General features: G+C 39.7%; 1 protein-coding gene across 1 annotated transcript; it reads right to left on the bottom strand.

Moving 5' to 3' along the window:
* Positions 1-12,446: 12,446 nt before the first annotated feature.
* Positions 12,447-26,390, bottom strand: LOC121511420 (protein-glutamine gamma-glutamyltransferase 2-like). The gene is made up of 15 exons (XM_041790100.1): positions 26,315-26,390; positions 25,794-25,979; positions 25,427-25,660; positions 25,161-25,279; positions 24,823-24,951; positions 20,999-21,167; positions 20,209-20,341; positions 19,970-20,073; positions 16,820-16,908; positions 16,383-16,536; positions 16,105-16,193; positions 15,239-15,422; positions 14,955-15,115; positions 13,397-13,533; positions 12,447-12,996 (listed from the first exon to the last, which is right to left on the bottom strand). Exons 1-15 carry the CDS (start codon positions 26,322-26,324, stop codon positions 12,849-12,851), a joined length of 2,046 nt encoding a protein of 681 aa, XP_041646034.1. The 5' UTR covers positions 26,325-26,390; the 3' UTR covers positions 12,447-12,848.
* Between the last annotated feature and the right edge of the window lie 34,558 nt (positions 26,391-60,948).

Genomic DNA, 60,948 nt, shown 5'->3' with positions numbered 1-60,948 from the left:
GCTGATTGGTCCTGTCACTTTCTAATGGGGCTCAAACTGTTTAGAGACAGGAGCTTTGCAAGATGGATTTGCCAGTAAGAACCACGGAAATCCATCTGCTTTGCATGGTAGAGAGAGAGCTACAGGAGGAGAAACTCAAATCTCAACAGGTAAAAGTCAGACGACTTCTCAAAGGTTAACCGTCCGGGTCCCCTAGTGCATTTTTTGATGTTTTGAGACTGATTTTTGTGGATAACTTTGGCTGTTGTTGATGCAGTTGGCTTAAAAATTGCCCCATATGTGTGTTTTTTCCAGTTGAAATAAAGAATTCCATGATTTATTTATTTATTTTTAACCCTTTCATTCACTGCACAAAACTAAATTGTTAGACCTGGTCCCCTCAGTCATTTTTTTGTACCATCTACTCCCATATTAAACACATTTTTTATTGCACTGTATTTGCAGCATGAATTTATTTTTTTGTCAATTTTTTCATGGATCCAGAAAGACTACACACTGGCTTTGTTTACACGTGTTAGCTGGAAAAACGTATATATGTCACTTAGATCGGTGCCCATTTCATTCTAAACTTTCAAGATGAGAAGATCAACACGCTACTGTTTGGCCGAAGCCGTGGACCTGCTTCTCAACGAGGAGAATGCGCTAGCTTCATCCCTGGATGGATCATCATCAGATGATGACGTTGAGGTGGAGGATGTAATGTATAAGCCGGGGGCAGAGGGCACTTCGGAGGAGTAGGGCGAGGACGAGGAGGGGATGGAGGTGGATGAGGGAGAGAGTGAGCCTTGCCCCGCCTGGGTTTCAAGAAGCGATATTACCTGGTCCCTGACGGAGGAGGAGACCCTACATTACTGGGCCGTAGCAATTCCCCAGCCCTGGATCACTCGCTACGCTGTCTCTTGCATCAGTGAGTTGGAGGACAGTTTTTCTTTTTCATCAATGAGGAGATTCTAGAGATAATTGTCCACCAGATGAACATCGAGGGAGGAAGAAAGGGGAATGGCTGGAAAGAGGCAGACAAGGTGGAGCTGAGGGCTTATCTGGGGCTACTATTGCTGGCTGGAGTGCACCGCTCCAAGGGAAAGGCCACCAGGAGCCTCTGGAATGAAGAAACGGGCCAGCTGATCTTCAGGGCCACAATGTCCCTGAAGCAATTCATAGCCCTGAGTAACATGATCCGCTACGATGACCGGCTGACAAGACAGGCACGCCGCTAGAGGGAGCCAGACAAGCTGGCCCCCCTCCAGGAGGTTTGGGGCCTGTGGGTGGCCCAACTCCCTCTCAGCTTCAACCTTGGGGTGGACAGGTGCATCAATGAGCAGCTGGTGGGATTTCGGGGGCGCTGCGGCTTCAGACAATACATCCCCTCCAAGCCAGCTAAGCATGGGCTAAAGCTTCGGGCTCTCTGTGACGTGTCCACATCCTATGCTTGGCTTATGCAGCCCTACCTGGGGAAGCCTACACCCGGGGCTCCACTGGAGAAGCAGCAAGGACAGAGGGTTGTTTTGGAGCTTACAGAGGGGCTGAGTGGCCATACTGTGACAACGGACAATTTTTTCACCTCCTTTGACCTTGGTAGGGAGCTGCTGGAACAAAAGATTACCTTGATGGGGACGGTGCGGCGAAATGAGCTGGCGCTGCCCCCACAGCTGCTTGAGTTGAAAAGGCAGCAATCAATCTGAAGGGGAATCCTGGTGGTTTTCCTTGGATGGTAAATTATTAGCTTATCATATCTCAGATAAGCTATGGCCCCTTTTTATCTGGCCTCTTTCATCTTTGGGATCAGCTCATTTTGTTTCTAACAAACATTTCAGAGAAGTCTTTGTTAATAAAGATGTTTGTGCCTTTAAGGTACTTCACTTTGTCCATGACAGCCAGTTTGTCCTTGTATCTGAGAAATTGAACTACAATTGGCCTTGGTTTTTGTGCTTTGCCATGTGTTTTCCCAGAGCGGTGAGCTCATTCAAGTTCCACATGTTTTTGGTCTAGTTTCAGCTTTTCTGAGAGGATTTTTCTGACCTTCTCCTCAGAATCACACCACCTCTCATTAGATGACTCTGGAACTCCTTCAAAGATCGAATTGTTGCAGCAAGACTTATTCTCCAAATATTCAATATTCCCACTTATGTTGTCGAGGTTGGAACTCACAGATTTGATCTCAGTAGGCATGTTTACATGGACCACTTGTAATCGGAATAAATGCCTGATCAGAATGAAAATGCTTCATATACACACTCCATTCAGAATGAAATCTTAGGATCCGGCGCATTCGGAAAGAAATTTCATCCCGAACAAGAGGGGTGGTTTATGTTGATCCTCATTCGGATCAGTGTCTATGAAAACACTTGATCTGATCACCTCTCTGCATTTGGGGTGTTTTTGTCTTACTGCGCATGTCTGCCCCACGTGATATGCTTCATTATTCTCCTCCTTTGAATGGACTACAGCAGAGGCCTATGTACCGCTGAGCTTGCTGCTTTGACAAGGGAAGCACTAGAAACATCAGAACTACGGTGGCCGAGAAAGGTCACAACAATTGCAAATGCCACAACAAATGCAAACGCCACAACACAACAACATAAAGCCACAACACAACAACATAAAGCGACAACGGAAGTGACCAGCAATGCGTTTAGTCCAGAGGATTCAACAATGGTTGATGAGCTAATCCAGACATATTTCATATAAGGACATAGCTATGAAATAATAATGGACTTGCTGAAAACCAAGCACAACATTTCATTAAGCCTTAGCACATTACAGAGAAGACTACATGATGCAAACTTGACCAGGAGGACCAACTACACTCCAGAGGCTATTGTTCAGGCAGCTATTTCTGAAGAGCTGAGGGGAACAGGCCAGCTCTTAGGATACAGAGCAACGTGGCAGACTCTCAAACAGAAGTACTCTATCGTGGTCAGAAGAGATGATGTCATGCATTTAATGAAAAGCCTGGATCGAGCAGGAACAGAAAATCGCTCCAGTCGCAGATTTGTCCGAAGAGCATATTGTTCTGGGGGACCAAATGATACCTGGCACGTAGATGGGTATGATAAACTGAAGCCATTTGGAATTGCTATAAGCGGCTGTATTGAAGGATATTCTAGAAAAATCATGTGGCTCAAATGTGCAAAGTCCAACAATGATCCATCAGTCATTGCTCTAAATTACATCAACTGTGTCGCTGAGTTTAGAGTTTGTCCAAAGCACCTCCGCACAGACTGTGGCACAGAAAATGGACTAATGGCAGCACTTCACTGCTCCTTGAGGTTCGGAGCACACAAATGAATTTGCAGGAGCCAGCATCAAACCAACGCATTGAAAGCTGGTGGTCCTTCTTTCATAAACAAAGGTTTTTGTCCTCTTTGATTTATGATCTACTTGATCTCACAGCTTGATTTCACTGTTTGAGATACAGTGCTTAACAAATTTATTAGACCCCCGTCCTATTTTCCTCAAAGACCATCCAGCATCATGAAGTGCTTTAATGCGGACTCTTTCATTTTCAGTCAGCTCTCCACGTTTTACCATTTTGAAAAGAAATGAGGGATTTTAAACTGAACACACCCAAATTTGAGCCGGCTCACTGGGCTTCTCTGAGAAGTTAGAAATTAATCAAGCATAACATTCAACCACTAAAACTCATTTTTCTGTTCAGGAATGCAAGTTAATAACTATAATTTGACATATCAATCAAGTAATAATAATGTGCTTTACTATTTTTTCAGTTTTGTGTTAATCAGTAAATTTGAAAATTCATGGATAACAATAATTATATTTTAGCAATAAAAATATCATTTGGGTTCAAGAGCTTCAGATATCACAGTGCATTTTGAAGCACCACAAGTCAACCATTACTTAGTCCCTTAAGGTACAGCATTACAGTAAAATTTGTGTGATCCCTCTAGGAGTCAGTTTTGGATGGACCTCTTTGGTGATTTGAGGGAGAGGCATCTCTTCAATGGGAGCCAGGAACACATGGCTTTGGTGTGATACTGCTTTTTGGGTGTCCTGCATGACTACAAGCAGTACTGGAACACTCACACTATCCGTCCTGTTCGCCAATCCAGATGCCCATCTGGTAAACCAGAGGCAATGTACCGTGTGCCTCACAGGTGAGTATTGTATGATCATATTTGAACAGAGAAAAATAGGTAGCTCTTGAAATACATCTACATAAAACACCGTGGATTCATGATTGCAGAAAATTACAGTACCAATGTCATTGTGAAATTTTCATATAATGTATGACAGCAATTCTACTACATCCACTATGTTTTTTGTTTAAATGTAAGCATGTTATTCATTAATAAACAGGATTTGGTAATTTAATCTGAAATTACAAAGGCTGTCAGATTATATAATTAGTTCCTCTGTTTCTTTGTTTTCAAATTTTCTCTATTGATTTACATTTTCATGGATGGAATTATATGGATGTTATATTAGCGGTCAATGGTTAGTTATTGATTCTCATCTTAAATACATCCTATTCACATGCATTTTGTTTTAAAAGTTTAAAGGGTAGCTTTAAAACATCAGCACTCATATGCCAAAGGTATTTTAAGTCATCCTAAACATTAAATAAATCCACCATGAAGGGCAGCCTTGCCATAATCCATAAAGGATTTTGTTCTTATTTTAGAGATCCTGTTAACTCAAACTTTTGTCTTTGCAAGTCCACTTATGACATGAAAGCAAGGCTTTGTTGATGGGATGCTTGGTTAATATGGACATTATTCTGTACCTGCACCTAGATTTCATGGGAGGAACTGTGGATTCCCAACATCTTCACAAACCCTTCACCACTTAAACAGTCTACCTCCAGCTCCAGCATCTCCTGGTGGAGATGATCTGCAACTTGTTTTTGACGAACTGCAACGACAGAGAGGTCTGACAGCTCCTCTGCAGTGGGAATGTGCTGTAGAGAACTACATCATACTGAAGGACATGGCTGTTTTTTTAAAACCACCTCTGCTATCCAGTGAACATTTAAGCAGTTAAAGGATGGAGGATGTAAACATGGAAACTTTAATAAAAATTAAAAATGTACAGTGTCATCCCCTAACAATTTTTGTAGACACTGCCATAATATTGCCATTTTGAGAAAAGCAGAGAGAGTTGTGATGTGCTGATAGGGTCATTCAGGTTTCTGTCAGCTCTATGGCACTGGTTTTGATGTAAATTTGTTACAAAATTACACACTACAGCTTTATATTTGTCTGTAATGCAACATCTTCAAGCACACACAAAAATCAACAAGTCTAGTTAAGTAAACACAGAATACTCTGGTCTTTTTCATTTTTTAATATGAAAGAGAGATGAGCAGAATCTGCCCACCCCATTTCTGAAGTGCTGATAACTTTAACAATACATAGCAGCACTTTGTTGCTGGATAGAAGCTCCAGCACCTACCCACAAAGAAAAGGTAGAAGTTCCAGTGACAATGAAATGTTTGGAAACACTAGCCCTAACATGTGGCCACTGCTGTAAATGCAGTAACAATGTAAAACAAAAGCATTTAATTTTAATATTACCTTAAACAACATAAGCAATCAATCAAATCACATAGCCACCCTGAAACCAGATAGAACAGGACTATGGTACTTCATAAACATATGGGTAAATGATAGCAGATGCATTTAACCACAATAAAACCCACATTTTGTTGTGAGGGTGAGTTGTTTCTTACTCTTTATCCTTTGGAATATCATGGCTGTAGTTACAACTGCCCATGTCTTCTTCATCCTCGATCACAATGGGTGAATACAACTCAGTGTATTTTCTGAGAAATGAACATGTAAATTTACACTCTCGGTGTTTTCAAATCAATAATAGTTTCCATCACATTCTCTGTTGTTCCTTGGTCCATTTGTAAGTTGGAAAGTAAGTTCTAGTTCACAAACCATGACAGAAATTAGAGGCTATTAGATACTCAATTTAAAAATTAAGGCACACATCTTACATATACAAACATCACGCGGATCTCTAAATCAGTGTGACACATTTAAGTGTGCTGTAGGACGTCAGTTTTTGGTAATATTTTTTGACAATATTACAAGGTAACAACACACACAATGCTAAGGAACCACATATTACCAGAGTTGGTAAATCAATGCGCAATTGTCCATCATCACATGTACTGTTCAAGGCAGGTTCCCATATCTGAAGATAAAGAAAAAGTATCAGTGTGGTACTTAAGAATAGACTGCCTGAGCTGGGGCTTACATTTTTGAAAAAATATATTTAATTTTACTGTCCTAGCATACAGTATGGCATGACTTACATTAGAGGGAATAGTCATTTCAAATAGTTTTAGTGTAAAATATCAAAATTTCTGTGGTGATACTTTTTCCAAATTAAGTTACTATTTTTAGTCTGTAGAATATGATGTGTAGGCTCAGGCATTTCTATTTCATAACAATGCTTTTTGATGCCGTGTCTCCTCCAATTTCAAGTGGGCTGCACTGCACTTTCATTAAAAATTAGAAGCATTTCAAGTCCACAATAGATTAAAAAACGTGAGCAATGTGTAGCATGGACAAAAAACATTACATGTACCACTGTATCAGCTGTACTGAATTCTGCAGCACTTCTGCTCGTGATGATCGCCTCTGAATCGGACTCCTCTGAACCAATATCAGAGCGCTCCTCTAGGTTGGTAATTAATCTCAGGGTAACTTACAACAGGTAATGACATCTTCAACTGTACAAATGTACATAGTGATGCGTTGGTACGCCTTCCCCACTGCCTCCTTGTAGTCTTTCAGAGAGAATGGTGTGTTTGTTCCTGGTATATTTACTATCTTTGTACCATCAGGGTACAGCAGAAAGTGGGGACCAGTGGGGAAATTTTTGCTGAAGGCCTGCAATTTTTGCAGTGCTGCATTGTGCAGTTCCTTGGCATCTGACACTGGTTTGACTGAAAGGGGGAGTACCATTCCTCTCACAGGCTTCAGGACTCCATCTTTCAGCCGCATAAGGCCTACTGAAATCTACATAAGACAGAAGAAGGCTACTGTAAAGCAGTCCATTGATTGAACTACAATTTATATTACACACCACGAATACATGGCAAAATGGACTACCTGCAAGCTCATTGACCTACATCAGCAAAGAGAAGTTACCTTCACAAGGTTGTCTTTCAGTGGTTTCTTTTTCTTTTTGAAACATAATCGCCTCTCCTTCTGTTTTTAAAAATTATGAAATTCAGGAATGAGTCCAATGCACTCTCTTTTGTGCCTCCTGCATCAAACAGAGCCAGATCACATCTCATTAGAGCTAACTTAAGAATCATCCAGGAATCTGATAGAGTTACAACATAGAACACAGTTGTCTAAAGCTACATAGCTCAACTTCTAACATTACCTTCACTTTTGCTTGGTTTTTCAACATCACTCAGGAATTTAATGTTTTTGCCACAAGAACTGCAGAATACCGTTTCAGAGTGTAACTCAAAACCCCAAAAAGGACAATACATCGTAACCTGTAAGGTGGGAAAATGATTCTCACTAAGTTCCAATGTACTTTTTAATTGTTTGACCGTGTTCAACTTCGTAATGTTAGCTTAATAATAACAATACCCAATGCATAGATGGCAAGTTACAGCTGTACAATTTGAACCTCACGTACACACGAACTAGCCAACAGAATAATACTTACAAATACTTTGAAAAGTACAATATTGATGATTTCATGACAGTCAGAAAGTGACATCGATTATGGCTACAAAACAATAGCTTACTTTCACTTACTTTTCAAACTTTGTTCACTCAAAACTTCTGCAACTTTCCGCCTCAGTCACTTGGTCCGTCTGCAACAGGAGTCCCCAGTCACCCGGACCAATTATATAGTCGGAGTCCTGGTCACTTTCGTTGTCCCTTTATGTTATGTTGTGGCTTTATGTTGTTGGGTTGTGGCGTTTGCATTTGTTGTGGTGTTTGCAATTGTTGTGACCTTTCTTGGCCACCGTACAGAAGTGGCTGCAGCACACGATAAAGGTCTATTTCTGAGTATAATAAAGTAGAAAAAAAGATAATTTAAAGTACGAACACAAGTTAGTATACAAACCTATGGGCTGAGATTTGTGCCACCAGAAACTAAAGTTGAATAATAATATTGAATTTGAATAGCATGATTTGAATTTGAATTTATTGTTTTGAAATTGAATTTATTTGCTTTGAAATTGTATTTTATTCACTTCAGCATTTAACTCTTCAATTCAATTTCAGTTCAGCGTGGCACGCCGTTTAAGTCATCCACTTCCGTGAGGAAGAGTAATCGAGCAAAGATAGTTCTCAACTGAGGGGGACTGCCAAAAATGCAAGTAGAAGAAAAACTGAGCGGAGCTGGCATCTTTTCTGTGATGTCTCGAGACCAGGGGCGCAATAATCAGGTTCGTATTAAGCTTAAAATTATTTATATTTATCATCGGTTACAGGACGAAAAATGCAATGTAAGTCCTAACATTACTGTAGCTATTGGAGCTAGCTACTAATACGGTTCAGCATAGCCTCAGTCAGTATGACAGGGATAGCTGGCTTACAGTATTTTCCTCCAGTGTATGTAATGCCCAACAGCCAAGTTACCTTAACACCATTTAAAATTGTTATTATTTTGTTATTCTGTGCTCTGTGTATGAATGAGGCTTTTAAATAATGACAGTGTAACGAGCGAGGAGCGCCCCGCCAGAGGAGACTGTTTGGTAGTTTATTGATCATGGAGATGTAACTTTTATGAAATGAAGTAAAGTGACCAGATGGTCGGCAAAAATCCCTCTCAGGTATAATCGGTCACTGATGTGAAACCCTGCGCTGTCAGACAGCCATTCCCTCTTTTCATGCTTACCTGTTCAGTAACAGGTGCACTGCGGCTGTCAGACAGCCTGTCTGTCCCGTTTCCTTGCATGCAAAAATTTTTACTATTTCAATGGCGTTAAGGTAAATTTCCACCGCCCTCCCCCAGCCGGCTTCTACTTCAGTCTAGCTGGGCATTACATGCACTGGAGGAAAATACTGCAGCTATCCCTGTCATATTGACTGAGGCTATGCTGAACCATATTAGTAGCTAGCTCCAATAGCTACAGTAATGTTAGAACATAAATTGCATTTTCTTCCTGTAAACGATGATAAATATGAATAATTTTAGGCTTAATAAAAACCTGATTATTGTGCCCCTGGTCTTGAGACATCACGAAAAGGACGCCAGCTCTGCTCAGTTCTTCTTCTACTTGTATTTTCGGCAGTTCTGCTCAGTTGAGAATCTGTGCTCGATTACTCATCCTCACGGAAGTGGATGACGTAAACTGTGTGCCACGCTGAACTGAAATTGAATTGTAGAACTGAATTTGAATTGAGTGGACTGCATTTAAATTTTTTATTTTTGAATTTAAGGAATATATAGAGTTGAATGCTGAAGTGAATAGAATACAATTTCAAAGCAAACAAATTCAATTTCAAAACAAATAAATTCAGTTTCAAAACAATAAATTCAAATTCAAATCATGCTATTCAAATTCAATATCATTATTCAAATTCAGTTTCTGGTGGCACGAATCTCAGCCCATACAAACCAATATTTTCGCATGGGGATGAGTTGAAAAAACTAGCAAGCGACCTGACAGTGTAAAGCAGGATTCCTTACTTTTATCCCAAAATATTTCAAGGTCAGAAAGCCGAGGACCAGACATTGGATTTTTTCCCACCCATTACACCATTAAAACGTCTTAGATGTTCAAAGATATAAATCTAAACAGGACAGGCATAAATATGCTATGTATCACATAACATTTTTTTTTAAAAATATTTTCCAATGTTTTTAGACTCACAGAGCTACAAACCCTCACCTACTGAGTGAAAACTTGACTTTAGGGCACATATGAGCCCTACAGTCGTTCTCCTGCATATCCACTCTATCAGACTCCCCCTTACACCCCTGTATAAGTCACGAACTTACTCATCTCCGTGCGTAATTTTGGATGCCTTTTAGCACTGCACCAAGTCACAGGACAGCCTGTGTACAGATTAGGATTTGGTTTTACAGTTACGAGAGAAATTTTTACCATTTAATGAGACCTGGAGTTGAAAACACCACAGGATGCCATTTAACGTAAATGATCAAGACCATAATTGCACTTCTTGTTGACATAAAATTATATTGTATGTAAAATAAATTGAGTTGATATTAGTTTGGCATAAAGATTTTTAGAACAAGGGATTAAATTAGGCTAACACTGAACTGAATCATTCACCAAAGCGAGATACGATGTCTGCGTTTGTGGTTGATAGACTATTACACAGGGAAAGTATTTGCTATCTTGAGAGCAGCTCTTTTAATCCCCCACAGAGATAGAAGTTTGGTTTTAAAAGGCAAAAACCTCTGGATCTGATATTTGTTAAGGCCTAGAGATGCAGAAAACTAGTCAGAGGTGCAGACAGGACTGGATTCTAATGAGAGAGTGAATTGCAGCTGTGCATGGTGGTTAAATTCTTCATCTTAAAAAATAAAAAAAATGTAAAAACATTAAAAGTAGACAAAATAAATGAATCTCCTTCAGTCTTAAAAATCATGCAGTCTGTATCAGCCTATTTCTGGACAGCATGTTTGCAGAGCTGAGAATATGTGCTGCTGTGCGCTCTGCCGTGCGTCTTTTTATGATGTTCCTCCCTGCTCTAAAGAGAGTTCAATGTACCATAGGCTATTTAAATCATTTATTGCATCATATTACAACCTTTCCTTGCTATAGTTATAGATAGATAATGATGAGTAGAAATTTGTATTTGAAATACGTAAATAGATTATGATGAGTGGAAATTTGCATTTGAAATACGTAAATATTGAAAATTAACATAAAAAATATCCATCTTTTTCTCAAACATCTGGCGGGTCAGATGACACCTTCTGGCACCGGACCTGACCTGCCAGCCGTCATTTGGAGATGGCTAGTGTAAGTCAGATGGTTTGTTTACAGGTGCAGAAGAAGAATTTTTTCTTCTACGGCAAATTGTTGGTTGATTTAACCGGTGGGATGATAGGGTGCATGTCAGAGCATTTTTATTCAGATCAGATTGAGATGCCTGAGCACACGTGTCTGAATCGGACTGAATCTTCTAGCATCCATGTGTACAGAGACGTTTTCATCGCTGATCTAAATGAATTTAATTGGACTGTGAAAAAAAGGCTCATGTAACCGCAGCTACTGTTCATTTCTCTACACTGAGTTGACAAGTTGTGAGAACATGATTTTAGTTCATCCACATCCTACTGGGTTAGCTTGATTTGACATCACATAGTTCATTCATTATCCCATCAAGCCTTTTGTTGAAGGAGTCCATAAGCATGTGGACAAAGCCTTTGAATGTACTCTCCTGTTGTAATAAGTCCTTGTAGAAAGACTTTTGCTGATCAAGGAGTTCACATACCTGGTTGATGTTGAGAAAATCCTCATAATTTTTCAGAGGTTTGAGTGGCATGGCTGTACTCTTTCAGTGAGAGGAGCAGGCCTCTGTGTTGCAGGTGCTGGGCCTTATGGTGAGATATCAGCAAAGTTGTAAGAACATGTCTATGTAAACCTTTGCCAGAAGACTAGGGATAATATCTCCAAGGGTTGTGATTTTGTAAGGCAGTGTGCTCAGCATGGTATGGTGGCAGCCATCTTGGATTTCCATTGGCTGCTTATGAAAAGTTTTCATGTCACCAGCCTGGTTAGGGCACTTTGTAAAATGTAAATAAAAACAGAATGCAATGAATCTTGTTTTTTAGTCAGACTTGGTTGGATCAAAATAACAGCACAGCTGCTCTTTTTTTGCCAACCCCTCCAAACTATAGCTTTAAAAGTGAGGCCAGAGTGAACCAGTTTTATTCAGACTCTTTACAATTAAAAAAATTATCTTTGAGTAATTTTTCTACCTTTGAATATGTGATCCTCAGCTGACATCCTTCCATTGAGCTGTATTCCTAAATTATTACAGGCCACTCAGATACTGTGCAAACTTCTTTAAAAGCCACTGACCAGGCCAGAAGTCTGGGCGTTGTCATGGATCAGATTTTAAAAACCACATAAAACAATTAAAAGTCAGCTTACTATCACCTCAAGAATATTTCTATGATTAAAAGAAAAACTTGTCTGTGCATTTATCTAAAGACCAGTTGACTACTGTAACAGTATCTTTAATAGTCTGCCTAAAAAGTCAGTCAGTTAGCTACAGCTGATTCAAAATGCTGCTGCTGGAGTCCTCACTTAGACTAAGACAGTGGACCATATCACTCCTGTCCTATATATATATATATATATATGAAAAAATCTTTTTGAATTTTACCCTTTAATAAAAATTGTTTTTATGCTTTGGGAATTACATTTTTTTGAATAGTCCAGCTTCTAATGGAAGCCATGGAAGTGTATGTTTCCTCTGAAGAATGTACAGAAGCAAATCACAAGGCAAGAAACAATATCAAGCATCAATATTTTTATTCAAATACATTATTTTTTGTCGGAAAAAAAGAAGACTTTTCAAATGAAAAACTAAAAAACAAATATCCTTCAAAGAAGGATCATGCTTTCAGACAATCTATAATCCTTAATCATACAAGTTAATGGCATATGATTATATAACTATTTTGTATTATGATTTTAGGCCTACTATGACCTTGCACAGGGGCACTGTTTATAATGCTTAGTCAGAAAGGAAAATGAATTAGGAAAACACTTTACTTTTAATAGTGCCATACCTTACCTTATGACAAAAGTGCATTTATAAATAAAACTCCAAGATCCTGTTTGCAACTGTGGCTAAGTTATAAAATATGACAGCTCTGACTGATGTGGAGTGTTGAATCTGTAATTTTTTTATGGCTTACTCCTCTACCACAACATTGATAGAATTCTTGATGTTCTGCAGTTTGTTGCTATCAAAGTTTACCATCAGAACGCTGGAGCCAGCTCTGGCTGGGCTGAACTCGATGCTGGCTTTGGCTTCCTGTTTGGGCTCCACTGCTCCAATTCTGCCAAAATCATATAGACATGTACAATTAGAATTATCAGCACAAAATACACAGAAAGCTTGTTTTCTTTTTTATGTTTACAGCTCTTTGAAATAAAAAATTGTAGAGGGTACTGATTCTGTTTCAGTATATCAGTGTTGTTTTTATCGTAAGATTTTCTAAATTTTCCTGTAATTAGAAATTCTCATCAACCAAAAGTATGTCTGGCAAGTGACATTTTTAATGTGCAACAGTTGTATAGCAAGATTCTTTGGATTCTGGGTGTGTTTGAGTTGTTGCAGGCTTTAGAGGTACGTACATTATAATCAATATTTGGTCAATGAATGGGTCTTTCTAATAGAAAAGTAGTAACTGAACTGCAATCATTTCTATAATCAATTTACAAATGGGTGTTACATACTTCTTTGTAATTGGTTTGCCGCCAGTGAGGCCAACCCCCTCCACAGTAAAGCTGCAGTCCTTAAGAGTTTCTGGTAAAGGGTTCAACAAGCTCAGCTCTGCCATCACAGACTGGTTCAGTTTGACATCTCCCACCAGCTGTGGAAAAACGGGTTTAATCATGAAATGGGTGATGTATTGAATATTGAAAACTGCTTAAAGAAGTAGTGCACACTTCAACATTTTTTTTTAGCTCTACACTGAGGTGTCTGACTGAACTATGATAAAACACATCAATGCTGGTGTTATTTCTGACAATTGCACCAAACTGATAAAAATCTGCATTTTAAGACTTATAATTAGCTCAAACAGACATCTGCTTTGAAAAATCTTTTCTGGAAAGGCGGGGCCGATGGTCGGTTTCTACATCACAAACTCTGTAAAGGTAAAACGTTACCGCCTCTAACTGACTGGCTTTACCATTCAGAGACCACTCCCATCCTCTCCTGCACCTGCACTGCTTCGGCTCTGAGAGCACCTGCTTTAGTATCGCCGATGCTGGAGCCAACAGGTAGTGCTCAGGACCACCACAGTCCACCAGCTTCAGGGGACTCTTGAGGGGAAAAATCCTCCACCTCAAAAGATTGCTCTGAGGCAGCAGTGCTGTGGGAGTTGGGACTCCGTGTCACTCCGTGTCGGCGGGGCTGAGATGCCAGCTGGCTTTCCGTCATCAAACTCATCAAATACACAATCCAACAACTCCAAAATGCTCTCGTGGACAAGTTGTGACCTGCACGTTCACCACTCTATGAAATAATAACGTGTAATTATGTAACATTACGACACATGAAGCAAATACTCAGAACTACTTTCCGAGTAAACACTGGGCATAGTGACACAGTGACCTGTGGCAGTGCCGTAGTTACTTGGGAGCTCTGGCTTTGCATTTGCCTTTTAAACAACTCCATCTCGTAATGTTCCATAATTATTTCATAGCGAAATAACCATAAGACTCCATAGAGTTGGCAGAGCAGCTGGCATCTCTGCCCCGCCGATCTAAAAACAGCTTGCACCGACAACTAAAGGTAACGGACCTATTACTAAGACTATAGGAATTAAGGCAATGGACAAATTTGCCAAAATGTTTAAGTATCCCTTTAACTATTTCATGTAATTCAGATGAAAAATAATTGAAAACCTTATTTAAAAATCTTTCAATAAAAACAGTCTTTGAATCTACATATCCCAAATTCAAGGATTTGTATTTTGCATCGGTGAAAAAAAGATATAATTCAAAGCCTTAAAAGTGCAAGAGTCGACAGCACGGTCCAAAATCCTTCATCACATTACTAATGGAGGTAAAGTTGAACACATATCACTGAATGGCAGCTTAAAACTGTTGAAACATATTCAATATCTCTTGTTTTCTGGGAATATTGTCCCTGATTTATTTTTTTCTAAGGCATGTTTTGGCTAGGTTAAACGGAAGACAAAAATGTATTCCTATTGGTTTATATAACAATATGATGCATTTTGTTTAGCTTACTCATTCATTCCTTTTGCTTATCTATTGTCCATACCTTTATTTGTAAATCTGGCTCATCTAGCACAATGGTTTTCTCAGCCTTATTGTAATCAATGGTCTGCTTGTCGATGGCGATGGCTGACAGCTGGATCAACCTGTCAGATGTGATCACTGATCCATAACTGTCATACCGCAGTTTGAGGGGCAGACGCCTCTCTGAGAAAACACATACCATTTATCAGGTTATTTAGCCATTTCAGTGCATGTTCAGCATGGATAAAGATCATTTTGTCACGTTTTTAAAACTACCACACAGATGCTGTGGTGATTAGAGCTTACCTTCTCCAGAGGGCACTTCTACTTTGTCTGAAGCAAATCCACAGCCGGCTCCTCGTCTTCCATTGTAGCTGACAGCTCGGGCGAAGAACAGGAATGTACAGGTCCTGGTGTCCATGCAGTTATTAGTGAGGACAGCGTTCACCTCAAAGTCTGAACCCACGATCATGTTGTCAGCCAGTTTTATCTTAAATTAGAATGATAGGTTAATTTTTGATGGAATTAAATGCCTTCAAAACATATATACTGTTAAATCAATTGGAATATTTTGACTCAAACTTAATGGCTCTTTCAGAAAATAATAAAAGTCATTTTAAACCCCACTGTAAACACTAATGTGGCTTAGATTTTACTTAACAGTAGCTGCATTTCCATTACTCTTAGAAAATGTGCAATAAAAAAAATGATCTCAAAAAAGTTTTTATGCTCTCATGAGAATGTTTTTCAGTATATATTTAGAAATATATCGCAAAAGTGTAATGGAAACACTTTTTCCGCATTTACATGTCACAGGATGCGGATTCACCCGAGATGAGCCTTTACGAGAATTGCAAGGCTCATTCCCAAAACTCCTTTTAATGGAAACGCATTAAAAGCGCAATTGTACTGAGTCTATATTTAAGAAATATCACTTTTATTATGTGAAAAACTGTAATGGAAACCCAGCTACAATTAGTTTCCTTGCATTTATCTATAAGTATATTATATTTTACCTATTTGGAGCTCACTTTGTTTTTTCTTCCTTGTGTGTGCTTTAAGATCATTAGCCCATCTCTATTTAAGTTCAACTTATACAGCTTCAAGCTGTTGAATAGTTTCTACGAAGTTTTAGTCAGTTTATAGTCCTTTCTATGACCAGTAGCAAACACCTTGAGACGGAGTCCTGGCTCTTCTCCTCTCTGCTGTAATTTGTTGTGGTGTTGTGCCTTCTCGTACACCCTCCTCTCCTCCTCTGAGCCTAAAATAATCAGAATCACATACAAGTCATGCACAACAGCTGTGCCAAAAAAAAAAAAAAAGAAATCACAGTCTCATTCAATGTTATGGTCCTAGAATAGAGCAAGGGGACTTCATACAATACAAAACAAATGCATATAAAAAGATTGATGGTTTTGTGTATAATGCATGTCTGTACACTCTGCAGTACCTTCTGAATACTTATATTTGTGTGTGATGTCATGTCGCTCATCTGAGCCTATAGCTTTAGTGCTGATGAAGCGTCCAACAGCCGTGGTTGATCCACTGAATTTCACAATCTTTCCACTTGTCAGCTGCACAAAGTCCACAATATCTGCATTGACCTGATTCCATTGGCATGATGACATGAAAAAATTGAGATTAGAAAGACATCTTGTCATTACATAAGAAGAAAACAGGCAAGTAAAGGAGGTAAAGAAAGAAATCTGTTAAATCAGATATGCTACACACAGGCACAGTGGTCACTAAGTGTATCTCTGTTTAATACATTAGCTTGTATCAGGCCTCAGCACATAATGAATCATAGTCAGCTCCAATGAAAAGGACTGATTTAATATTTGTGTTATTTTTATGGTAGATGATACACAAAATGGACCAAAAACTCACCTCAGCAAAAATAAAGGGTGCATCATACTTCTTGGTCAGTTCTCCCTCCTTTATGGCCCTTAAAGGACATGGCCCACAACAGAAAACACCTGACAGCAACACACATACAGAAACACATCCAGGAAATATTCAGGATATGTCCCTCAAACAACAAAATAAGCAGTTTACTACATGTACTAGTGAACAGGAATATCCCACGAGTGAATTAAATAAAGGGGAAGGTTGTCTAATACAAAAGGAGGATGGACTTTGTGACTTTACTTATGGTAATAGTACGGTGGCCCTGAGAGCTCACAGCACTGCAACTTAAGAAAACACATGCAAAAAGCCAAAACACAAGCAAATTAAGAAAACATCTTCATCAATTTGACAACACATGCGCAGCATTTAGAAAACATGCTGCAAAGACCAACACAACACATTAGAAAAACGCGCTGCAAATACCAACACAACACATTAGAAAAACACGCTGCAAATAGACCGCAACACATTAGAAAAACGCGCTGCAAATAGACCGCAACACAACGGAAGTGTTTCCAGAGGACACTTAAAAGTGATGCACACAAACATCTTCATCAATTTGACAACACATGCGCAGCATTTAGAAAACGCGCTGCAAAGACCAACACAACACATTAGAAAAACGCGCTGCAAATAGACCACAACACAACGGAAGTGTTTCCAGAGGACACTTAAAAGTGATGCACACGTTTGGACACGCTTATTGATGTTGTTGACTATAGATATGGATACGTAGATGACGCGTCCACGCTATTAAACGTAGCCGCTCTGCATCTGCCGGTCCGCCATCTTGGAACTGGCGGGATTAGTGAACGCTCATTATAAACAAGCCCACTTCGCCTGCAAAATCCGCCCTACCTTGCTTAATCCTGAACCAATCTACATGAAATTTGTTTTGTTATAAAGATGAAAGCTTGAACATCATACTGATTACTTACTGGAGTTAAATCGAGGTACTTATTGTGGTCTGATCAACTTTAAATTAAAAATCCTATTATGTCTATGAGGTGTACAGGGAACATGTGTAATTGAATATTTAGAATCTATAATAAGATAGTTTTTGTTTCCCCAAATAGATTTATATAGATAATTTCTCTCCCTCTCATCTTGCAACTGGTCTTTAATCTAGGCTACATGCAGGCATACACTGGGAGTTGTCACGCCCTTTCTCACCTGATGATTTTTGAGTTTGCAGTGCATATTAGCCATGTGAGGACACAACAGCCAATCTCGGCTTAATTACTCATGCAGGGGATGGATTTCTGACTTAAACACCCACAGAGCTAGCAGATTCCAGTAAAATTTTCTGAGCGGATCATCAGATGGGAGGCAGAGAGAGAGAGAGAGAGAGCTACATGAGGAAAACTAAAGTCTCAACAGGTAAAAGTCCCGACGAGTCACGTGATTTCTAATTTCTCATGATTTTCTTCTTTATGGTACAACAAAAAGTGGCAAAACAAAGAAGGAAAGAGCAAAATTAAAGCTGAATGTTCCTGGCTTCTTTGATCATCTTTATGTTGTCTAAAAAGCCTGAATCAAACTGATACTCACACTGTCTGTACAGCGCGGTGCACACTGACTCTCTCTCTCTGCGGTGCATATAATAATGCTTATCGTCAAAACTAGAGAATTTTCCTGCATTTAAGTCAAATACCAGTCTTCTGATGACTGATTTATTTGTTTGTGGGACAGCAGAAAATTAAGGCAAATATATTTTTGGAGTGGGCGATAAGAACTGCGTGCTTTACTAACGCCAAAAAAATTTATATCACCTCGTTGTATATTTTAAGTATTGTATTTAATGACATTAAAATAACACTGAGTAAAAATATAAATACTTAAAGCCAGGAGGTGCTTTCTGCCAGCAACATTAAAATGACCAATCTGGCTTTTAACATTCAGATGACGGTCAGTACTACACCTAGTGAAAGATTCCACATTTCCTTCCAAAACAGCAGGTGCATTGTATTTTAAATAAGGTAACAACTTTTAATAAATAACCCGGTCGGAAGTCCTGTACATATTTAAAGCCAGACCACCACCATCAGAGGGAGAAACCCATCGTATCTGTGGGCGTCAGCACAGGAAGTTGGCTTTTTCAATGCTGTCTGCCCATATAACTCTGTTGCACTCTCACTCTTTTGCCCTTGCCAAGATGGCGGCCCCAAAGACGTACCATCAGATAGCGAATGCGTCATCTACATCTTGACATCTATGTTGTTGACGTGGATTTTGAGTTACAGTGGTGTTGGAAAATTAGATAAAAAGTGTTTTTGATTAATTTTAACATTGTGGTCGCATGATTCAGATATTAGCCTATTGCAGTGATCTGCTGTTAAACTATCGTTAGCTTTTTGCTTTTAATTAGCCTGCCAATTCTCATAACGTGATGAAATAATACACATGGTTAATTCACTGTAAAACCATAGACTGTATATAGTTTGAAACCATGTCAGCAAAACCCACCGGTAGTTTAACTTACTTGTCGCCTATTAAGGGTTCTGATAGTAACTATAGCCAGCTAACAGCGTTTTTCTAATGTGTTGTGGTCTATTTGCAGCGTGTTTTTCTAATGTGTTGTGTTGGTCTTTGCAGCGTGTTTTCTAAATGCTGCGCATGTGTTGTCAAATTGATGAAGATGTTTTCTTAATTTGCTTGTGTTTTGTCTTTTTGCATGTGTTTTCTTAAGTTGCAGTGCTGTGAGCTCTCAGGGCCACCGTATAATAGGTATCAAAATTAGAAAAAATAATGTAGTGTGTGTCAGGTGCATTAAACAGAGCTTGACCTATAGCCTTTTTATTTTTTGCTTTGTTTTGTGAAAACTCAAGTGGACATGCAAACCACAAACTGAAGACAACATTTAAAACATGTGACTGTTATACACAGACACTCACCACTGTGGCAAAATCTTGTGACTTCGCATGAAACTCATCATCACCCATCATTGTTTCACTTTTAGTTAAAACCTACTTTTTATTCTTTTGTTTATGCCGTGTGGGCTAAGTGAGTCACTAGACTTTGCAATTATTGGTTAACAGTCTTACATTTGCCACTTACTTTTGCACAACAAATATTTTGATGTCTTTGGAGAATCAGTACAGACAACAGAACATTTGAATAAAATTTTACCATCACTCGTCTCTTGGGGGGTTGGGTCACTGGCTTGCCATCCATCAAACTCTGATCCCAAATCAGGACGAGTCATCCAGCTGTCCACCCACACATGGAAATTCCTGGCAAATAATAAAATTAAGGGCAATAGTTTTACCACTTTTATAAAAAAAAATGTAGAAAATTGTATTAAATAAACATAACAAAAGAGAAAATAGACATTCATACAATACATGTGTAACAACTTGGTAACTTACCAAACTGAATCACCGCCAGAAAGTCTTTCCCCATTTTCATCATAAAGGTTTTCAATCACGAGGTTGGCATCTGTGTCATGAGCGGATCCAAAGTTAGTAACCACTCGACATGGGATGCCCAGAGCACGAGACACTGGAGGAAAAAAAGAACAGTCATTCTTCATCACTCTCATGTAAAGCACGTACTTGAGATAGCATCTGTCATCAAGGACTAACAATATAACACTGCATTTAAATATAACAAAGCAGATGACTTCATATTAGTGCTTCAAAATTTATCTAATCACAGTTGTAATGTTAGGCTGTTAAATTTCACAAATGCATAAAAAGGCTGTAGTTATTTCTGTATTAAGTACTACTAGAAAGGTTTACAAAAATGCCTGCAGAAAGGACTTTAAGTTTACCATAGCACCACTACTGTGTTTGTAGAAGTACCTTTATTTTCAAAACAGTAAAAACACAATTTTTCTTGGAAAATATTTAACTGTTTTGTAAGCAGTACTGTAAAAACTTCAGATCTTTTCTTTGCTTTGTTGAGTTGAGAAATTCATATTTCAAAAATACCATTATATCTTCATTTTCCTTGATAACCAAGCCAGTAGCCTCATGAATATAAAAGGTATTTTATGTATTATACCTTAAATGCGGTTGAAATATTGTCCATTGTAATTGCAATTGCACATTCTTATAAAGCCATGCAGAACTACTCCAAATCCATGATTTTAGATTATTAATGTTATGTTTAGATTTTAAGATTGCCTGAAAGATGAAAATTAAAGGAAACTCATACCTGTGCATGCAACACCAGCAAAGACCCAACACTGGCCAAAGCGGACTGGGCCAGTTGCATCCCACTGACGCAAAATTTCCCCACTGCCAATCCACAGTCCTGGATTCACCCCACCAGTATAGTCCTCCCAGTTTCCCACCAGCACCCCTCCTTCATCATTACTGTTGATCTGAGGGCAGCAAGGGGAGGGACAAAAAGAAAGTAGGAAGATCATTAATGAACAGAGAAAATGGGAATTAAAGATACATCCTGAGCATATTTGCTTTATCAATTGTGAGGTCAAGGCTTCAAGATTTTGATTTGCTTTTTTTAACCTCCAACCTCTTTCATGGCAAAAGTGTTTTAAACAATTTTGAGAATTCTTTTTTAAACCCAGAGCAAATTTAAACAGCATAAATTAAAGAGAAGTTTCCTTTTTGCTATCATATCACCAAAAGACAGCATATTATTCATGTTGGAATCCAAAAGAGCTTTCATTAGCGTTACAAAGATTTAAAAATGCAAAATGTTAAATATTTAGACCAGGGGTGTCAAACTCAAGGCCCAGGGGCCAAATCCAGCCCGTGGTACAATTATACCCTGCCTGCAAAATCATATCACATTTTAACTATAACTGGCCCACCAGTGTGAGGTCTGCAGATTTCCTCCAGTATAAAATGTAAATCTAACCATGATGATTAAAAATATCCTTAAGTCATCAAATTTAGAGTCAAGAGTAAAAACAATTAGATAAAATTAATTTGTGTTATCATTTCAAGTTTGCATCTTACAATTACAACTTAAAATTAGGATTTCACACTTTTGTTTCATATTTTGACCTTTTAATGAATAATTTTAGCCTTTTAAACACATTTTTTAAAATTTCATCTCATATTTTGCATTTTAAATTCACATATTAATTTTACCTCATATTATGGCCTTTAAAACTTATAATTTTGAATTTTACCTCTTATACTGAGCTTTAAAACATGTTTTTGAATTGTATCTCATATTTTGGCCTTTTAAACTCACAACCTTTCATTTCATATTCTCCTATTTCATCTTTTAAATTCACAGCTGTGAATTTTGTCTCATATTTTGATCTTTTACATTCATGATTTTGACTTTCAATCTCATATTTCTGTCTGATATAGCATTTTTTCTATTCTATTTTTCTTTTTAGTTTTGTTTTGACCTTTTGAACTAAAAAGTTTGCCTTTTTGCTTCACATTTTGAACCTTTAAACTTATCATTTTGACTTTTTCATGTTGTTTATGGTATTTATCATCAGAGCAAAGTTGTTTTTTTACGTCCCACAATTCATAACTAGTGAAAATGACGTAACGTACACCTTTTATGTGAGAAATAGATTTCCGTGGTGAGTCCTGCAAGAAAATAAACAGTTAAATGACAACAAGGCTGGACCCTTCACCACTTCTCTAGCATGCACTAAAAGCATGCTGTATCTTACCAAACTCATCAATTCATACACATTCACACAACTGTGGTGGAGGCTGTGAGGCAAGGTACCAGCCTGCCGACAGTAATCTTATTTACACACACAGCAAGGTGCCAAGGATTCTTCTGCATGCATAATGGTGAAGCTGGAGATCACACTTTGATTTGTGGCAATTTTGTGACCAGTGTCTTTTCCAGGGACACTTTAACATGCACATGAACTGTTGTTCATCAAGGAATCAAACTAATAACCTAATAAGTGCATACATTAAGGTATGGACAGTGAATAATTTCCATAACAATATGGGCTGCATAAACATGTCATATGACCTAAATAAAGTACATAACTGTACGATGGTCCCCCACAGGATCTGAACATGATTTAAAATTGATCCTAAAACCAAACATTGTGCTTGGCTGTCTGCTACACTGGAAAATCTGGGGAGTAATTCTCCCAGAGTAAAAAATGTTTTACTCAAAAGTAGTAAAATTTACCCTTTCTTGAGCGTATTTATTACCAGCCACCACCAGAGTTGGAGTTAAAACAGAGTAAATTCTGCTGAAGTAAAACTTGAACGACACCCACTTAAGTTCCAGCTCAGCTGCCATCACTCATGGACGGTCACGGCTGCAGCTTGTTAGGTGTCCCAGCTGCAGATAATCCTTTGCAATCAAGACCTCCTCACCTGGTGCTGAAAGACCCTGTAAAGTCAAATCTAAAGTTTTTGTCTTAACACTCTAGAAATGTTGGAATATGGCTGCTGTTAACATGTGAAACACTGAGACCTACATGTGACTGAATACTGGATTTAGACTGTAAGAAAGTTTGTCACCTCTTTCCTGGCTTGGTTTCATGTGGGCGGGGCCAATATGTGGGCTCATGATGTCATGAGCCCACAGTGGGGAATGACTCCACCCCTCTAACTCTACAATATAAAATCACAGAGCAGTTCATCTCAGTACAGTCTGTTGTTAGCTGTTGTAACTGTCTTTATTGAAAGTTAACAGTCAGTTAAATGCTGTTTTTCTGTTCATTGTGAGGTAAATTTGCTAAATCTATCAGCTACAATGGACTATGGATCGTTTAAAGCATCCTAACAGAGATTTGAGCCAGAAAACAGACTTTGTCTCTCCTCTGGTACAGAGCCAGGCAGCTGCACTCTGAACATAAGGTCAACATTCAGATTGTAGTATTTTTTAAATCTGAGAGGTTCGTATTCCCCTGAGTGGGCGTGGCTTCAGCTCATTCAACAGACACACCCACACCATCCTGGAGCAGATTTTACTGCATTGTTTTTCATGATTTTGAAGCTTAATTTTATAAACTCTGAGATGTTTTATTTGACTGAGATTTGACCTGGGGGTTCATAACACAGTGACCTGTCATACAACAAACCTAAATACAGATTTATTTTCACTGTACAGGGTCTTTAACTTTTAGACACCTGTGTACTACAGCCTCTAATCAGCCAAGATGGCTCCCCTTTAACTTTTGATAATATAGTGATTTTAGGTGAGTTTTTGCATTGTCTTACTCCCATTTTGTCCTCTCTTTTTGCAGTGTCTCCATCTCACTGCCAGTGATTCTGCCAACCACCAGCCATCTCACCATCATTTGCACTTTTTTTGTCAAATAAACTTCTTTAACCTTACTACCTCATCTCATGCTCTATAAGCAAGTATAAGCAAAAAAAAAAAAAACAACCTCCTTTTTTATCATGCCCTTCATAGGTGGACTAAGAGAAAATGTAGCTCTTTATAAAGAGGAAGATCAACCTATTTAGAATAAGATGCAGTTCTACATAAGCATTACCCAATTGTAAATGGAGGAGATATTGTTCTGTAATTAGTAGGAAACATTGCTAAAAGGAATGAAAAACAGCTCCGAAAGGACTACACATCATTTGTATTGAGAAAAAAGCTCTATAATGAGTAAACTAAGGTCTGTATTACTGAGTACAGTTGCTGTAGAGTTGTTTTTATTTTGTTCATTATGGAGCACATAATCATCATTTAGAGTAAAAACAACTCAACAACAAAACATTATTCTGCAAGCCGAGTGAATTTTAGTCCAAATAGACTGGGACCAAATGTTATAATTTTTAGAGTAAAATTTGAGTGGAATTTACTTAGGTAAATTTACTGTGTAAACATGTGAGAACTTCTGTATCACTTTCCATTTTTTCTTTTTTTTTACCACAAAAGTTGCATAGAGACAGCAGAAATCTTTAAAAGACTGTCTGCAGAATAGTAGCACAACAAAGAAGCATACCGAGGGGTGTTCTGATGCACCGCTGTCCACAAGGATTGCATAATGGTTATTCATTGCGTGATTTACACAAATCCAACTGGCCTAGATTCTTAATAAAGTCTGGGCACAGACCTACCATGGCACTGAGCACCCTAGTCACATAGATTGGGTTTCTCCTGGCAGAGCAGTCCTTATCAGGATCATCCAAAGATTCTGGGCTGACGTCTAGAATCTTCAGACAGATATCCAGTATCCCTGCTTCAAACTGATTGAAAAAGTGGACAAAGTGGATTAGAACCATTAGAGGAGCCGTGTGGGTTTGGTTTTGTTTTGTTTTATCCTACTAATATAATAGAAATTAATCCTGTGAATGACAAATGTGAGAAGATGATAAAATGTCTCACCGTGAAGAAGTAGAATTAATGAAATTATGCACATTTCAATGACCACTTATTAAACTGAAATTTAGTTTACCTGACCCAAGTTCCATGGTGTCCCTTTGATTCGTTTATGTGTTCCTCTGAAGATCTGCCCACATTGTTCTAAAACATACTCCTGCCTCTTTGTCTCACTGTGCAGGTAAACAGCATCCCCTGTGAGAGAGTTGGGATAGAGTGCCAACAATTTTACATCAGTATTACAGAATCAGTTTTTTTTTTTATCTTTGATCAGTCAAAGTTATTGGTGGCACATGAAGACATAAAAATCTGTGTGAAACCGATGTTTGAGAGTGTACTTACTGTGACACCAGGCATTAAAAAGTAGGGTGAACTTTCCTAAAGCAGTCTTCTTCCCCTCCTGGTCCAGGGTCAGGGAATAAACCCCGATTGGGGCGTCGGGTGATGAACAGATAGAAACTGTCACTTTATTTCCAGATGGATCATTGGTGGCAGATGCACTCCAGTCAGTGGCCACTATGGACTCACTAAGGCCAAAGGAAGCCTTGGTGTCTGATTCTTTTCTGGGTACAGGGCCTTAGGGGGAGAGAAGGGGTTGAGCACATTAAATCTAAAACTAGATGAGGGAAGAATAAATACTCACACACTAAGAACATGATTTATTGCATACATATTAAAGCCCAATATTCCTCTCTAATGTGAAACTTACCAGTTTCAACAATAAATGTGAAGTTTGATTTGGCCGTTTTAAACTCCTTGCTATCAGCTTTCAGGTGTAATATAATGTTGAAGGGCTGCCCCCTTCTCACAATCAAGCGCTCCTCTTCATACTGTCCTGTGTGATGGCTGTTGTTGTTGTTCTTAATGTCCAGATCACAATGCTCAATGTCCACCACTATATGTAGAGAAAAATCCACATTAATTAAAACATTTGCAAACAGAAACCCTAACTTAATTATCCTCTATCATCTCTTTGCGAGGTTTGAAAGGATCATAAATCACTGAAAAAATCATCAAGTCATTCCTCTTTGCAGATACTGTTCCCGCGTTGATCTTATACCAGCCACCGTTCCTGGTTATCACATTTCACACTTGACTATGATACCCACTGAAATACTATGACTGTGAAAATCTTGCATCTTCATTAGTGGATAACAGCCTACTCTTCATTTAATAAATGCATACCTCTGTCATTGGACAGGAAACATAAATGTCTACTGTCTTCCTTACCTTGGCTCATGTCTGCAGTAAAGTTCCTGTGTTTCACTTTGAAGATAGTTCAACTTCAGCGACAGTCTGGTTCGCCTGCAAGACTTAAGCTCCCCAGAGATATTTGTAGCAACTGAAACCCGACCGTTACGCCCCCATCTGTCTATTCGTTACATCTTAGTGCTGTTTTTAGTAGTGGAGGGCGGACTGGCACTACTGCTTTCACTTCCTCCTTTGAATTGACTATGAACCTCACAGTCAACAGTTTCTACCCATCAGACTGCACAACAATATTTCAGTTGTTCTGCTGCTTTGCTCAACTGCGGGCAAGATGTTTGTCTCAAAAACACAAAATCACACGTAGCAAAATTAAAAACGATCTACAGGTGAATTCAGGTTGATCACAGATGGCTGAATAGGACAATAGATTGACCCCACAAATGAAAAATAAAACAAACTTTTTTCTCCTGAGCCAAAGCTGAGAGAAGTGCATGCCCTCATTAGTGTGACATCACACTGGTAAGGTAGGCAAGCTGAATGCTGTAGGTTGACTGTGCAGCTGCCTGTACAGGGTGTGGTGTGGACATAAGCTATTTTTAATCTTGGGGTCATACGATTATCAGAGCTAATAAACTGCTAAAACTTTGGATGTAAAAACTTCATAGTGATCTATCCCTGCAGGAAATAAAAAACAGAAACATGTTTATGTTTTGTGTATTTATTGGAACAAGGTTGTTCTCATTCTACAGAGTTTGGGTGGAATGGGACTGCATAATTAGGGCCCGAGCACCAATCAGCGAGGTCAGCGAGGGCCCTATTATTTTTCTAAGTCAAAAATTTCAGGCAATTCAAGGCCTGTTTTTGGGGCCTTACTATATGTAAAAAGTCAATTTTTTTCCTCAAAAAATACCCCCCTCCAGAATTAGCCATCTGGGGGTGGAATGGTATAAGTCCATTGCACAGTTTCCTCTAGGGGGTGCCAAAAGTGAGATAGGGCCCTGGGAAAGACCCACATGCATGAAACTCAGTACACATATGTATCATGATGAGACCAAAAAAATTACATTATGACCATCCTCTAAAAGGTACATGGGCTGAACTACAGGCACCGAAAGGTTAAAATTTAGTGTGTGTTTTTTTTTTAGGGCTGACAGCTTCAAGTCGATTGGTCGATTAATTGATCGGAAAGCTTTAGGTCGACCAAGATCATGATCGGCGAATGCCCCCCCCCCCCAATCACACTGGTCTGGGGGCAAAAGCATGTGAGCAGCTGAGAGAGAGACGTGCTGCTGGGAACAGGAGCAATGCAGCTCTTGGAATTACAGGTAGAGAAGCACACAAAGCTACCAGAGTGGGATATTTTGTGATATTTTACAGCATTAACGCTCAGAGACAACACATCAACTCGTCACAAAGTTGCAGGCTGTTTGTATTGAAGTGGCGCTGCTGAGTCTCTCTGCTCTGCCCTCCCTCACTGTATTAACTCCCGCGTCAGTTTAATTTACCTGTCGGCAAATAGGCTGCATAGTATAATCTCGTTTTATAATCTCCTTAAAGTGTTCATGTTAGCGTTAGCTTCTCGTACAGTCACACAGAAAGTAGAGGTGATAAAAGGCGATGCCAGCTGGTCATTAAGTCCCGATGAGCAAACTTTTTTTCTCTCACCTCCGTAAATAAACGCTGCCTGCTGCCTGCTTTATGCTTGTAAATGACACAGCGCGGGCTGGATTATGTGATCCTGTTATTAGTTACCATTATAAATGAATGAAAAACGATGATCTGAGGTTATTTTGTAGGCTGTATGAGTTTAAAGAGTTACCGCGCGGGATCACGGAGATCAAAGGCAGGTGCGCACTGATCGTCTCTCAATTAATTATATTATACAGTAAGACGTAATGAGCAGAAAAGATATATTAATGCTTCCAAGGCTTGTTACGTTCATTTTAGGATCATTTAGAGTACCAAGCAGGTGCAGTGAGGAGCCTGGATGGATTGAATTAGTCCCCAATGAGGTAACTTTTTATAATGAATGAAATTTTTTACCTGAACGACCAATCAATTAATTGGTGCCTGGGTGCGATTTTGGTCGACCAAGTTTTTCTTTGGTTGACCACAGCCCTAGTTTTTTTTGGCCTTTTCCACTGACAGACACTTTGCACATTTGAACAAACTTGTCTCAGGGATTTCACCTGATGACCCCCAAATTTTTTTTTACTCAGACAACCTTGAGCCCTAAAGTTGGGCTACTTGTAAGTTTTCACCATAGGGCGGGGTCGTTATCAGTGCCCAAAGTTAATGTTTGTTTTTGTATATTTTTCGCTGTGAAACTACACCAATATTGCCAAAAATCTTTTTAGTTTTTATTTCAATCATCACAAAACTTATAAAGGATCATCACACATTGATCCTGAATACATCCATGCATCAATATCATTACTTTGTCACAGCAGCCCCTTCTGCCAGTCAAACTTTTGCATCACTGATTTTGATGTGTTTTTCATGTGTTGCCACAACAACAACAACAACAAAAAAATCATCCCTGGCCCACTCTGGCTTATGAATTGCATTGTGCATAAAGGTCATCATCAGACCATCACAAAAGCCTCTTGGACCCATGCCAAAATCCAAACAGGAAGTCCACCAGCTCCCGAATACATCCATACATCAATATCAGCACTTTGTCACAGCACCCCCTTCTGCCAGTCCATCATTTACTCCATTGATTTTTCATGTGTGTTTTATGGGTTGACACAAAAAATTCAGCCCCCCACACCATCCATCCTAGGTCTTTGATTTTCACTCTGCATATGAACCATCATCAGAGCTACAAAAAAAGCCTCTTGGACCCATGCCAAAATCCCAACAGGAAGTCCACCAGCTTTGCCCATATTTCAAAATAAGGCATGTTTTTGTACAGTTATTCACTGAAAACTGATGTAGCTTTGGGGAGATCATTCTATGGTCTTCAGTGTGTTATGGCAACACAACAGTATCACACTGAACATGCTGACATGAAAACAACTCATCATGACGCCCTCTTCTTCCAACAGGAAGTGGTGCAAATGGGTCATTTCTGCCCCATCACACAGGAAGTGGGTCATTACTGTATTATTCTTACTGTGTTGAACCTATCATCCTCTAATTTTGACCTGAATTCCTTAATATCTGTCCCAACATTGACATGTTTCAGTTACAGATGCCCCAGTGGCCATTTTGATCCTTCACCTTGGACAGGAAGTGGGTCATTTCTGTATTTCATCTTACTGTGTTGAACCTATCTTGCTCTGATTTTCACCTGAACCCCTCAATATCTGTCCCAACATCAACATGTTTCATTACCAGATGCCCCAGTGGCCATGGTGGCCATTTTGATCCTTCGCCATCAGACAGCAAGTGGGTGTAACTCTCAAATGAAACATCTGATTGCCTTCAAATTTCATATGTATGATCAGGGTCTGCCTGTCTATAAAATTTCAATGTTAATTTTATGGTTTTGCTGTAGCGCCCCCTACTGTAAGATACCATTAAAATTACAAAATTTCAATCTTTTATGATTTAACATGATAAAGAACTTGCCTCATCACCTGTACATATCAACATCCACCTCTGACATACTGCCACCTACTGTTAAGGCACAGCACTACCTCATTTACAAAGTGCAACTTGCTGATTTTTCTTTTTTGTAAGGATGCTTAATGGACGATCTCCATGGTCTCTCTGCAGTGCTGCAGCACTGATGATGATTTCCCACTGACACTGCTCTGAAGCTCTCATAAGTCCAAACAACTTGAAAAAAGAAAAGGAAAAGTGGAAGACGCATGAGATTGCCATCACATTTTTAATTGGGTTTTATGTGTCCGGTCTGGTAGGCAACACTTTTTTTTTTTTTTTTTTTTTTAATACCCTACATATGTTTTAAAATCTCACGTTCCCCCAGAAGTATGTATACCCCAAATAGGGAACCACTGTCCTAACCAAACTCAGACTCTTTGGGGCCAGCACCATCCGTGGTAGGCATGCAGCTGTCGATGGTCCTGATGAGGGATGTCTTTGGGGAGCGGAGCAGCGTTCCTGTGGCATCACTGAAGGCAATACAGACTCCATACAAGGTGGCGGGGGATATGCACACTCAAAAGTTTATCGAGATGGTGGCAGAGAAGTCAGTCTTTGCCTTGCCAGGAAATTTTGATGGAGCAAAAGCCCTTGTAACCCAATCTGCCTTTGACCTTGAGAGAGAGAGAGAGAGAGAGAGAGAGAGAGAGAGGGGTTGGGCAGGGTTGAGCAAGCGAGGAGGACACAGTCGGCACTGTTTTGAATCATCAATCAGCCATTTAAATGACTTGGATTGATGCAAAATTTCACATAATCGAACCTGTTCTGAAAAAAACATGACAGATGAAATTTTGGTATGAGTGTGCAAACATGATTAGAACAACAAGAGCTCGATTTTTTTAACGTGCGAAAAATTTGGACAAAATAAATGGACCCAGTGTGCAAAGGCCTTTAGCCTAAAAACATTCTGCCTTCTACCTAAAGACTTGGTCTCTTTTTTTTTGCCACATCCACCTGCCCGATTCATTTTAAATATGAACGTATTTTGGTCAATAACTCAGGAGCCATAACTTGTAAAGACTCAGGAGTTGGACTTAAAGACCCTGTAAAGTGAAAATGAATCTGAAACCCTACTTCAAATGTCAGTCAGATAAAGCATCTATTAATTTACAAAATTAGGCTTCAAAATCATAAAGAATGAAGCAGTAAAATCTGCTCCAGGATGGTTTAAAGGTTGTGTGTCTGAGGTGAGAGAAGACTGTGTTGTTCAACATTTCATTGGACTAAGGTCCCGTTAGTTTGGGAACAGCTCCAGCTGTACGAGTAGCGTGTTTATGTTCACATGGACATGTTGGGCTCTGCTGCTTGTCTCCCTGTCTACTAGGCTACATAAGGCTAAAACCACAGGCACCTGCTACAGATAGATATGAGAAGATGACAAACATCATGTGATGTTGGAGGGGAGGACGTTTTTGCTCCTCTGTCTTGAAATTCGGCACCAGCAAGTGTTTTGATTTGTGCTCATCAGAGCATAATTTCGTGCTGGTGTGGAAAAGAGAGAGAGAGAGGGAGAGAGAGGGGGTCGGGCGGTGGTGAGTGAGCAAAAGATAATAAAGCAACAGGTGCTGATCTGAATCTCATGGAGCCCCTTAAGAAATGTAGGAGAAAAAAAATTTTAAGGGACGAGCATCTGTGGGGGAGATTCATTTAATTTTACTTCGAAATTGGCCTAAAATTTAAAGAAATTTAATCCATGCTTAGTCGCAGGCAATCTTTCGTCTCAGAGAAAGGCATTTGAAGGCATTTTAGGTGAAAGGGGACTCTTTCGTCGTAAAACGTCTGATAAAACATCGGACAGCTGCACGGTACAGATGGGTGTGTGCCAAATGCAGAGAGCTAATATTACGTGTAAGTAAAGAAAACGTACAAATGGGTTTGAAAGAGATGGATCGGCAGGACGGCATTCAGTGAGACAAGTGAGCCGTTTAGGTAGATGGAACTACTTTGGAAAAGGAGCTCACTTCATCTGGCACTTGGACTCATATGATAAACTGAAGCCATATGAATATATATCAATGGGGGCATTGTTGGCTTTTTAAGGAAGGTCAAATGGCTTAATGCCTACAAAACATTTGGCACACACTCATCTGTACCTGTGCAGCTGTCCGGAGGATTACAACTGGTTGCTGATGAATTCGACCAGTTCCACCAGATCCGAGTGTTATGATCAGAGTCCCCTTTCATCCAAAATGCCTTCAAATACCTTTCTCTGAGATGAAAAGTATGCCTGAGACTAAGCATAGATTGAATTTCTTTACATGTTAGGACAACTTTGTACTTAGGTAAAGTTAGAAAGATATTCACAGATTCGGCCTTTCCGCCATAATAACTCAGCAGAGGATCATCATATTTACAAAAACCCTCAATCACCGTACATATTATGGTATGGTTTCAATCTACTTTTGCGAGATCTCACAAACTATAAAAAAAACTCCCTTTTTTTTCAAAAATTCTCCCCTAATGTTTTTTTTTTTTTTTTTCCTCCTATGTCCCTTAAGGGGCTCCGTAGAATCATCAACCACCCATCTCTCTGTAATAGAGTGGTGCAGTCGTGACGTAATTTTGTAGGCAAACCCGGAAGTTAGCGTTACATGGGTTCCCTCGGCGCCGAGCCTATGGGATTTTTCAGTGGGTTTTTGGATTGTTGCTGAAAATAAGCTCTGTGTCCAATAAAAGTTTGTGAAACTTTCATGTTTTGTTCATAAAGATAATCTTCATAAACTGATAATACAAGAACCATATCTGGTTCGTTAATCTAACTGTTGAAAGTAAAAAGCTAACATCATGCTCTATTGAACTACAACACGGTCGACGTCATCACACCCGGATACAACTAAATGGCTCAGTTGCCGCGCTTCAGATGATGACGTATGTAGTCCTTGTTAGCTATCTTTTAGCAACCGCCTTTATTAAGACGTGAAAAGATACACAATTCAAAGGTGGGGCACGTTTCAAATGTATTTCATGTCGTAGGATAAAACGTAGCTTGTGTTCACCTCAGACCTTATTTTAGGCATTTAACCAAAAACGCATTCAAAATTCCCATAGACTTTAAGACGAGGGAACTGGAAGTGCTAAAATGCTAACTTACTTCCGTGTTTTAGAACTCATTCCTGCACCACTCTATATTTCCATGGTTGATATCCACATGATAAATGAGCAAACTTCTGTGTTTAAAGTGATGTTTCAGTGGTGAGCAAGCGAGGTGGAAGCAGCAGGAACTGTTTTGAATTATCAGTCACCTTGGACACAAACAAAATTTTGCATAAAATCGAACCTGTTTCAAAAAAAAAAAAAAAAAGGGAAATAAAACTACAATTTCAGCATCAGCGTGCAGACATAATTAGACCAACATAAAATGGGCATGTCGACCTGTGTACTGAGACACCTGCAGCAGCCTTTCAGTGCTGTCAGCACGGAAACCAACGAGCTTTGGCAAATCTACAGTGTCGAGGTAAGTGAGAGAGAGCCCACTGGCTACAAGATCTTTAATAGATTAAATGACCTCCTTGATAGTCCATATGTGCTAAATGGAAAAGGTGCATCAGTCTGTGTGTGTGCACTGAAATGCAGGCTTGTCCTCATCATTCCAGCCCGTCAAAATGATGGACAGCCTTCAAAATTCTCCGTCATCCTTCAAAAAAACTTGTCAATGATGGAGAACATTTGTTAAACCCAACCTCTGGTTGGCACAGACGCAAATCTACAGGAGCAGCACGGCCCGTTGCCTCCCAGAGGTCTGCTGGGTCTCTTTACAACTCTCACGTGCGGATAGTACATTCAGGAGCGTTGGAATTTTCTATACTACTGAAAATAACCAGGGTTACAATGGCTTACACATGAAGGATGTGTGTGTGGTGGGGACAAAATGACCCTTGGCAAAAAGTTGTGGGGACACATCCCCCCGTCCCCCCCTAAACTGACGCCTATGATGGGTTAGCTGTCATGATCCTGTTTTTGATTTGTTATGTTTCTGAGTTTCTCTTGTGTTTTCTTGTATTTATTCTGTGTCTTCCATGGTTCTAGTTTTAATTTGTTTTTAGGTGTCCTCAATATTTTCCTAGTTTGTCGTTTTGGTATGCTGTGAAAGTTGTTATTTGTTCCTTGTTCTTTTTGGATATTTTCCCTGTGTCCAGTGTTCTTGTGTATTGTGAAGTTCCTGTTATATTTTATAGTTTTATTTTCTTGTGTGTGTTTCTAGTTTTCTCCTGCCTGAGTTTCCCTCCACGTTGATTGCCCTCACTCGTTTCACCTGGGTCTCATTAGTCACACCTGTCTCTCTGTCTGCAATCACTCCCTGTGTGTTTAGGTTCTGTGTTTCTCCCTTTGTCAGTTTATTATTTGATGTCTGCGTTGCTTGTAGCAGTCCTCCTCGTGTTTTCTGAGACTTTTGTTACCTGCTTTGTCTTTTTTTGTTTTGTTTTGTTTTGTTTTTGGTGAATTTGAAGTAAGTTTTGTTGGAGTATTTTCTTGGATTTTTGTTATTTAAACTTACTTTATCTGCAGTCGGGTCCTCCTGTTGAGTTTTTGCCCTCAGCATGACAGTAGCATGAATTCAGTCTGAGCAGAGGCAGGGAAAAACTTTTAGCCCCCCCGGCAATTCACACCCTAAATCCAACTATATGAACAGGCAAAAAGTGAACAGTATATAGAGGGTGACATATGTAGACAACTTGCCTTGTTTTTGTTTAAAGGAGGATTTATTTCCTGAATATTGTAATTTCCTAAATATACTTTTTCCATTTCCTATTTTTCAATATCCCTCATTCACACAGTTGCATTGATGATGAGACATAGGAAAGTGTGGATAAACTGGTGCCGGCTGCAGAAGAGCTGCCGGCCTAAAAACAGCCCTGCAGGACCTAGCGAGTTTTAATGCCCTGGATCAGCAGCAGGTGGCAGAAATCAGGGCAGTTTCACATATCTCCTCTGCAGAGGTCAGTGGCTTTTATATGATTTACCAACTCTTACACTAGATAATCTCCATATCATCTATCGTAAAAACAAAAGAAGAACTTAAGATTCCCTTTGACTGTACAAAAATAATTCTGAAAATACTTTTATTCTGTAAAAATGAAGAATACAGTCATGGTTTGCTTTGGTTGAGTTAAAATTCAGATAGTTTGCCCAATGTGCGTTTCCAAACTTCACTGTTACACTAGACAGGAGAAAATTACACAATATTGCATTCGCAGGTAATTTGAGTCTGATGTGTGTGTGGGAGTGAGGCAGAAACACTTGTCAAAATGTCAGAGCGATTCTTTCCCCACAACAATTTGGGGGATGGAGGAGGTGATTAGTGCTTTTACGTGATCTACAGATTTAATTTAATGTTTAATTACTTTTTCTTTTAAATGTCTTTGTTGCCCGCTTTGATGTTTACTTTTTTAAAAGTTTGTTTCTGCTCTGATTGTTGATCGCTTTTTCTAACAGCTTTTTTAGTCTGTTTTTTTTTTTTTTAATAAATGTACATTCTGCCTTTTTGTTTTTGTTAAATACAGGGAATCATGCCTATTTTTTACTTAAACTCTTTGGTTCGTTGGTAAAAAAAAAATTTTTTGGTGTCTTGTGTATGTGTTAGTGCTGTTACTCGATTAAAAATATTAATCAAGTTAATTCCATCACTACCATGTGATTAATCACAGCATTTTTTATAGTTTAAGAATATTTTTAGATTTTTAAAGGTTGTTATTGTCAGGTGTTTTATTTTTATTCTTTTAATTCTGTGTACAGCACATTGAAAGTGCTGATCGGAGTCCTTATCGATACCACTATTGATACTTTCTATAGTTTGGTAGAAAGACAAAATAAGGGCAAATATTTCAACTACAAGTGGTCTTAGCTAAGTAGGGCTTGAGTTTAAAAGCTATGATTCAGCAATATCCACCCACAGTTTCAGTTTTATCTTTACTAACATTTAATAAGCTTTTTAAAAATAAAATTGCCATTAAGCAGTCCTGGTCTGTCTCCTTAGGCCGGCTACACACTAGACGATTTTTTAATCCGAGATTTTAAAAACGTGAGAGACCACAGATTTAAGGACAATTTCCAAAGATTTTTCATCCTTGATCCTCTACACGCACACACTAGACGACTCAGCCAGACTATCAGATCACTGGAGACCACACACCTGCCGACCTGCCTATGACCTTGCGTGATCATGTGATTTCAGGGGAAAAAAAAAAAAACACCGATGTCTGTCGATACCATCTTGCTGTGTCTCCACAACAGGCTGTCCTGGCCTGTCCTTATGGTGCAGCAAAAATCATAAAACATGGGAAAGACGGGATGAAATCATGGCTGAAATTAAGGTACAGTTGTGTTTATGGTTGGCTACGACGTGATTTGGAGCAGTAAAAAAATTGTGTAGACACCGAACACATGAGGATTATTCAGACAAATAGTAGTTTGTGACGAGGCTCCTCTCGGGATACGCCCCCATGATTATTGGGGCAGGCAAATACTGCCCTGAACTGGGCTTAAAATCCTGTAGTCCGTGGCCAGCCTTACTCATCACTGCTGGCGGTGTCTGACCCCCCTCTGAGGTTTTACTGGCTTTTGTTGATTTTTTGTGGGCTAGGTTTGTCACCCAAACTTGGCAACACCAGAGTCCTGTGATGCCACAATTTTCAGGAAACAGCTGGTGCAGTGGTCACTTGTGCAAAATCACAATTTTGCAGTGAAGGACTACGGATGGGTTTGTGAAAACACAGCATGGGATGTTGTAAAGGAGGCTGAGCAGAGCACTTAATCACGCTTTTGTAGCCAATCTATTTTTACATGTCTGTGCATAGCGTTTTAAAATGTGTTAGCATCACTAATATCTTTGACCCTGTCTGATTTCACACATTTAGAGACTATTTTAAATAGCTCGTACATAACCATGAGTGACTTCTTGTACCAAACTGTGACTCCTGAACACAAACACAAGTATCATTACATACCCAGTAAAAAACCTTTTTGTATTACATTTTTTAAACAGTAAAAGATTTTAAGGGGCACACTAAAAGGATTACTTGCAAAAATGAATTTATTGCGGCCATAATACAACATGTAGCCTACCAATGTCACTTTAATAAAGCAGTGCTTAGTTACAAAGTCACCACATGCATAGCCTCATAAATACAACTACAATGGACATGAAAATTATCTTTGTAGGTGAAGGGAGCATGTGTGATGGAGATCCTCTTTTACAATATACAGGTGGTGGGCACCAGTAAACAACTGATGTTAGAAAATTGTCATCCAGTTTCCCCAATAATGTCATCAATATGTGGATAGTAAACACTGGCACAAAAGTTAGCTTGCCATCTGGAACTACACGCTGTCTGAACTCACACTGTCCAGAGGTGCCCTTGATGCCTGTCTTGTCAGTTTCATCAATGCCACTTCTTTAATATGCATCAAGCGTTTCATTCCACATTTCATCAAAAGAAGCTTGACTATGATAATTTGCCAGTGTGTCTTCTAGTGCTTCAATGCGTTCAGTAGCGTTAATGTTGTCCACTGTTTCAGGCTGGAGCATGTCCAACAAAAAATGTAGAAGCACTGAAGAACTTGCACCATCACCACTGCACCATCAAATCAGCGCTAAGCTAGTGCGTGTGGCTAAAAAACAAGTCTGTTGTGGGCAGGCTTAGAGGAACACTTTTCCAATTGGTTAGCTGGAGCACCTAAGTGCTACCATCCAAAGTGTCCCCCCTTGAACAGGTTACCAGTTCTCAGTTCCACAGTTACATCTTCACTATTACACATATCACAATAGCAGAAAAATTACATTAATTTTCTGAGCTTTAACCAAGGCCACGCATGTTAGCAGATTCAACAAAACCTTTACTTTAAAATATCTTTCACTTCATCACATTCAGTGTCCTGAAAATGACAATATCACGAGTCTATGTAAGCAGAACCAAACCGAAGGTTTGTTTGGGAGAAACTTAATAATTGTGACTCATGACCCCGGCTCCCTTTTGTGGGTCACTGATATTTAAGTTATTTTAAAAAGTAATTAGTCTTTTTTTTTTGTTTGTTTTTTGTTTTTATCACTGGAGCTCACCAGATAATGGTGAGAGGTTACTCACTAGAGTCTATAGAAGTCCATATAGTGACTTTTAATGAAGAAACATTGTTCTTCAGTCATAAAACAGCTTTTTTTGGAAGGAGACCTAGGTCAAAGCAGCGCAAACATGACCAGTCCACACCTGTCCTTTGTTTGCTACTCATCCTCCATGCTGTTTGGCAACCGTTTCGTCTTAGAGCTCGCAGAGTAAAAAAGTTCACCTGCTCGGCTTCGTCAGAGTGTTAGCGTTAAGCTAGCGTGTGTGGCTAGAATTGCAACACATCCCAACTGGTTAAGCTTAGTAAAAGTGATTGGGAGAGGTTAGAATAGTTATGTTAGACTCTTTAGTCTGGCTTGTGTGAACCCAGAGACTGTCCCTGGTGGCTCAGGATAGCAGAGCATACCCCTGCCTTACCAAACAGGAGTAACCTCTGCTATCCTGAACCACCAGGGACAGTATCTGGGTTCACACAAGCACACAAGCCCCCATGCCGTGTCAAGGCAGAGTTCATGTGGAGTGTTATTTTTTTAATTATTGTTTTTCTTTTTTGTTTTGTTTTGTTTTGTTTAATAGTATTAACAGTAAAAAAAGGAAACCTACAATAAAAATACTAAAAGTAAAAAATGAAACCTACACTAAAACTACTAACAGTAAATAAAAGGAAACCTACAATAAAACTACTAACAGTAAAAAAAATGAAACCTACAATAAAACTACTAACAGTAAAAAAAGGAAACCTACTCTATAACAATGAAAAAAGAAACATCCCCTAACCCGGCTCTCAACTCCTCTGAGCTTTTTTCATGTCTGCCAGCAATCGCAGCCTCTTTCTTTGGAAAGCCTGGTATTGCCTGGCAGGGATGAGGTGTTGCTCATACTGGGTGAAGTAGGCTTTGTAAGCCTCTGCAGGTTTAATGGTTTCTTCCAGACACGTGAACCACACCTCCTCCGATGACCAGCGAGGGTTCAGGTTGGCTGGCACGTATCGCAATCTCTGCCGCCTCACCACTCCTTGGCCATCCGTGTCCTCCACAGCCTGGACATCCTGCTTGTCCTGCTCCTCCTCCTTATCCTGTGCTCGAGGCCTCTTTCCTGGCTGCCCTGCCAATACTTTAACTGTGGCAGTGGCTGGCATCCTAGCTGGTAAAGTAAAGTCGTATTTCATTCATCCCCGAAGGGAAATTCATAGTTTACACTGTTTAGTTGCTTTTACATATTACACACATATACAGTGATGGCCTTGCTGCTCATTGCTAAGTGCTGCTGTGAGCTGTTGGGGGGTTCAGTGCCTTGCTCAGGGGCACTTCCACAGTGCTCAGAATGTGATGAAACCTCTCCAGCTAACAGGCCAAGGTTAGGCTCCGCTCTCACTGGAACTCGACCCAGCGACCTTCTGCTCTCCAGCCCAATTCCTTCCGGCCAAACTCCTTCCAGACTGAGCTACTGCCGCCCCCAAGCTGCTGCCGCCCCCTTTGGTATGGTGTCATGTAGATGCCACAGCTTAAAAGGGGTGTTTTTTTCCAGCAGGAACTTTGACAGCAGCAGGAGCTCCTGCATTCTTGCAATTGTCAGGGGCATGTCCTTCAGGAGGATGGCTAGCTCCTTGTAGGAGACAAAGCCATTGTTCTCCAACATGGCAATGCAGAAGAGAAAGACCAGGACCTTGAGTTTCTCTGGGGGTTGAAGGGTTGCAGGGAGCCAGAGCAAACATTTTTCAATCCAAGGCATGCCGTGCTCCCTGAATCTCTCCAACCTCCCAGAGTAGCAAAGTCCAAGCCTTTCTAACTCCTGAAGGACATGCCCCTTGACAACTGCCACCCTCTTTATGAGCTGGGTCAAACACTCCTTCATATACTGCTCAATAATGGACTTTCAGTCCCAGCTGGCTCTCGGGAATTTTTTCGACTCTCAAAACTTTATGTGAGGGAACCAGGTCAGCCTGGTCAGCCAATGTGCGTACCTGCGTGCACTCAGAGAAGGCAAGTTTGATTTTAAGTACAATTCACAATGGTGGGTGAGATGACTGCAGCCAGTGACAAATCTGAGTGCTGAATGAAAAACAGTGTCCAAGGACTGGAGACATTTGGATGATGCACTCAAATAAAGCACATCCCCGTAGTCAAGAATGGGCAGGAAGGTTGCTGTCACTAATTTTTCTCTGACCCTGAGAGAGAAGCAGGTTCTGTTTCTATAGAAAGAACCCAAGCTTCACCTGAAGTTTAGTGACAAGATTATTTAAATGTGCTTCAAACGAAAGCTCCTGATCTAGGATGGACAGCATGGGGACAGCGTGGGGATGGTCGTCCACACTCTGGATTGCCATGTCCAGAAGTCCGAGCACAAAACTTTGGTCCTGTGCTAGGACATGAAATCTGGATGGGTTCCCCAGACTGTTTTTTTGGACCGACTGCCTCACCATGTTCATGCTGTCCAGGCCCCGAAGAGCCCTGACAAAAGCTGACCTGACATGGTTGATCAGGTCAGCCGCCTGGATTGGGGCAAGGGTGGGTCTGAAGGTGTTGTGGGATTGGGCCTTCAGGTCCCTGGGCACGACAGAAATATTAACCCAAAAACTGGATCAAAACTGGACAAAATCTATGAAACTAGCAGGCTAACTTTAAATCCAATGCATGTGTACCATATTTTATGAAATCTGCACACAGTTATTCACACATTGAATGCAAATCTATGTGTTTATGAATGTTCGTTTAAGAAAAGTCCTTTTTAAAAATGGACTGATACAATTGCAGTACACTTGTACTACAGATGTAATAACGTTAATTTGAGCATGTGGTCAGCTAGCCAGATAACCTACAACCATATGTGTCTGTAATCAATTATACATACCTGAAGCCGATCCAACAGTAATCCCACGCATCAAAGTTGTCTTCTTCGTCAGTCAGCTCTCAGTTTGGCTGCGTGCAGACTCATAAGAATGCTTACAGCCCATGCAAAAGAACGAACCACAGCCGTAGACAGCATTGTCATTGGCTGTTCTCTGTGTATACTTCGGTCTAATACACTTTTTCTCCTCGTTCATGATCATTCTTTTCAATTTCTACTTCTTCTGGTTGTAATTTCCCATAGACTGTAGAAAGAATTGGACAACCCCAATGTCACGTGTGATATTCCTTCTTCATCTTCCTCTGAATCGACAGACTACGCAGTTTTGGCACACTACTGCCCTCTGACATCATAACTGCTATTAAGGGGTATGCCATTTCTAAGTCACGAGATGGCCCTTACACTTGGATTTGAGGGCCAAGTTAACACTGAGGGTTGAGCTTGAGAGGAAGATTGAAGGTAAAGGGGAGAATTGGGATTTAGCCTATGGTCTATCAAGTGGACTATCCAGTACAATTTGTAGTAGTACCAATGAAGACAACTTCACTTCATTGCATTATTCTTTTTTTCAAGTATTGCTTTGTCAGCTTTGTTTTTCATGGTACCCAGGGACACTACAATGTCTGGTGGCAGGCGGTGAACCGTCATTTTAAACTTTTGCTATTGCACAATACTGCAAGGGTGCAAACCTTGGATGACAACTTCCTGATGACCTCATCCACACTTTTCTGTGACACTTTAGTTTACCACTGTTTAAGCTGCTTGGATGGGCCTTCATCTTCAAAGTAGGTGCAGAGAGGTTTTTGTACCTTCCCAGTTGATGTGCGTGCTTTATCTGGAAGTGACAATACTCACATATAATACAGTGACATATACAAAAAGTAGTGCAATTTGCAGAAGTACAGCTGCTACTTAGATGTTTACTTTGGTCTAGAGGGGAAGTTGACGTAGATGACTAACTAGTACTTGCACACAGCAGGTTAGCCTTAACCAAGGCTGCCCATAAGGGGTATAAAGGAAGAGCTTTCCGGGCCTAGTTAAACAGGGGGCTTGTGGAGGTCAGCAAAATCGTGGCCCATTGTAAAGTTAAGCTGTGAAAACCATATTCTATTTTAAACCTGGATAATGACTACTCTTATCAATGTATATTTTAGGACAATATAGCATTTTTCAGGATGTAGAGCCCTTTTCTTATAACACAATTACCTTTTATTAAGTAATGTTAAGACTGTGGATGGGCACATTAAACTCAGCCATTTGGAAAGTAACGTCAGATTTCAGATAATAAAGATAATAAAATAAAAGAAACTTAGACAACTAGTGAACAATTAATTAGGCTAAATATTTGCAAAATAATACAAAAATCAGTAGCAAAACTGGGTTTTAAGTTAAAATAGTTTTAAAAATGGTTTAAAAGTGACTAATATGGGTTAACATTGGAAAGACAGTGGCAAGAATGGATAAAAAGTGGCAAAGGGAGTGATGGAAACTGGCTACATTTGCAAAAAATGTAGCTAAAAGTGGCAAGAGAGTGAAAAAAGTGGCAAAACTGAGTTAAAATGGCAGTTAAAAGCAAAAGTAGTTTAAACAGGGCAAAAAAAAGTGTTTTAAAAAATGGCAATAATCAGTTGAAAGTGGTAAAATGGGAAAACTGGCAAAAAGGGGAATAAAAGTGTAAAAAAGTGTGGGAAATGGGCTAAAAGTGGCCATAGAAGGCCAAAATGGGTTAAAAGTGTTAAAATGGGTAAAGTGGCAAGGGGAAAAAATGGTTTAAAGTAAAAGGTGAAAATTAGGGCTGTTAGCATAAACGGGTTAATGCTTGTGATTAATCTTGAAACCTTAATGTCTTACAAAAAAATAAAACAATTCAATCATATGACTACATTTGACCACAACTTCCTCCCGTAGTTCTCCATGTGGAAGTTTATGTGCCTGGGGGTGAAGAGGTGAGAGGGTCAGACACAGCCAGCAGTGATGAGTGAGGAGACAGACCCAGGTCTGCTCAACGGCAATCTCCTTTTTGAAAAGCTGGCAACTGGAAGTTGAGATAAAACAATCTTTGAGGGATATACAATAGATGTGACAGATTGAATCATAGCTTTTTAACTAAAGCACTACTCAGTCAGGACCACTTGTAGTTTAAATATTTGTCCTTAATTTGTTTTTCCACCAAACTATAGAAAGTATAGTAGTATCGATATGACTTCAAGCAGTGCTTTCAATGTGCTGTTCATAGAATTAAAAGAATGAAATTAAAACAATTGACAAAAACAACCTTTATAAATAATAAAACATGGCGTGCCGGTAGTCGAGTGGCTAAGGCGCGCGCTATATATGCAGGCGACCCAGGTTCAAATCCGGCCCGTGGCACTATTTCCTGCATGTCTCTCCCTGCTCTCTTCCCTGTTTCCGACTCTATCCACTGTCCTGTCCAATAAAGGCCAAAAATAAATCTTAAAAAAAAAAAATCTTAAAACATAAAAATATACTTAAACTATTTTTAAAAATGCTGTAATTAACTTGATTAATTTTTTTATCGAGTAACGGCACCAGTGGAAAAAATGTGTGATAATTGATGAAAAGGGTGAAGAAGTAGCATGAATAAATAATTTAAACATTAGTACCCAATAATAGCTTCACATACTTTTGATCTCCAAAATTGGGCCAATGATACTGATACAACACGCATGCATTGAAATAATCAATAACCAACTGCAGAAGGCCCATTCACTGGGTCTTTCAGAGACCCAGCTAATTCTGTGGGTAGGCCTGGACTTAATAGTGAGCATGTTAGCCTTCAGTTAAGTTAGAATAAATGTTTTCTGTAAGAATGCCAAAGTTTTTTTGTTTTTTTTTTAAGACCTAATTATAAGTTTAGGCCTGAAGAAAGTCATGTTTATCAGCTGTCTGTCAGTCTATTGGTGTTGTCTGGCGCTGTCCAAGGTCCTGAATGTCTGCACTACAATGCTTTATGCTTGGAATTCTGATACTGTCCAGGGTCCTGACCTCATCAGGCCCCATCCAAAGTTCAAACATAGTCTACTTTGAACAGAAGTCCTCAGTTATGATGGACTTTACACCCCACTAACTTTTAAGGCATTGCAACAGCAGAGGTTCCTTGGATGCTGCTATTAAATTTTTGTCTGTGAACAGTAAGAGCATGAAACTTGTAGAGCAGGTCTCCTTCCTTGGCAGTGTAATCCGTCGATTCACTGACTGCAAAGCTGAGATCAAGTGCAGACTTGGACTCCCATTGCACATTGCATCATTAAGCACTGACAGTTTTGACAGTGCTATCCTTCACTGGGTGATTTTCTGTTATTTCCATGTGCTGAAGTTTGTTCCTGTTTGAGATTAGAAGGAAGATTATGTTTCTCCTCAAGGATTTTAAAACTTCTGTCACCAGAGCCTGAATAACTCTGGGCAGGACGTCAGCCAAGACGATTATTTGCTGAACTGTCAGGCTGTTCCTCTATCTTAGATCCTGAGCTAATGAGAGTCTCTAATGAACTCCTGCAATGCCCTCTTGGTTTGAGAAGACAGTGGAGCTGAAAATTGAGTAAGATTCGCAGACTTTTCCCCTGAAAATCAGTGGGACTTGGTGTAGTTTTCTGTGTGGCTCTCAGGTTTTGGATCAGAGTGTTTGGCCGTTAAAGTGACGCCTGTTTGGCTCTCTGCAGTCGGTTATCTGCTTGGCTGGTTTGTTCTGTGGATCAGAGCCCAGACTCCATCAACTCTCCTATCTGTTTAGTGGATTTCTCACACTATCACACCGCAGAAACAGGCTGAGTAAACCGAGCTGTTTGAATAACTCATGTAGCCTGTGTGCGTGTTCAACAGCAGCTTTTTACTCATTTAACAGACGGGGTGTGAATCTTTTATGTAGGAAGAAGACAGATGGTTCCTGTAGAGTTTGTTCCAGAAAATAGAAATGTGAGTATCAGACCAGTATCTAAGTTTGTTTTATTCTCTCTTCTTTTGTTTTATATTTATACAACAAAACTGAACACAATGTTAGTTTAGGCTGGCCGTGGAGTCGAGCCTGTTTGTATACCAGATAACAGCTGATCTCATGCAAGCCCTCATCACCTGATAGCCAGCTGATTCACTCATACGGATCCAATTTGCTAATCACACTCAGGCTGCCTTATTTCGACAGTTCTATCCTGATGATTCTTTGCTGCTCTGCTCTCAGGGTTTTAAGGATTTAATTATTCTTAAGGTGTATTTTCAAGATAGTAAAATCCTGTCATTTATGTTGTCAGCATGGAACATTTGCCAAATTCTGCTGATGTGGTCTGGAATTATCTTTCAAACTGGTGAAGCTGGAGCGCTGCAATATTTAAAAAATAATAATAAATCAGTTTTCTGCAATTTGGGCCACAAACTCTTATCATCATCTTTAATATATATATATATTTTCATAAATCAGTGCTTTTGGTCACCTTTTATGTCTCACAGTGGCCTTTACAAATTTAAAACCAAAAAAAAGAGGGTCATGTGAGCTTGCACCCTTGGGTCTAAAAGCTGTCCACAAACCTATTAGCCATAAGTGCATTTTGGGACTGAAAGTTGAAATTTCAGTGTCAATGCTCCTTCATACAGGACGCACTCCAAGAATTCAATAAAATATTCTCCACAACTTTCACTGCCATCTCCTTGCCGATGAGCTAATGCCACAGCAGAAGAAAACACAGGCTTGTTTATGGGAAGAGGAAAAAGAAAAATTGTGAATCTTTATATGGAAATCTATATGAAACTGCCAAATATTTGATGCTTTTTCATTCAAGATAATTTCGCTGCTACAGTGTTTTTAGTCTTGTTTCTCCTTGTCCTTTGTCTTTCTGTTGTTATCTCTATTCTATCTACACTGTGTTCCAAATTATTACACAAATTGGATTTTAGTGTCATAAACATTCAATTTTTTGTTTTTCTGTTAAACTCATGGATTGCATTGTGTCTCAGGGCTCTTTTGAACATTAAAATCCATCTCAGACACCTGTGATAATTAGTTTGCCAGGTGAGCCCAATTAAAGGAAAACTACTTAAAGGTGCATTATGTTTAATTTGGAATTTTAGTGACATCTAGCGTTCAGATTTTAGAATGAGCCGATCTGTTACCAAAACATCACATCACTAAGTGACTAGAGCCTGTGAAGACCAAAAAGGATCGTGAGCCGGACATCATTTACAGCAGTGACGAGGTGAGGGTTTATTCATTCATTTTTGTAACCATGATTTTTATAGATTATAGGTCAGTCTTCTTCTCCACCTGCCTTCCAGGTAGCTTTCAGGACCGGCGGGCAGGTTTGTATTTAAAAATCGTGTTTCGCTCATTCTGTCCCCAAAATGTTGCTGTAGACAACATGGAACAGAAATTTATGGCTGATTCAGAGAACAGACAGGTTTGTGCAGATAAAGGCATAATGGGGAAGGTTTCTGACAAACAAATTCATCGGATTGAGAGAGCAGCTGCTAAAATGCCATTACAAAGCAGCAAACAGGTATTTGAAGCTGCCGGTGCCTCTGGAGTCCTGCCAACCTCAAGGTGTAGGATCCTCCAGAGGCTTGCAGTCGTATATAAACCTACTATTCAGCCACCCCAAGACTCATTTTCAAACAGTCTTGTTGACTGATGAGTGCCATGCAACCCTGGATGGTCCAGATGGAGGAGTAGTGGATGGTTGGTGGATGGACACCATGTCCCAACAAGGCTGTGACATCAGCAAGGAGGGGGCGGAGTCATTTTTTGGGCTGGAATCATGGGGAGAGAGCTGGTAGGCCCCTTTAGAATCCTTGAAGGTGTGAAAATGACCTTGGCAAAGTATATAGAGTTTCTGACTGACCACTTTCTTCCATGGTACAAAAAGAAGAACCGTGCCTTCCGTAGCAAAATGATCTTCAAGCATGACAATGCACCATCTCATGCTGCAAAGGATCCCTCTGTGTCATTGGCTGCTATGGGCATAAAAGGATAGAAACTCATGGTGTGGCCCCCATCCTCCCTTGACCTCAACCCTACTGAGAACCTTTGGAGCATCCTCAAGCTAAAGATCTATGAGGGTGGGAGGCAGTTCACATCAAAACAGCAGCTCTGGGAGGATATTCTGACATCCTGCAAAGAAAGTCCACCAGAAACTCTCCAAAAACTCACAAGTTCACTGGATGCAAGAATTTTGAAGGTGATATCAAAGAAGGGTTCTTATGTTAACTTGGCCTGTTGTTTTTGATTGAAATAGCTTTGATTTCAGTAAATATGACCTCCTAATGCCACAAATTCAAAAAGTGACCATTTTCAGTTTTTTAGAACCTATAAAAAGTTTGCGCGTGATAACTTGGAACAGTGCATTTTGAGGTTTTTAATTTAAAAAAACAAAATAGCTATCACTGGGAGGTTTGTTTAATAAAATTTGGATTATGCTCTAACAGTTGATGACTTGAAAGTTATACTGTCATTTGCATTGATTATTGAGGAAAATCAGAGAAAAATAGCACATGCCTAATAATTTGGAACACGGTGTAAGCTCTCTGTGTCAGGGGCATCCAGGCTGAAGTGTTGATTTGCTAGTACTCATGTGACATCTAGCCAATCATATTTCTTGTATTAGAGTGTAAATAAAGCTCGAGGGGAAGATGTACTTTGCAGTGGAGAAGAAGTAGCACCCTTTTAGGTTGAGTAATTTGATCAATCATTGCTAAAAATAAAATGCTGATGCTGATAATCTATTGTTTACAAGCAGAACAGCTACCACCTTGTTCTCCTAAAATGGCACTGATTGGTCCATCTGCTTCTCAGGGTTGATATTAGTGCTAAAAAATATTTCAATTGAGATAGTTACATGTCTGGCTACCTTAGTTGAAAGAATATGTCCCTTCTTTTCCTGTAGTTGGTTTAATCCAAAGTTGCTGCAGAAGATCACAACAGTTCATATCCACAAACCCTAATAACAAGGACCAGTGTATGGTGGAAATGACAGCTATTCCTATCTTTTATTCACATCACCACATGAAAGCGTGGAGAGGGGGAAAAGCTTAGAGCAGTGGCGGTAACCACTGAACACTAAGTGGCGCTGTTGTGCTGGTTTTATAACTTTATTGTCTTTTTTCTTTTATTCTTTTAAAAATGACACTCAAGTTCAGAACCTGACATCTGCAGAAAAGTTAGATATTCAACTAAGGCTTTGTTTCGTTGGAGTCTAATACAGCACCTGGGACCAGGGCCACACACAGGGGGGATATCGAGAGCCCATTCACACAAGGGTCCATGGAAGGGAGCAAAAGCACAGTCCATCATAGAGATATGCTGTTTAACTTTAGGTTATCACAGCAACAACTATGAGGTGACAGTGACACCACTGCACCGCCATGTGGCCTCTATTAGTCACCCGGTCCTGGATTAAAAACAGGACTCTTAATTAAAGAGCTGCTGCAGCTGGTGGTTTCCCACAGTAATTTACTCATCAGTGACTCATTTGAAATGATATGTTTTCTGACAAAGAGTTTCAGCCTGACAAAAGCCTTTAATCGGTGTGATAATGATCGGCCTGTTTGATGCTGTGAGCAGCAAATTAATTAATTAACAGCAGCAGACGTGCTCGGCTTGATTTCACAGTATTCACTTGTTTTTTTAATTGACTGCAGGTTGTGATAGAGTCAGAAATAAGATTAACCTGCAGTCAGCTAATTCAAGTCTTCCCTGACAAACAGAGGGACCGGGTACTTTCTTCTTCTCCTCTGTCCCCTCTAATTTCTGCTGGGCCGTCTTGTTCTGTTTTTCTATTCAGTCCTCTATCGCTTCATCTCTCTCAGAGCAGCACTCTGGGCTCCCAGAGGGGTTGAGTGGGCACATTTTCTCATCTCCATCTTCCCCTCCCTGTCGTAGGCAGCAGAGGTGGAGACTGAAGGAGACAAAATCTAAAACGCTGCAAATAGGTTTTTGATCTGCTCGTTTTTGGGGGGACAGATTTATTGGTGATTCTTCTTTCACAGCCTGGTTCAGCGCCCACGACTCAGATTTGTACTCAAAGGCCACATGAGGTTGAGTCTAGAGCCCGCTGACAGCTGTTTCACTCCATATGTACAATGACTGAGCCACTTAAGTTGTCACGACCTGAATTTTAAACCTGTACATGATTCTAGTCAGGGTTTAACAGTTCACAGAGGTCACGGGTGGTTCCTTCCACAGTTTTAGAGTCACAATTCAGTATGAATTTAGTTCAGAAGGAAAAAAGCAACAAGAAATCCTGGATACTTTTGACAAGGTTTAAACACTTTGAATACGCTTAATATTTACCCTCAGTGATTGCTTATGTGCTCATAGCTTCAAATATTATCTTCCTTATCTAACCCTCTCTCCTTTCTGTGGAAGAATAGGGCCACCAAACAGAATGTTAAAAATCTGAGATAAAAGTCATAATTGATTTTAAAGTCACAGTTCTGAGGTTTGAGACAGAATTTCCTGTTTAAAGTTACATGAATTTATAGTCAGAATCCTGAGAAAACTGAGTCAGTATTAAGAATTTAAAGTCTTAATTCCAAAGTTAGTGTCTCATCAGATATGAATTTAAAGCAAAACAAAACCAATACAAATGACAGAGGTCTGGCTGCAGACTGCAGATCTCAGACTCCTAATCTTGCCGATCACCAGTGTGAGACGGCGTCTCTGTCAGAAACTAAGTGACGTAATTTGCTGGTACAGAGTTTTGAGAGTTTTTAGATTTCACTTTATTCCAAAACAAAGTCATAGAAGAAGTAATTGTATAACTGTGGCTTGCTTTAGCTTTGTTACCTTGAGCTTAAACATAGCCTCACTAGCTACGTAGTGAACATTACTACATAGGCCAACATAGTTTTGTTACCAGTTAAAGCTGACATAGCTTTTCTAGCTATGTAGTTAATATTACTACATAAGCAAGTGTAGCTTTGTTACCCTTACCTAAAGCTAACATAGCTTTACTAACTACATAATCAAAATTACTATGTAAGCAAGTATAGATCTGCTACCTTTTACTAAAGCTAACATAGCATGGCTAGCTAAGTAGTTAAAATTACTACATAAGTTTATTTAGCGTTGTTACCAGTTAAACCAACATAACTTTTGCTAGCTGCATAGTTAACATAACTACCTGAGCTAATCTAACTGTTACCTTTAGCTAAAGCTGACATTGCTTGGCTAGTTATGTAGTTAACTTTTCTACATAAGTCAATGTAGCTTTGTTACTTTTAGCTTAAGCTAACATAGCTGCACTAGCAACATAATTAACCTAACAATCAAAGCCAATGTAGATTTGTTACCTATAGGTAAAGCTAACATAGTTTCACTGGCTACATAGTTAACATTAACTACTAATAAAACAGGTCTAGTGTAATAATCTAACATAAGGAACGTAGCTTCGTTTGCTAAGCTTTAGCAGCATTAGCTACATAGCTACTGTAGCTATGTTAAAATGTTTTCAGGGTTGGCTTAAATTATACCAAGCATTTCTAGTTTACCACAAACGTAATTTCAGTGGGTTCAAAAGTTCAAAATGCAGAGACAAAGCTCTGGTATCAAAATATCCGCCTACATGTGGACTAGGCTTTAGACTTTTCATTATAAAGCACTAAATCATAACATCTGAAAAGCTAGAGCAAACCGATTTTTGACATTTGAATTTGTTTAACTTCCAAAGGAATTAATAATACATTCCTTTGAAGTGACTCATTCCTGGTTTTCACATCTCCAAACATAACTGATCCTACTTTTGACCCGGAGCAACACATTAGAGCGTTAAGTCTCTGAGGAATTAGAAGGATAATAGGGGAGGAGATGAATGACTGTGTAAATTAGACCTGGTGTCGTATTCACTGTCCTGCTGGAGGTCATTGTAACATTTATTATGTAATTTTGATTCTACATGTCTGTCTCTCTTCTGCTACTGCATTCTGCTTTCATATGATTCATGCACACACAAACTATATCCACATCCATCCAGAAACTTCATGTGTTAGTGTCTTCTGTCTTCACAATCCTCTCCTCCCCGTATCGCTCCTCTCCAGCCTGCGAGCAGATTCCCGGTGACGCCGTGCTCCCTCAGGGCCCCGCTGATTGGCAGGGTCCTTAATTGCGACCACCTCTCTGTGAATAATAGATGCTCATCTGGCTAAGTGGGGTGATTAAATATTAAGCAGCTGAGAAACATGCAACACAGGTCTATTTTTGAGCAGCACGTGACCAGGAAATAAATCAGAGGAGAAGGAATCAAAGAGCGTGCTCGGCTCAGCAGGGGGTTCATGTTGTTTATGTTGGGCTGCAGGCTGTCAGATTAACACTTGTGTCTCACGTGAAATATCCCTGCAGGAAAGCTTTCTTCTCTTTTTACCTCCTCCCTACATATTTAGTCATCCCTAGCTGATATATTCAGACTCCTTTCAACGCTGCTTCATCAGCGTTACCCGTCAGAATGTGAAACTGTATCATGACTTTTCACTGTCAGAGGTGCAGCTTGCAGTTTGTTCGTCTAGTCTTATTTAGAGCTACATGTGATGGTAAAATTAAAAATAGAAACAAGGAAGATTATGAAATAGAAAGCATAATATCTTATGATTTATAATGATGAAATAAATATATTGTAAAAAAAAAAAAACAAGCAAACTATAATACATGTAGTATAGAGCAAGGCATCTTATCTATGATTCATGAAGTGTGCCACTTCTCAAAGCTTTAAATAGCTGAAGCAGTATTATGTGTGAAAAGCCTGACTAGTGTGCACCAGTGAAGGACCACAGTCTATATTAGTGATCATCAATTGGTGGCCCAGGGGGGGCAAATCAGCCCCCCCAAAGCTTTCCATCTTTTAGGCTTGACCCAATTTTACAGAAATTCACCTGTCAGCCATCATTAGTGAATATGATGCATGATAAACATATAATCATGATTCAAGTTCTGTTTTACTCTGCAGTTTTTTGTGTGAAGTTCCCACTTCAGGCCTTTGGAGAGCGCAGTTTTCCTTGCCTGAGATTAAAAAGGACTTGTTTCCTGTACGTGCTTCTCATCAATCAGGACACATCAGAGTAGTGTTAAATCCAAGGATGGGTGGTAGGGGCTGATCTCATTGTTAATGTCTAAAAATAAAGAAAATACAAACGTGACTTGTGATTAGAACAAAATATGTACTTAATCTGGTGCATTTAAAGGTCTGCTATGGCCAGCAGCACAAAAACTGACCCATGTTTATATGTAGTTTATTACCTCTGGTCTGCATTATGTAAACGCAGGATTGGATGATGTAACGGAGCATGAGCAGAGCATTCAAAAACACACTTGTAGCTGTTGTTCTCTACTTATCTGTGCATGCCCTTTCAAGTGTATTTGCCTCAGTAATGTCTGCTTTTCACCTTGTAAAGCTGATAGATCGACCTGATACCATGTCTGTCATATGGCAGAATTCAAAGCTCCAATCTGAAACAAGGGCTGCAAGCAGCACTGAGGGCCCTCGCGACCCAGCACCTGTTGTGCTGTGTCACAACCACTGGTATGTGAAATAGGTGGGAGTTAGCAGATCTGTGCAGTGACCTGTAGCAAGGCAGAGAGACCATGTAGATCCTACCAGGTGTGTCATTAAGTATAAAAAATTAGCACAGTGCACTTTGTGTATGAGGTAGTACTGCCCCTCAGCAGTAGGTGTCACTATGACAAAGGTAGAAGTGTGTAGGGCAGGACAATTTATCATGTAAAATTCAAAGATTGGACACATTATATAAGAAGTGCAATTGGTGTCTTACATTAGGTGGTGCTACAGCAAAACCATGAAATTAAAGTAAATCCTTAGCTCAGAGCTAGCTCCGCCCACTTCAGACTTTTGAAAAATGCACAAAAATGGGCAGTTTGGTACTGAGAGGAGGGAGGGGAAAAGGATGGCGTTTTCCAGATGAGGTGGGAGTGACAGTAATGTCCCATTGCCAGAAAGTGACACAGAGTCCCACAGCAGTGCTGCCTCAGAGCGATCTTTAGAGGTGGAGGATTAGTCCCCTCCAGAGTCCCCTGGCTATAGTGTGGTGGTGGACTGGGGCAGTCCTGAGCAGTACCTGTTTGGGCCGTTGGCTCCAGCACTGACGTTACTAGAGCGGAGCTCTCAGAGCCGAGGCGGTGCAGGTGCAGGAGAGGATGGGAGTGGTCTCTGAATGGCAAAGCCAGTTAGAGGTGGTAACATTCTACCTTTTATATAAAGTTTGTGACATAGAAACCTAGGTCACATAAGCCCCGCCTTTTCAGAAAAGATTTTTCTAAACAGATGTCTGTTTGAGCTAATTTAAAGCCATGAAATGCAGATTTTAACACCAGCATTGATGTGTTTTATAGTTCATAGTTCAGTCAGATACCTTAGTAACCTGCCACGCCAGATGGATGTGTGAAACACATCCATCTGAAAAACCTTCAGTAACAGGAGTTTGGGAAAGGGCAGAGGCTTTGAAAAAAACTCAGAGTGTGATTGGATAAAAGTTCCATCTGTCACATCTTTACAGGCCAATTAGAGCAACAAAACACATGACGTAGCTGTGACTGAGGTACATGTGTGCAGCTACCTAGGAATATGTCAGTACACGACTTTTGTCGTTTTTGAAAAGAAAACAACTCACTGCTGTTCTTTGTTTTTCATTTAAAAAAGAAATGTCAAGTTCTGATACAACTGGTGCTTTAGCAGCATCCACGCTAATGTCTCCCGCAATAATTGCACTGGCCTGTTGTTGCTGCTTGCTTACGTCACGACTCCGTCTCACCTGAAAGTGAGTGCCCCTCGTCGCTGATTGGTCCTGTCACTTTCTGACCTACTTCTTTAAAATTTGAATGTGTAAAGGAGTGACCAACAATCACACATGTAAAATTTGAAGCACATCAAACGTGCAACTTCCTGTGCCATGTGGCGAGATATCAAAACGGTTGCCATTGGCAGTAAGGCGTCCTTTAATAGGACATGTCAGAGTGGGGGTCAAAATCTGACCCTGATACTTTCAACTCAGTAGCAGTCAAATAAATGGCACTTCCTGTTGCCAGTAAATGGTTTGTATGTGTCACTTCCTGTTGCCAGTAAATGGTTTGGTTCCTGTTGCCAGTCTGCTCTTATTCTCTTGCTAATGAGTGCAACTTTCCTTCTTGATTTGTCGTGTTGTGCCAGCTTATTTCTCTCCTTCATCATTTGCTTTATTGAATTTAATAAACAGGTTGGAGTGCTGCCGTTACATAGGTTGGCATGCAAATACTGCTACGTGTGATTGCCTTTTTTCACAATTCGGATGCATTTTTTGTGTTTTGCCACGCACTGAACCTTCCCCCTTGAACTGTGATGTTTAGGACAAACACAGGGAACATTACATCTCTAAATATGAATTTAAATAAGAAGAAATCCAGTTACAATATGGGTATTTTTTTCCTAAAAAGAGCATGGATGAAATATTAATTCTGCCCTGAAAATCTTTTTAGTTTCCCCTTCCGTCCTAATGCCGTCAAAATATGGGCTGTTAAAATCTTTGTCTTTGTAAAATGAACAACAGTGTTTCTATGAATAAGTTATTTTAAAGCACTTTGGGTGACAAGAGACAAATGTGAAGGACCTTTGGTTATAAAATCTTTAACATGCTCACCACTGAAGGGTCATTTGTGATTTATGGGATTTCTGAAAGTCTGTTAGTGTGAGTGAGTAAACCATTTCATGGATAATGAAAGAGCGGAGATTGTTCTCATCTCTCTCACACCTGGTCCAGGACAGAAATAGAGGCCAGAGTGACAACTTCAGAGAGTGTGGGTGACAGCTGGATTCAGTCCTGTATGTAAGGTATGTGTGAGTGAGTGAATGTAGGCCACTGTAGCTCCACTACATCACCTGAATGCCAGATTGGCTTTAAAGTGCTTGTTTTACTCCAATGTGCCAGAGCAGTTTGTAATTTTCTCCTGCTGCTTCCCTGCAGTCATTAAAGCCAAACTTTGTGATACAGCAGGAGGTTTTAATTATATATTTCTAACAAAAAGTGTCAGGAAAGCCTTTGATACCAGGCTGCAGGAGCTCTCCTCTACCTTTAACAGGTGGAACCCAAAAACTAAACAATGATAAGCTTTTTAACGGTGTTGTGCACCTGTTACGACTCCTTTGTGTGCAGGAAACATTGATATTTAGCAAGAGTAATGTAAACTCATTTACATATTCCCTACCAAAGGCACTAAGAAAAACAAGATAGAAGGTAAAGAGAAACATTTGTATGCAGGGGCAGTGCTGGAGACCATCGTGGTCTTCATGCAGACGTCAAATTAAAGAGAAACCTGCAGAGAGAAAACTCGACACTCACCTAAACGAGCTGAGCTAAATGACTCGAGCTCGACGAAGGCTCTTTGGCTTTTAGTGATTTTGGAGATGAAAGAAACGCTACGATATCACTTCTTAACCCCAGGGTATCTATGGTTCATGTTTATGAGAGAAGATGAAAGATTTCTGCAAAGAAAAATTCATAAGAAACTTAAAGATAGACTAAAAATATAGTTTGATTTACGTCAGACTGCTTTTTTCCCTCTTAGTCTCCTGCAGTGTTAAGACTTTGAACTATAAGAATTATAATAAAGTTTATTGATTTAGCACCCACCATATACATTACAAGGAGCTTTACAGAACATAAAACTTCAACAATTGAACACAAAATAGTAAAGGAATAAAGTAGGTAGACACAGAGGCAGTACATTTTTAGAGCAGCTTCCACTAGACTTCATTGTCTCTAGTCAAAATGACCAGCGGCCATGTGACCAGTAACCTGCATTTAACAGCAATGAAACATATAAACAGAAGCACTGTGATACAGCTTTAAGCCTGTTTTAGAGCCAGAAGCATGTTTATGTCCGCATTTCTGATGCAAATTGAGTCTGACTGTTAATTGTCCCATATAAGTCCTCATAAACTGATGATCTCAACTGTAACCTCTGCTAAAACAGTAAATCTGTCCACTGTGGTTTATTAGGAGTAGTCCCAAAGAAAGGCAGAATTGTCTGCTGTGGATAGTTCAGTGCTAGGGGTGTGACGGGACATTTTGCTCATGAGACAGAGACAAGATTTTAAACTTTTTTCCATCTTTTATAACGTAATATATGACTGCATTTTTTTTCTTTAATTCAGGTAAAAGATGAAATGCAGTGATTGCAAGTACAATTTAATAAATTCTATTAATCCTCCTTTACTAAATATCATTTCTTTATAAAATTTGTCTTGTCTAGCCATGACTCAAACGTGGACTTTGGTCTGGTAGCTGGAGAGGTGCCAGTCACTGCCTGAGTACTGTCAAAGTGCCCATGAGCAGGGCACTGAACCTCCAAAAGCTCACAGCAGTGCTTCAATGAGAGCAGCAAGTCCATCACTCTGACATCTCTCCATTAGTGCATGTCCATGGGAATCCTGTTTGCACATGTGTATTTGCATGTAATTCAGCCTATGTGTGTGTTAAATGTTCAACAATAGATTGTAAGTTGTGAATTTCCCTTCAGGGACTAATAAGGCATCACATAACTCCAATAAATACCCTAAAAAAGGAGTACATTTAACTATTTTTGAGAGAAATATTTCTTATTCTGGAAAAACTACTCCCCAGATTTTTCTGTGAATGTAGGTTTTTTTTTTCTGAAGTGATTTATGTTTTTTTCACGTGGTCTGACAGTGACAGAAACATAAAACACAAGTCATTTATTTAGCAGTGAGCGAGTTTGTTAGCGTTTGTATCTTTGGTTTTTAGAGCGAACAATGCACTTTATGGGAGAATAAGTTAACTTTACCACTGCATTGTATAACGGGCTGTTATGTTACTTACAATGAGTTTCTGAGTGATGAGACATTCAGCCAACAGCTGGTAGCTGAGTGACAGCCGCAGTGAGATGAATGTGGAAAGGTTGAAGCAGCAGGAGAAATGTGATGAGGTGTACATCATCACTTTGCAAACCATCTCTCTGTGCATACATGCACTAATCAAACACTTCATTCTTCTCACTGTAACTGCATAGATACTAGCAGCAGGAGCTTCAGATCACAAATGATTCACTTTCCTACACCATGCGGCTGGAACGAGTGCGTGCATGTAGAGGGGAACGTCAGCGGTGATTCAGACAGGTTGTGACAGCAGCATACTCCTCTGTCACCACTCCTTGACTACACCCCTGCACCACCCACATTCACACCCATTCCCCTACTTTATATACTTTATATTTACCAGTCTGAGCAAGAAGAGGAGAGAGGAGCCGTGCAGTGTATGATACCGGTCTAGGAGCAGCAACACTCGTTGAGCGGGGGAACCGACGGTAAAGCCGTTCATCCCTTCCACATTTCACTCACCAGCAGCACTTATTCACTGATCTCTTGGACTCCATATAAAAACCTCTGCAAAAACTCTCTGGATTCCCCCATCCACTCCTCAGCAGCTGTCTCTGAAACATGGAAACAGGTCCCTCTCCACACTCCAGCAGCCAAACCCCACCCCTGATCCTGGATGGACTGGACTGGAGACCCTGTTAGACTTACTGACCGTAGGCGAAAACAAAACAAAAAAAAAAGGGTAAAAAGAAAAGAAAGAAAAATAATTATAAAGTGTTTTGGCTATAAGGTACAGAAGCCCTAAAGGGCCATTTATTCACATACGTATATCTGCTCTGTTTCCCTGTGATAACAAGATAAACAAACTCATCATCAAGGGAAAACAAACATTGTTATCCCGTGATGACACGAAAATTAAGTCGTTATCACGAGAAAACCATCGTTATCTCGAGATAACAATAAAAGTAAGTCAAGATCACAAGAAAACCAGAGTTGTTATCTCAAGATAATGAAAAAAAAGGTTATCATTTTTATCTATCATAGGAAAACAGAGTCAATAATATATGTGAATTTATGACCCTTTAGGGCTTCTGTAATAAGGTACATTCCATGTCGCTTTTAAAAAACATTTTTTTTCTGAACTGAAATTAACTGATCATTTGTTTATTTTCCTGTTTCACAAGTATTTTTTTCATCTTGTTTTACACTAAAAATGGAATTGGAATTTTGAGTTGGACTTGTTCTCTTTTTTGAATTATATCTTTTATTGTGGAATATTACTTGTATTGTCTTAATTTTTTCTGAGTTTGCTATATAAGATACATTTAAGATGCTTCCTTTGAATATCTTTGTTGCAATGTATTTTTTATTGTCGGTTTTTGCCATTTAATATAAGAGTTTGCATGTATTACATGTAGAAAGTCAAAATAACTGATTTAAAAATAAAAGGAACTGATTATCTTTTATGCTAGGAGAGAGACCTGGCTTGCACCCCTATAAAAACTTAAACTAAAAAATAGAGCCTTCAACTAAAGTGAGGAAGGTGAGGAAGGATCAGCTGTGTTCAATTTCTTACTAACAGCCACACAAACAACTTAAAGTGTCAGAAGCAAGAGCAAAGCACCATCTCACTTGGCTTTATCTGGGAGCACTAGCTTGGGGCTTCCTGGCTAATCTAGCCTATAGGTGCAGCAGCAAACCTGACTTCAGCTGCAGGGAAGAGCTATCGATGAGGGGACGACTGTGCAAAACTACCCAGAGTGGATGCTTTTGTCTACTCCAAATAAATCCACAAAGGTTGTGTTTACCTCATCTGAGGTTACAGTTGAGATCATCAGTTTATGGTATTATAAAAACGACAATAAGACTCAATTTTCAGTTGTAATGAAGAGTTTTAATGTGGTGTCTAGGTAATGGAGCACTGGTTAGTTATGATGGACCTGGATCAAGTTCAGAACAGATGAACCTGTCATGAAAAGAGGCCCAGCATGCTGAAGAGGACTGAATACAATGGAGAAAGCTCACTGAAGCCTTTGGTTCCATAGGGGGTAAAAAGGAGTAAGAAGGGGGAATCATTAATTTACCTTCCTTTATGGACAATTAGTGTATAATAGCTTGTAAAGATGGTAAGTGGAGGCTAGAAGAGCGTCTAATCCTGCTTTTTCCTCCTGTAAAACTTTCTCCTAAACTCTTCTAAAACATCTTTAATGTGAAATTGCAGTACACGTTATGGCTCACAGCCGGAGGTCTGAGCGAGCTCGGGTAAATTCTGACAAATGAATGCAGAGCGTGTGGATGTGAGGCCTGTCGACAGCTCCTCAGGGTCCTGTTCTCTCCATCAGAGGAGCAGATTTTAATCAACAGCAGCTGTAGAGGTTGTGTTCTCCATGCTCGATGTGTTTGACAGGGTTAGGAATAGTTCTCCCTCCCACATTGCTGCAGTTAGTGTCATAATGAACTGATGAATCATACAGCAGCTGTTTTACACATCCACTCTCCTGACATGGGCTATTTTAGTTTGGATGTGAGAATTAAGTCTGTTTGTGTCAGAGGGTTTTTTTTTTCCACACCTAAACTAGTGATAACAAGCTGAGCAATGAGAAGTGTTCCATGAAAGGAACAGTGCTTGAAGTCAGACTAGTCAGGTATGATGTCGATCAGGATGGTCTTTTTGTGGTCTAAATTCTGCTTCATTCCTGCAACTTTGTAGTAGGGATGTGCCTATCACTGACTTACTGAATTGTGGTGATGTGCAGTATTTGGTCTCATCAGACCAAAGAACTTTCTTCTTGACTATGGAGTCTTTCACATGCCCTTTGAGGGACTCTAGTCCAGATTTAATCTGAGTTTTCTTCAACAGTGGCTTCCTCTCTACTCTACCATAAAGCTTTGACTAGTAAAGAACTCGGCCAACAGTTGTGTTCAGAGTCTCTCCCATCTCAGCTGCTTGTAACTCCACCAGAGTAGTCATAGGTGTCTTGGTGGCCTCTCTCACTAGTCTCCTTCTTGCACGGTGGCTCAGTTTGTAAGGATGACATGATTAAGGCAGATTTACACATGTGCCATTTCTCTTCCGTTCTCAGTGATGGATAAAACTGAACTCTGGTGGATGTTCAGTGCCTTGGAAATATTTTTGTATCCATCCCCTGACTCATACTTTCCAGTAACCTTTTCTCTGAGTTGTTTGTTGTTGTTTGAGTGCTCTTTTGTCTTCATGGTGTAATGGTAGCAAGGAATACTGCTAAATCTGGACCTTGACTGGACCTTCTAGACACAGGTGTCTTTATACTGTAGTCATTTGAAACACATTCATCGCACTCAGGTGATCCTAGTTTCACTGATTGTGAGACTACTAGCACCAATTGGCTGGACCTCTGTTGAGTTAGGTCAGTCACTGTAAAGGGGTGAATATTTAGGCAGTCACTTATTTTATATTGCATTACTTTAAAGGAATCTTTTTCACTTTAAAAGTAAAAGATTTTCCTTGACAATCTGTTCAAAAAAGCCAAACAAACAAAAAAACCAAAACATTTTAATCCTTGGCTCAAAGATCAGAAGAGAAACTGGTGCTCAACCTAAACCATGAAGCACGAAACCTTGGGATAATCTTTTACTGTGATTTTAATTTAACCCTTAGAGCTCATGGGGCATGGATCACACCCCTTTGTAAGTTGCTTGGTAACTTTTGAACCATAAGTCATAGACACTAACTTTTTTTTCCTGTGAAAGCTCTGTGTTGTGCCTTTCTAAATATGTTCTTCAAGCATCCGTAGCTCTAACAGAACATTTTCTAGTGATGATGGTCTCTGAGGACGGTGTTGTTGTATACAACAAGAAAAACAATAACTTTTGAACCATAAGTCATAGACATTTACTCGTTACTCATTAGATTGCTACCCTCAAAGAGTCCATAGCCCTTAATGACGCCGCTCTAGTGGCACCAGGACTTCTGTGACTTTTCAGGGTCTTTAAAGATTAAATCCATGGTGTTGGATCTGATAATAAGTGTCTTTTTGTCCAGTTTTTATCCATTTTCAATCATGAACTTTGGCATTCTTCAGTGAGTAGCGCAATATTTGTTTAGGGCAATGTTTACATGCAATTCATTGTGGGAGGGGCTGTCGTCAAATAGCAAGATGTTGCGCATCTACTGCTTAAAGGAATGGCTGGCACAAATGAATCTGGCTGCAAAAAAGCACGCCGATTTTTTTTGCATAAATGTAGATATTTTGAAAACTGTTAGTTGCAGAATATCTATTTTTCAACTGTTTGACCCCGAGAGATTGGGGAACAAGTCTGTGCAAAGAAAATGCTTAGTCACTAT

Source organism: Cheilinus undulatus, linkage group 1 (assembly GCF_018320785.1).
Source record: "Cheilinus undulatus linkage group 1, ASM1832078v1, whole genome shotgun sequence".
Classification (NCBI taxonomy): Eukaryota; Metazoa; Chordata; class Actinopteri; order Labriformes; family Labridae; genus Cheilinus; species Cheilinus undulatus.
The sequence above is the reverse complement of the archived record's forward strand: the minus strand, read 5'-3'. Positions and strand labels throughout refer to the sequence as shown.

Coding starts and splice junctions, on each gene's coding strand:
- LOC121511420 (XM_041790100.1), bottom strand. Junction 25,280..25,426: donor TTTTAATGCCTGGTGTCACA/GTAAGTACACTC, acceptor ACTCTCTCACAG/GGGATGCTGTTTACCTGCAC. Junction 12,997..13,396: donor GGCAAACCAATTACAAAGAA/GTATGTAACACC, acceptor TGATTTTGGCAG/AATTGGAGCAGTGGAGCCCA.